At 43.8% G+C, this 60,948-nt stretch overlaps 2 protein-coding genes across 30 annotated transcripts in view; both read right to left on the bottom strand.

Annotated features, from left to right (window-relative positions):
* Positions 1-2,980, bottom strand: part of LOC110489226 (kelch-like protein 4) — a 46,320-nt gene extending 43,340 nt beyond the window's left edge. Inside the window, exon 1 of one of the 2 annotated variants that reach the window (XM_036943477.1) lies at positions 2,106-2,980. In XM_036943477.1, the coding sequence (XP_036799372.1) occupies positions 2,106-2,566 (461 nt within the window). In that variant the 5' untranslated portion in view covers positions 2,567-2,980. The remainder of the gene's footprint in view (positions 1-2,105) is intronic. The other variant, XM_036943478.1, reaches the window with a different exon arrangement.
* A 12,646-nt stretch (positions 2,981-15,626) lies between these two features.
* LOC110489227 (neuroblast differentiation-associated protein AHNAK) lies at positions 15,627-60,045 on the bottom strand. Of its 28 annotated transcripts, none has more exons than XM_036943505.1 (9): positions 59,705-60,045; positions 42,970-43,021; positions 35,005-35,064; positions 34,631-34,788; positions 34,180-34,409; positions 31,952-33,733; positions 25,111-31,813; positions 22,990-23,793; positions 15,627-20,505 (listed from the first exon to the last, which is right to left on the bottom strand). In XM_036943505.1, exons 4-9 carry the CDS (start codon positions 34,785-34,787, stop codon positions 16,907-16,909), a joined length of 13,275 nt encoding a protein of 4,424 aa, XP_036799400.1. In that variant the 5' UTR covers position 34,788; positions 35,005-35,064; positions 42,970-43,021; positions 59,705-60,045; the 3' UTR covers positions 15,627-16,906. The 28 variants fall into 28 exon arrangements, with proteins under 28 accessions (XP_036799400.1, XP_036799396.1, XP_036799392.1 ...); XM_036943501.1 differs by having other exon boundaries at positions 15,627-23,793; positions 25,111-30,775; positions 31,532-31,813; positions 59,705-60,042; XM_036943497.1 differs by having other exon boundaries at positions 15,627-23,793; positions 25,111-31,150; positions 31,487-31,813; positions 59,705-60,042.
* Positions 60,046-60,948: the final 903 nt, after the last annotated feature.

Genomic DNA, 60,948 nt, shown 5'->3' on the forward strand with positions numbered 1-60,948 from the left:
TACCAGTGAACTACTCCCCAGGTGAGTTATAAAGACAGCTGTACCAGTGAACTACCTCCCAGGTGAGTTACAAAGACAGCTGTACCAGTGAACTACCCTCCAGGTGAGTTATAAAGACAGCTGTACCAGTGAACTACCCTCCAGGTGAGTTATAAAGACAGCTGTACCAGTTAAATACTCCCAGGTGAGTTATAAAGACAGCTGTACCAGTGAACCACCTCCCAGGTGAGTTATAAAGACAGCTGTACCAGTGAACTACCCTCCAGGTGAATTATAAAGACAGCTGTACCAGTGAACCACCCTCCAGGTGAATTATAAAGACAGCTGTACCAGTGAACTACCCTCCAGGTGAGTTATAAAGACAGCTGTACCAGTGAAATACCCCCAGGTGAGTTATAAAGACAGCTGTACCAGTGAACTACCTCCCAGGTGAGTTATAAAGACAGCTGTACCAGTGAAATACCCCCAGGTGAGTTATAAAGACAGCTGTACCAGTGAACTACCCTCCAGGTGAGTTATAAAGACAGCTGTACCAGTGAAATACCCCCAGGTGAGTTATAAAGACAGCTGTACCAGTGAACTACCCTCCAGGTGAGTTATAAAGACAGCTGTACCAGTGAACTACTCCCCAGGGGAGTTATAAAGACAGCTGTACCAGTGAACTACCTCCCAGGTGAGTTATAAAGACAGCTGTACCAGTGAACTACTCCCCAGGTGAGTTATAAAGACAGCTGTACCAGTGAACTACCCTCCAGGTGAGTTATAAAGACAGCTGTACCAGTGAACTACCTCCCAGGTGAGTTATAAAGACAGCTGTACCAGTGAACTACCTCCCAGGTGAGTTATAAAGACAGCTGTACCAGTGAACTACCCCCCCAGGTGAGTTATAAAGACAGCTGTACCAGTGAACTACCTCCCAGGTGAGTTATAAAGACAGCTGTACCAGTGAACCACCTCCCAGGTGAGTTATAAAGACAGCTGTACCAGTGAACTACTCCCCAGGTGAGTTATAAAGACAGCTGTACCAGTGAACTACCCTCCAGGTGAGTTATAAAGACAGCTGTGCCAGTGAAATACCCCCAGGTGAGTTATAAAGACAGCTGTGCCAGTGAACTACCTCCCAGGTTTCGCAAAATTTATACCTATACATATACATGGACACATAAAATAACACATCTCAATTTAGGCCTTCACCTATTTGGAGTACTAACTGGTTAACATGTTGATATTTGTAAATTCAGACTTATGTGGTGAACTTCTCCCGTAACGTACTGTGAACAGAAACAAGGCGCTAAAGCACTTATCTTTTATCTCAGTTCCATCCATACCTGTCTCTTGCTTTGCCATACCTGTGTCTAGCTTTGCCATACCTGTCTCTTGCTTTGCCATACCTGTCTCTTGCTTTGACATACCTGTCTCTTGCTTTGCCATACCTGTGTCTAGCTTTGCCATACCTGTCTCTTGCTTTGACATACCTGTGTCTAGCTTTGCCATACCTGTCTCTTGCTTTGACATACCTGTGTCTTGCTTTGCCATACCTGTGTCTAGCTTTGCCATACCTGTCTCTTGCTTTGACATACCTGTGTCTAGCTTTGCCATACCTGTCTCTTGCTTTGCCATACCTGTGTCTAGCTTTGCCATACCTGTCTCTTGCTTTGACATACCTGTGTCTAGCTTTGCCATACCTGTGTCTAGCTTTGCCATACCTGTGTCTAGCTTTGCCATACCTTTCTCTTGCTTTGCCATACCTGTGTCTAGCTTTGCCATACCTGTCTCTTGCTTTGACATGCCTGTGTCTAGCTTTGCCATACCTGTCTCTAGCTTTGACATACCTGTGTCTTGCTTTTACATACCTGTGTCTAGCTTTGACATACCTGTGTCTAGCTTTGCCATACCTGTCTCTTGCTTTGACATACCTGTGTCTTGCTTTGACATACCTGTGTCTAGCTTTGACATACCTGTCTCTAGCTTTGACATACCTGCGTCTAGCTTTGACATACCTGTGTCTAGCTTTGACATACCTGTGTCTAGCTTTGACATACCTGTGTCTAGCTTTGACATACCTGTCTCTAGCTTTGACATACCTGTTTCTTGCTTTGCCATACCTTTCTCTTGCATCCGCCTCTAAGGACTCTTCAACACTCTTCACATTCTCCTGGCTGCTCTTGGAGCAGTCCTCCTTCCTGGTGTTGTTAGGTGAGCTGCTGTTCTTAGGCAGCTCGTGGCCACCCTGCTGCTGCAGGTGCTGAATAATATTCTGCTGTTGCCATGATTGATTACTGGCTCTGACATAGACTGGCGTGGGGGCCAGGATACTATGGACCGGACTGTTGCTGTTCTGCTTCCGGAGTCCCCCTCCACTGCCACCTCTGTCCCGGGAGTGATTCTTCAGCCTGCCCTGGACTGGGGTCCCTCTGTGATCAAAGCTCTCCTGGAGGTATCCTCCTCCTCCTCCTCCTCCTCCTCCTCCTCCTCCTCCACCGGCAGAACTCTGGGATGAATGACTAAACCAGCGCCAACGCAGCCTGAGGATCTGTTTCATATCAAACTCCTTCTTTCCCGACATCCTCCTCTCTTTCTTTCTTTCTCTCTTTCTTTCTTTCTTTCTCTCTTTCTCGCTTTATTCCTTTCTTTCTCCCTTTCTTTCTCTATTTCTTTCTTTCTTTCTTTTCAAAGATGAAGAAGAAAGCAGCAGTCAAATGCACTAGTGTAGAATCCCCCCTAAAACATGGAGGAGGGTAAAGAAAAAGAGCCTATGAATTCAGTTCCAGTATGTTCAGTACTGTACGCCACCCTCTTCCTCCTTTTGTCTTCTTCCTCCTCCTCCTCCTCCGTTGTTCTTTTAGTGGAGGGCAAGATGGGAACAGTCTCTCTCTCTCTCTCTCTCTCTGCAGCTTTTGTTTCCTTGTGCCTGGTCTTATTTTCCTCCTCCTTCCATCCTCTCGCGCTCTCTCTCTGTCTCTGTCTTTCTCTCTATATATCTCTCAGCTGTTGCTGCTCCTGCTGCTGCCTGTTAAGCTAAGTTAATGCACATGCACGATGATGCACGATGATACTCTCTCTCTCTCTCTCTCTCTCTCTCTCTCTCTCTCTCTCTCTCTCTCTCTCTCTCTCTCTCTCTCTCTCTCTCTCTCTCTCTCTCTCTCTCTCTCTCTCTCTCTCTCTCTCTCTCTCTCTCTCTCTCTCTCTCTCTCTCTCTCTCTCTCTCTCTCTCTCTCTCTCTCTCTCTCTCTCTCTCTCTCTCTCTCTCTCTCTCTCTCTCTCTCTCTCTCTCTCTCTCTCTCTCTCTCTCTCTCTCTCTCTCTCTCTCTCTCTCTCTCTCTCTCTCTCTCTCTCTCTCTCTCTCTCTCTCTCTCTCTCTCTCTCTCTCTCTCTCTCTCTCTCCGTGTCCTCACTGCTCACGCAACACACAGGAACCGAAACAGAAATGTGAAATGTTTAATGTTGGAGTAGGCAGCCCCTCACCAAAGGGAGGGAGAGAGGGAGAAGTGGGTGGGGTATCATACATACAGCATGATGACAGCATGATACATACTGTCTCAACCCTCACTATCTCCTCTGTCTCAAATAGCAGGGTCCCTCACCACAACAATCACTGTCTCCTCTGTCTTTAGTAGCAGGGTCCCTCACTCAACCCTCACTATCTCCTCCATCTCAAGTTTGCAGGGTCCCTCACCTCAACCCTCACTATCTCCTCCGTTTCAAATAGCAGGGTCCCTCACCACAACAATCACTGTCTCTTCTGTCTTTAGTAGCAGGGTCCCTCACCTCAACCCTCACTATCTCCTCCGTCCCAAGTAGCAGGGTCCCTCACTGCAACCCTCACTATCTCCTCTGTCTTTAGTAGCAGGGTCCCTCACCTCAATCCTCACTGTCTCCTCTGTCTTTAGTAGCTGGGTCCCTCACCTCAACCCTCACTATCTCCTCCGTCCCAAGTAGCAGGGTCCCTCCCCTGAACCCTCACTATCTCCTCCGTCTCAAGTAGCAGGGTCCCTCACCTCAACCCTCACTATCTCCTCCGTCCCAAGTAGCAGGGTCCCTCACCTCAACCCTCACTATCTCCTCTGTCTTTAGTAGCAGGGTCCCTCACCTCAACCCTCACTGTCTCCTCTGTCTTTAGTAGCAGGGTCCCTCACCTCAACCCTCACTATCTCCTACGTCCCAAGTAGCAGGGTCCCTCACCTCAACCCTCACTATCTCCTCCGTCTCAAGTAGCAGGGTCCCTCACATCAACCCTCACTATCTCCTCCCACTTTAGTAGCAGGGTCCCTCACAGCAACCCTCACTGTACCCTCCGTCTCAAGTAGCAGGGTCCCTCACAGCAACCCTCACGCTATGCTATCATACATGATGCACACACACACACACATATCACATCTGCAGACACAGCACTGACCCCCCCCCCCCAATCGCACAGCGTCTCATAGGGAAAGATCTCTCCATGCGGGCAGTCAACCATACAGAATAATGACTCTCTCCTCTCCATCCTCCTCGTACTAGTAGAAACTCAGCATTAATGATAAATCGTCAAGGTCGATAAGCTGCCGCTGCTGATCAGTTTTCAAAGGTTCTTATTTTATGTGAACACGTACAAGCAGATGTGTCCAGTATTTAAACGAGAGGTCCTAACCAACCAAAACTATAGTTTGTTAACAAGAAATTTGTGCTGTGGTATGAAAAACGAGTTTTATTGACTCCAACCTAAAGTGTATGTAAACTTCCGACTTCAACTGTATACTTTTAAAGGTGTATTCCACTTTAAAATAACGTACTTTAAAAAAAATTAATTACAGTTATTTTTAAAACCTTATTGTAAAGTGTTACTTAAAGTATACGGTATTTCCAGTATGCAATTTATTTTGTCAGTATGGGTCCTGTGTGATCAAATAGGTATGATTTTTATACCGTACAGCAGCAAAGTACAATGACTTCTTTCTCATACTAGCTGCTGACAGGGGAAGCTGCTGACAGGGGAAGCTGCTGACTGCTGACAGGGGAGGCTGGTGACAGGGGAAGCTGCTGACAGGTGACAGGGGAGGCTTGTTGACAGGGGAGGCTGCTGACAGGGGAGGCTGCTGACAGGGGAGGCTGCTGACAGGGGAAGCTGCTGACAGGGGAGGTTGCTGACAGGGGAAGCTGGCCTGCTGACAGGTGACAGGGGAAGCTAGCCTGCTGACAGGTGACAGGGGAAGCTTGCCTGCTGACAGGTGACAGGGGAAGCTAGCCTGCTGACAGGTGACAGAGGAAGCTAGCCTGTTGACAGGTGACAGAGGAAGCTAGCCTGCTGACAGGTAGCTAGCCTGCTGACAGGTGACAGGGGAAGCTAGCCTGCTGACTGGTGACAGGGGAAGCTAGCCTGCTGACAGGTGACAGGGGAAGCTGCTGACAGGTGACAGGGAAAGCTAGCCTGCTGACAGGTGACAGGGGAAGCTAGCCTGCTGACTGGTGACAGGGGAAGCTAGCCTGCTGACAGGTGACAGGGGAAGCTGCTGACAGGTGACAGGGAAAGCTAGCCTGCTGACTGGTGACAGGGGAAGCTAGCCTGCTGACAGGTGACAGGGGAAGCTAGCCTGCTGACTGGTGACAGGGGAAGCTAGCCTGCTGACAGGTGACAGGGGAAGCTGCTGACTGGTGACAGGGGAAGCTAGCCTGCTGACAGGTGACAGGGGAAGCTAGCCTGCTGACTGGTGACAGGGGAAGCTAGCCTGCTGACTGGTGACAGGGGAAGCTAGCCTGCTGACTGGTGACAGGGGAAGCTAGCCTGCTGACTGGTGACAGGGGAAGCTAGCCTGCTGACAGGTGACAGGGGAAGCTAGCCTGCTGACAGGTGACAGGGGAAGCTAGCCTGCTGACAGGTGACAGGGGAGGCTGCTGACAGCACCCTATTCCCTATATAGTGCACTACTTTTGACGAGAGCCCTATGGGCCCTGGTCTAAAGTAGTGAACCAAATAGGCAACCAAAAAGGAGGAATTTGCAGCTCCTGTACCCACCACCCTTCAATGACTTATTCATATGCTATGAGCCGTCAGTTGACCGTTACACTGATGAGACAAGGAAATATTAAACCGTCAGCTAGCCGTTAAGATGAGCATCTCTCTCTCTCTGTGTCTCTCTCTCTCTCTCTCTCTCTCTCTCTCTCTCTCTCTCTCTCTCTCTCGCTCTCTTCTCTTCTCTTCTCTTCTCTCTCTTCTCTTCTCTCTCTCCATCTCTCTCTCTCTCTCTCTCGCTCTCTCTCTCGCTCTCTTCTCTTCTCTTTCTCTCTCTCTCATTTATTTGAAATAACTCCTGACATCAGGTCTCAAAGAAAAAAAAGGCGTGTTTATAAAATAGGATTCCTCTCCACGAATGAGTCATTATACTCTCTTTAGTGCACTATATAGGGAATAGGGCCCTGGTCTAAAGTAGTGCACTATATAGGGAATAGGTCTCTGGTATAAAGTAGTGCACTATATAGGGAATAGGGCTCTGGTCTAAAGTAGTGCACTATATAGGGAATAGGGCTCTGGTCTAAAGTAGTGCACTATATAGGGAATAGGGCTCTGGTCTAAAGTAGTGCACTATATAGGGAATAGGGCTCTGGTCTAAAGTAGTGCACTATATAGGGAATAGGGCACTGGTCTAAGGTAGTGCACTATATAGGGAATAGGGCTCTGGTCTAAAGTAGTGCACTATATAGGGAATAGGTCTCTGGTATAAAGTAGTGCACTATATAGGGAATAGGGCTCTGGTCTAAAGTAGTGCACTATATAGGGAATAGGGCTCTGGTCTAAAGTAGTGCACTATATAGGGAATAGGTCTCTGGTCTAAAGTAGTGCACTATATAGGAAATAGGGCTCTGGTCTAAAGTAGCGCACTATATAGGGAATAGGGCTCTGGTCAAAAGTAGTGCACTATATAGGGAATAGGGCTCTGGTCTAAAGTAGCGCACTATCTAGGGAATAGGGATCTGGTCTAAAGTAGTGCACTATATAGGGAATAGGGTTCTGGTCTAAAGTAGTGCACTATATAGGGAATAGGGCTCTGGTCTAAAGTAGTGCACTATATAGGGAATAGGGCTCTGGTCTAAAGTAGTGTACTATGTAGGGAATAGGGCTCTGGTCTAAAGTAGTGCACTATATAGGGAATAGTGCTCTGGTCTAAAGTAGTGCACTATAAAGGGAATAAGGCCCTGGTCTAAAGTAGTGCACTATATAGGGAATAGGTATCTGGTCTAAAGTAGTGCACTATATAGGGAATAGGGCTCTGGTCTAATGTAGTGTACTATGTAGGGAATAGGGCTCTGGTCTAAAGTAGTGCACTATATAGGGAATAGGGCTCTGGTCTAAAGTAGTGCACTGTATAGGGAATAGGGCTCTGGTCTAAAGTAGTGCACTATGTAGGGAATAGGGCTCTGGTTTAAAGTAGTGCACTATATAGGGAATAGGGCTCTGGTCTAAAGTAGTGCACTATATAGGGAATAGGGCTCTGGTCTAAAGTAGCGCACTATATAGGGAATAGGGCTCTGGTCTAAAGTAGTGCACTATATAGGGAATAGGGTTCTGGTCTAAAGTAGTGCACTATATAGGGAATAGGGCTCTGGTCTAAAGTAGTGCACTATATAGGGAATAGGGCTCTGGTCTAAAGTAGTGTACTATGTAGGGAATAGGGCTCTGGTCTAAAGTAGTGCACTGTATAGGGAATAGGGCTCTGGTCTAAAGTAGTGCACTATGTAGGGAATAGGGCTCTGGTTTAAAGTAGTGCACTATATAGGGAATAGGGCTCTGGTCTATAGTAGTGCACTATGTAGGGAATAGGGCTCTGGTTTAAAGTAGTGCACTATATAGGGAATAGGGCTCTGGTTTAAAGTAGTGCACTATATAGGGAATAGGGCTCTGGTCTAATGTAGTGCACTATATAGGTAATATGGCTCTGATCTAAAGTAGTGCACTATATAGGGAATAGGGTTCCATTTGGAAGGTCATGAGAGACAGTTCTACATTTAGGAGAAGATTACATTTAATGTTCTGTTTCTGTCTGAGCCTGAGGCTGAGGTTTTTCCTTGAAACAATAGGAGGACATTTAGTAATATTTGTGGACGACCAAGCCAAGGCAAGGACATAGGGCAATGGGAGTGTGTTTGAGCTCCTGTCAGGCACGGTAATGATTTAACTGTTATGAGTGAAAAATGTTCCTAGATTAAATGATAGAGAGTCTATTACGGCAACTCAAGCATCACATCGCAGAACATAGTTCTTCCTTTGGGGCGACAGGGTAGCCTAGTGGTTGGAGCGTTGGACTATTAACCAGAAGGTTGCAAGTTCAAATCCCCGAGCTGACAAGGTACAAATCTGTCGTTCTGCCCCTGAACAAGGCACTGTCCTTAGGCTGTCATTGAATATAAGAATTTGTTCTTAACTGACTTGCTTAGTTAAATAAAATAAAAATAGTTACCTGTTAAAGGAATCCTGCTGGTTATCGCATCCATGCAGTCTTATATGTGGAAGCCTCTAAGTCTTCTAAATCAGCACTACTACAAACTACTACAAGTCTCCAATGAAATGTCCCATTGTGTTTTATTCCCCCATGTCCTCCTCTTTAGCTGACAAATATTGCACATTCACAAAGGAAAAGAGCACTTTCCTTTTTTTTTTAAAGGAATTTCTTGAAGAGTTCCTTCCTCTGTGCTGCCTCAGCAACAATTACATTCAAACAACCAGGAACAGGGAAGACTTCCTGAAAACTTCCAAAACACAATGGTAGGCTACACTACATACTACTGTGTCCCAAATAACACCCTGTCACCTACTGTAGCCGATGTGAGTAAGACCTTTAAACAGGTCAACATTCACAAGGCCGCAGGGCCAGACGGATTACCAGGACGTGTACTCCGAGCATGTGCTGACCAACTGGCAAGTGTCTTCGCTGACATTGTCAACCTCTCCCAGTCTGTAACACCAACATGTTTTAAGCAGACCACCAGAGTCCCTGTGCCCAAGAACGCCAAGATAACCTGCCTAAATGACTACCGACCCATAGCACTCATGTCTGTAGCCACGAAGTGCTTTGAAAAGTTTGTCATGGCTCACATCAACACCATTATCCCAGAAACCATAGACCCACTCCAATTTGCATACCACCCCAACAGATCCACAGATGATGCAATCTCTATTGCACTCCACACTGCCCTTTCCCACCTGGACAAAAGGAACTCTTATGTGAGAATGCTATTCATTGATTACAGCTCAGTGTTCAACACCACAGTACCCTCAAAGCTCATCACTAAGCTAAGGACTCTGGGACTTAATACCTCCCTCTGCAACTGGATCCTGGACTTCCTGACAGACCGGCTCCCAGGTGGTGAGGGTAGTAAACAACACATATGTCACACTGATCCTCAACACGGGTGCCCTTGAACAGCTTCTACCCCCCCAAGCAAAAATACTCCTGAATAGCTAATAAAATGGCTACCCAGACTATTTGCATAGTCTGGGTAGCCATTTTTATGCTGCTGCTACTCTGTGTTAATGATCTATTCTGCCCTACCAAGCAAGAAGGCAGTAACTACTCATAGCGTGGAACTGAGAAAAATGGCTTTTATTTACCTTGGTTTTCACAGTAACTTCATACAGTTACTGCTAAACGTGACCTCCATTTTCTCCTGAACACAATAGGAGCGGGATACTTGTCCATGTGATTAAGCATGTATTGAATGTAGCAAAAAAAATAACTAACAAATGAGCACTTACTGCCTTTTTGCTTGGTAGGGCAGTATGCACAGCCACTTTACATCTACCTACATGCACATATTACCTCATTTACCTCGACTAACCTGGCCCCCCTACATATTGACTCTGTACTGGTACTCCCTGATTATAGCCTACACATTGACTCTGTACCTGTACCCCTGTATATAGCCTCCACGTTGACTCTGTACCGGTACCCCCTGTATATAGTCTCCACATTGACTCTGTACCGGTACCACCTGTATATAGCCTCCACATTGACTCTGTACCGTAACACCCTGTATATAGTCTCCACATTGACTCTGTACCGTAATACCCTGTATATAGCGTCCACATTCACTCTGTACCGTAACACCCTGTATATAGCCTCCACATTCACTCTGTACCGTAACACCCTGTATATAGCCTCCACATTGACTCTGTACCGTAATACCCTGTATATAGCCTCCACATTGACTCTGTACCGTAACACCCTGTATATAGCCTCCACATTCACTCTGTACCGTAACACCCTGTATATAGCCTCCACATTGACTCTGTACCGTAACACCCTGTATATAGCCTCCACATTGACTCTGTACCGTAACACCCTGTATATAGCCTCCACATTGACTCTGTACCGTAACACCCTGTATATAGCCTCCACATTGACTCTGTACCGTAACACTCTGTATATAGCCTCCACATTGACTCTGTACCGTAACACCCTGTATATAGCCTCCACATTGACTCTGTACCGTAACACCCTGTATATAGCCTCCACATTGACTCTGTACCGTAACACCCTGTATATAGCCTCGCTATTGTTATATTGTTGTTACATTTTTATATATTTTTTTATATTTTAATATTTTTTTCTATGATTTATTTTATATTATTTCAGTTTATTTAGTAAATACTTTCTTAACACTTATTTTTCTTATAACTGCATTGTGAGGTCTACTACACCTGTTGTATTCAGCATTTCACTGTAAGGTCTACTACACCTGTTGTATTCAGCATTTCACTGTAAGGTCTACTACACCTGTTGTATTCAGCATTTCACTGTAAGGTCTACTACACCTGTTGTATTCAGCATTTCACTGTGAGGTCTACTACACCTGTTGTATTCAGCATTTCACTGTAAGGTCTACTACACCTGTTGTATTCAGCATTTCACTGTGAGGTCTACTACACCTGTTGTATTCAGCATTTCACTGTAAGGTCTACTACACCTGTTGTATTCAGCATTTCACTGTGAGGTCTATTACACCTGTTGTATTCAGCATTTCACTGTAAGGTCTACTACACCTGTTGTATTCAGCGTTTCACTGTAAGGTCTACTACACCTGTTGTATTCAGCATTTCACTGTAAGGTCTACTACACCTGTTGTATTCAGCATTTCACTGTGAGGTCTACTACACCTGTTGTATTCAGCATTTCACTGTGAGGTCTACTACACCTGTTGTATTCAGCATTTCACTGTAAGGTCTACTACACCTGTTGTATTCAGCATTTCACTGTGAGGTCTACTACACCTGTTGTATTCAGCATTTCACTGTAAGGTCTACTACACCTGTTGTATTCAGCATTTCACTGTAAGGTCTACCTACACCTGTTGTATTCAGCATTTCACTGTAAGATCTACTACACCTGTTGTATTCAGCATTTCACTGTAAGGTCTACCTACACCTGTTGTATTCAGCATTTCACTGTAATATCTACCTACACCTGTTGTATTCAGCATTTCACTGTAAGATCTACCTACACCTGTTGTATTCAGCATTTCACTGTAAGGTCTACTACACCTGTTGTATTCAGCATTTCACTGTAAGATCTACCTACACCTGTTGTATTCAGCATTTCACTGTAAGGTCTACCTACACCTGTTGTATTCAGCATTTCACTGTGAGGTCTACTACACCTGTTGTATTTGGCGCATGCAAAATGTAGTTGATTTGTATATAGTGCACTACTTTGATCCGGGCCCTTAGGGCTCTGGTCAAAAGCAGTGTACTATGTAGGGAATAATAGGGAATAGGGGATGCAGGCCTTATGGTTATTTCTTAATAAGTTAACCGCAACTCTGCATACTCCTCTTTGCCACCTATTAATAATGGTTGTCACGTTCTGACCTCTATTTCTGTTGTTTTGTATTTATTTAGTATGGTCAGGGCGTGAGTTGGGTGGGCAGTCTATGTTTGTTTTTCTATGTTTTGGTCTAGTTCTATGTTCGGCCTGATATGGTTCTCAATCAGAGGCAGGTGTTCGTCATTGTCTCTGATTGGGAACCATATTTAGGTAGCCTGGGTTTCACTGTGTGTTTGTGGGTGATTGTTCCTGTCACTGTGTTTGTTGTCACAGGATAGGACTGTTTTGCGTTTTCACATTTCTTGTTTTTGTTAGTTTGTTCATGTGTAGTGATTTATTAAAACATGAATAACCACCACGCTGCGCTTTGGTCCGCTTCTCTTCCTCCTACAGACGAACGCCCTTACAGAATCACCCACCTACCAAGGACCAAGCGACTGGTGCAGCAGGAGCAACAGCAGCAGCAGCAAAAGCAGCAACAGGAGGAGCAACAGCAGCAGCAGCAAAATCAGCAGTGGGAGAGGCTGCACTACTTGGAGAGATGGACTTGGGAGGAGATTCTAGACGGGAAAGGACCCTGGGCAGAGCCAGGAGAATATTGCCGCCCCAAGGCCGAGCTGGAGGCAGCAAAAGCAGAGAGGCGGCATTATGAGGAACTAGCACGGCAGAGCGGATGGAAGCCCGAGAGTCACCCCCAAAAATTTATTGGGGGGGGGCACAGGGGGAGTGTGGCAGAGTCAGGAGTCAGACCTGAGCCAACTCCCCCCGTTTATCGTGAGGAGCCAAGGAGGAGCTCAGAACCAGAGCTGGTGTTGGAGGTGAGCGAAGCAGAGACTGTGAAGGAGTTAATGGGGAAATTGGAGGAGAGTGATATGAGGGACTTGCTGGTTTGGTGCATGAGGCACGACATTCGCCCGACCGAGCGTGTCAGGGATTTAATGGCACCGGGGTCAGCTCTCCATACTCATCCTGAGGTGCGTGCGAGGGGTCTGGTGAAGACTGTGCCAGCCTCACGCACCAGGCCTCCTGTGCATCTCCCTAGCCTTGCACGTCCTGTGCCATCTCAGCACTACAGTGCTCCTAGCAGTGCTAACTGTGGCGGGCGTGGTGCTGGTCAGGCACCGTGTTATGCAGTTGTGCGCACGGTGTCCCCAGTACGCGTGCTTAGCCCGGTGCGCTACATCCCAGCTCCCCACATCTGCCGGGCTAGGGTGAAGATCCAGCCAGGGCGGTTGGTGCCAGCCCTGCTCTTAAGATCTCCAGTACGCCTGCACGGCCCGGTCTATCCGTCACCACCTCCACGCACCAGCCCTCCGGTGGCAGCTCCCCGTACCAGGCTGTCTCTCCGGCCCATCCTTGCAGGGGCTCTCTCCTCTCCAGCGCTGCCGGAGTCTCCCGCCTCTCCGGCGCTACCAGAGCCTTCCTCCTCTCCAGCGCTGCCGGAGTCTCCCGCTTGTTCGGCGCTAGGAGAGCTACTCAGCCCAGCGCCGCCCGTCTGCCCAACGCCGCCAGCGCCGCCCGTCTGCCCAACGCCGCCAGCGCCGCCCGTCTGCCCAACGCCGCCAGCGCCGCCCGTCTGCCCAGCGCCGCCAGCGCCGCCCGTCTGCCCAGCGCCGCCAGCGCCGCCCGTCTGCCCAGCGCCGCCAGCGCCGCCCGTCTGCCCAGCGCCGCCAGCGCCGCCCGTCTGCCCAGCGCCGCCAGCGCCGCCCGTCTGCCCAGCGCCGCCAGCGCCGCCCGTCTGCCCAGCGCCGCCAGCGCCGCCCGTCTGCCCAGCGCCGCCAGCGCCGCCCGTCTGCCCAGCGCCGCCAGCGCCGCCCGTCTGCCCAGCGCCGCCAGCGCCGCCCGTCTGCCCAGCGCCGCCAGCGCCGCCCGTCTGCCCAGCGCCGCCAGCGCCGCCCGTCTGCCCAGCGCCGCCAGCGCCGCCCGTCTGCCCAGCGCCGCCAGCGCCGCCCATCTGCCCAGCGCCGCCCGTCTGCCAGGAGCCGCCAGTGCCGCCCGTCAGCCAGGGGCCGCCAGTGCCGCCCGTCAGCCAGGGGCCGCCAGTGCCGCCCGTCAGCCAGGGGCCGCCAGTGCCGCCCGTCAGCCAGGGGCCGCCAGTGCCGCCAGTCAGCCAGGGGCCGCCAGTGCCGCCAGTCAACCAGGGGCCGCCAGTCAGCCCAGCGCCAGCGCCGCCAGTCAGCCAGGGGCCGCCAGCGCCGCCAGTCAGCCAGGGGCCGCCAGCGCCGCCAGTCAGCCAGGGGCCGCCAGCGCCGCCAGTCAGCCAGGGGCCGCCAGCGTCGCCAGTCAGCCAGGGGCCGCCAGCGTCGCCAGTCAGCCAGGGGCCGCCAGCGCCGCCAGTCAGCCAGGGGCCGCCAGTAAGCCAGGGGCCGCCAGTGCCGTCAGTCAGCCAGGGGCCGCCCGAGCAGCTGCCCCTCTGTCCAGAGCAGCTGTCGCCCCTCTGTCCAGAGCAGCTGTCGCCCCTCTGTCCCAAGCTGCTGCCGCCCCTCTGTCCCGAGCAGCTGTCCCTCTGTCCCGAGCAGCTGTCGCCCCTCTGTCCCGAGCAGCTGCCGCCCCTCTGTCCCGAGCAGCTGCCGCCCCTCTGTCCCGAGCAGCTGCCGCCCCTCTGTCCCGAGCAGCTGCTATCGCCCCTCTGTCCCGAGCTGCTATCGCCCCTCTGTCCCGAGCTGCTATCGCCCCTCTGTCCCGAGCTGCTATCGCCCCTCTGTCCCGAGCAGCTGCCCCTCTGTCCCGAGCAGTTGTCCCTCTGTCCCGAGCAGCTGCTTCACCTCTGTCCCGAGCTGCCCCTCTGTCCCGAGCAGCCCCTCTGTCCAGTGGGGTCATTGAGAGGGGTGGCCATGGTGAGTAAGCCAGGGAGGCGGACAATAAGGCGGACTAAGGAAATGGTGAAGTGGGGTCCGCGTCCCGCGCCAGAGCCGCCACCGCGGACAGACGCCCACCCAGACCCTCCCCTATAGGTCAAGGTTTTGCGGCCGGAGTCCGCACCTTTGGGGGGGGGTACTGTCACGTTCTGACCTCTATTTCTGTTGTTTTGTATTTATTTAGTATGGTCAGGGCGTGAGTTGGGTGGGCAGTCTATGTTTGTTTTTCTATGTTTTGGTCTAGTTCTATGTTCGGCCTGATATGGTTCTCAATCAGAGGCAGGTGTTCGTCATTGTCTCTGATTGGGAACCATATTTAGGTAGCCTGGGTTTCACTGTGTGTTTGTGGGTGATTGTTCCTGTCACTGTGTTTGTTGTCACAGGATAGGACTGTTTTGCGTTTTCACATTTCTTGTTTTTGTTAGTTTGTTCATGTGTAGTGATTTATTAAAACATGAATAACCACCACGCTGCGCTTTGGTCCGCTTCTCTTCCTCCTACAGACGAACGCCCTTACAATGGTGTTAAAATGTTCAATGTTAAGTTATCGCCATGGATCATGCTCTTTCCATACAGACCCTCTCAAAGGCCTCAATAGGATCCCTATTCCCTATAAAGTGTAGTACATGGATCATGCTCTTTCCATACAGACCCTCTCAAAGGCCTCAATAGGATCCCTATTCCCTATAAAGTGTAGTACATGGATCATGCTCTTTCCATACAGACCCTCTCAAAGGCCTCAATAGGATCCCTATAAGTAGTGCTTTTGACCAAGCCTCACGAGGCGTGGCTGAATGGCCCCCGCCCGTACCCTGAAGGCCCTCGGTGTGATTTCCTCACAGACTTTTCCTTCGTATGGGATTTTCCATGTTGTATATGTGCTGTATGTCTCAACACATTAGGTTGTGTAATATCATTGGTAACTATGGGGTGAGGACGAGGAAGACGGTGTTATGAAATAAATCAGGGACAATTGGTATCTTAACCGTTTATTAGATTTATTTTGCAGAATGAAACACAATTGATCGAAATAGTATTCAAAACTCCCATCTCCATCAAATAAAAGAGGACATTTTCAGCTTTCGTTCTCTGTTATTAACATTGCAGATATGTGTTTACCTATAAAAGGTGCAACAACAAAAAAATAATGCAGCGTGACTGTTTATTCATGATAGTCATATATTTTCTTTAGTATAACCAAAACACCAGAGACTTACATTAAGTGAGGGAGAGAGAGAGAGAGGGGGAGAGGGAGAGAGAGGGAGAGAGAGGGAGAGAGAGAGAGAGAGAGAGATCCATCTGAATGTAATACAATGTCTTCGTTAAAAACACAATTTGCTTCTGTTATTCTGTTTCTTTACATTACATCTCTTGATTGTACAAGAATAAAACATTTAAAAAAAATACAAATGGATTCTTCGGCATCAGCTGTACTATTTTTACCATTTTTCACCACTTTGTCATTTGAGTAGAATTCTAATTTAAGGTGTTGAAGGGAACATGGACAAATAGTAGTGATCAAATAAAATTTAAAAAAATACAAATTAAATTAAAAAGGACATTCTCTCTCTCAAAGATTAACAACAGCTGTTAATAGAGTTTATAGAGTACATACATATTGCTTTTATTGTCAATTATGGTCTCTAATAGCATTGTCACTCTTGATAGAATGTTATACAGGGCCCTGCTCTATGTTGAGTAAATATGCTTCTGCAACGATTATATATCCAAAGCTTCAAAACAAATGTAAATCATTTCATACATAAAAAAACGAAAAGTAGTTGTTGTCTGTGTATATAAACATACTTTTCTTCAAAATAACAATTGAATCTAAACGATGTTTGTGCAATAGACCCCGTCTGGATACAAAAATACCACAGCTAATCTTAACTAAATGCATTTTTAAAAGAATTCAATGCAACACTTGGACTAAACATGTGAGGCACTATTGGTATGAATTTGGTGAGATGGTAATAAGTTCAATAAATTTTGACTATGTACAAAAGACAATACTTAATAATACAATACAGATTCATCTTATTTACAGTTAAATTGAAGTCTGAACAATGTCATCTACCCCATATGTAATAAGTAAAATGTGTGGAGAAAGCCCGAAGGGAATAACACACACGTAATGTTACATTGAGATGAGATGTGAACTCATCTGTCAAGTTTAAAAACTTGAGCAGATAGGGGTGTTGTGTACATGGAACAGACAATTGGGTTGTAGTTTATAATTATCCTCACAATTCATCATTTCTTTGGTGACACAGACAACTCGAGTTTTGGGAAACGGAAACCACCTCTAGACCCACTGTCGCTGCTAGAGGATGAAGAGATTCTAGACTTTTTGGAGGGGAGAGATACACCACTTGCCTCAACTCTCTCTTCACTATCTTCACCCAGTCGCACTTCATATGAGCCCTTTGACTTTGAGCCAAAACCAGCAAAGGTGCCAAACTTTAACTTCTTTCCTTTCACCTTGGCCCTCCCAACATCTACAGAGATGTCGCCACCCTCAGCACTTAAGTGACTTGAAGGGGAAGACACAGCCAGATCTCCCTCGTCACTCGCCACAGAGGAAGACCGATGCCTTGATTTCTTAAAAAGATCCAGTGAGGCTGACTTGCTCTTAGGGGACACACTATGCCCAGATCCTCCCTCTACAGACAACTTGCCACTTACTAACTCCCCATGACTTAAACTCAACTCTTTGGAGCCCTTAACGCCGCCACCGGCTCCCAGTTCTGCGTCCGGCCCCTGAAAGCTAAGATCCACTGCACTACCTCCCTTTGCTTTTGACTTGCCAAAACCAAACCTTGGCATCTTGACCTTTCCTTTCTCACCACTGTGCAGCTCCAGGCTCGGAGAACTACCACTAACCGAAGGAGCCTGCACATCAATCTTTCCACCCCGCACTGTTGCCCCTGCCCCTGCTCTTGATCCTGCATCAACATCTTCTCCCATCTCTGGCCCATGGTACTTTGGAACATTGATTTTGGGGAATGATACGTGTCCCTCTGGGAAATGTAGTCCACTGTATCCTGAAACATTTGAGTCAACATCTACTCTTCCTCCCCCTCCTCCAATATCTATCTTAGGACCTTTTAAATCTCCTGAAAGGCTTGCCTCTCCTTTCAGATTTTTCCTGTTCACATTTACATCAACATCAGGTACATTTATTTGGGGCCCTTTGATTTTCATCCCTGGAAATTTTATGTTAGACTTAGTTTTTACATCTGGAACTTGCACGTTTAGATCTGGTGCCTCAATATTGGCTTGTAGACTCCCAGATGACAAGCCACCAGACAGAGAGCCATCACCTTTAACTTTGGGAGATTTTACATCAAATTCCACATCGGGGAAATGAAGTTTTCCAAAGAAAGGTTTCTTTACTTTTGCTCCTTTCAGGTGAAGCTCAGGAGAGTCAACATTTAAATCTACACCTGATGTTTCAAGGTCAATATCTACATCAGGTTTCTTTGCTTTCCCTTTGATTTTGGGTAGTTTGAATTTACCTTTCTTTCCTTTGACATGAATGTCAACATCAGGGGCTTCTACACTACTGTCGACCTCTGGCAAATTAACATCTAATTTGGGGCTCTTGCCTCCCATATGGATCTTTGGTGCTTTGAATTTAGGTCCTTTGATATTTGCATCCCCTATGTTAAGGTCAACCTCAGGTGCCTTCACATCCATCTTTCCGTGAGAAATATTCAGTTCAGGCCCTTCAACTTCAGGTGACCTAATACCAAATGTGGGACCTTTGAACTTAGGAAACTTAACATCTGGTTTGTCAAAACTGAAACTGGGACTTCCCATATCAAGGGATCCACCGGACAACTTAGCATCAGGGCCTTTGAGGTTGAGATCTGGACGTGAAATGTCAATATTCGGTCCCTTGAGGTCAATATCAGCTTTAGGTAGGTTGCAATCAATATCTGGACCCTCAAGTTTAGGGCCTTTGAATCCAAATGAGGGCATCTTCATCTTTGGCATCTTAAATCCTCCTGAACCTTCAATGTCAACATCTGGACCTTCAATGTCTACTTTGGGTGCTTTGAGGTTTCCTGACATATCCAGATCTCCCTTCATCGTTGGACCTTTCAGGTTGAAGTCCATGTCAGGCATTGAGATGTTTGGTCCTGATATTGATGGCATCTTGAATTTCGGCCCTTTGATTTTACCATCTGGACCTTCAATGTCAAGTTCTGGACCTTTAATGTCAATTTTGGGAGCCTTGATGTCAATGTCAGCTTTAGGTAGGTTGACATCAATATCTGGACCCTCAAGTTTGGGACCTTTGAATCCAAACGAAGGCATCTTCATCTTTGGCATCTTAAATCCTCCTGAACCTTCAATGTCAACATCTGGACCTTCAATGTCTACTTTGGGTGCTTTGAGGTTTCCTGACATATCCAGATCTCCCTTCATCTTTGGACCTTTCAGGTTGAAGTCCATGTCAGGCATTGAGATGTTTGGTCCAGATATTGATGGCATCTTGAATTTCGGCCCTTTGATTTTACCATCTGGACCTTCAATGTCTAGGTTTGGACCTTTGATGTCTCCTTCGATCTTGGGGACTGAAACATTCACATCTCCTTTCACCTTTGGACCTTTCAGGTTGAAGTCCACATCAGGCATAGAGATCTTTGGTCCAGATATTGATGGCATCTTGAATTTCGACCCTTTGATTTTACCATCTGGACCTGCAATGTCAATTTCTGGACCTTCAATGTCAATGTCGCCTTTAGGTAGATTGACATCAAAATCTCCCTCAACTTTGGGTCCTTTGAATCCAAATGAGGGCATCTTCATCTTTGGCATTTTAAATCCTCCTGAACCTTCAATGTCAACATCTGGACCTTCAATGTCTACTTTGGGTGCGTTGAGGTTTCCTGACATATCCAGATCTCCCTTCATCTTTGGACCTTTCAGGTTGAAGTCCATGTCAGGCATTGAGATGTTTGGTCCTGATATTGATGGCATCTTGAATTTTGGCCCTTTGATTTTACCATCTGGACCTTCAATGTCAAGTTCTGGACCTTTAATGTCAATTTTGGGAGCCTTGATGTCAATGTCAGCTTTAGGTAGGTTGACATCAATATCTGGACCCTCAAGTTTGGGACCTTTGAATCCAAACGAAGGCATCTTCATCTTTGGCATCTTAAATCCTCCTGAACCTTCAATGTCAACATCTGGACCTTCAATGTCTACTTTGGGTGCTTTGAGGTTTCCTGACATATCCAGATCTCCCTTCATCTTTGGACCTTTCAGGTTGAAGTCCATGTCAGGCATTGAGATGTTTGGTCCAGATATTGATGGCATCTTGAATTTCGGCCCTTTGATTTTACCATCTGGACCTTCAATGTCTAGGTTTGGACCTTTGATGTCTCCTTCGATCTTGGGGACTGAAACATTCACATCTCCTTTCACCTTTGGACCTTTCAGGTTGAAGTCCACATCAGGCATAGAGATCTTTGGTCCAGATATTGATGGCATCTTGAATTTCGACCCTTTGATTTTACCATCTGGACCTGCAATGTCAATTTCTGGACCTTCAATGTCAATGTCGCCTTTAGGTAGATTGACATCAAAATCTCCCTCAACTTTGGGTCCTTTGAATCCAAATGAGGGCATCTTCATCTTTGGCATTTTAAATCCTCCTGAACCTTCAATGTCAACATCTGGACCTTCAATGTCTACTTTGGGTGCGTTGAGGTTTCCTGACATATCCAGATCTCCCTTCATCTTTGGACCTTTCAGGTTGAAGTCCATGTCAGGCATTGAGATGTTTGGTCCTGATATTGATGGCATCTTGAATTTTGGCCCTTTGATTTTACCATCTGGACCTTCAATGTCAAGTTCTGGACCTTTAATGTCAATTTTGGGAGCCTTGATGTCAATGTCAGCTTTAGGTAGGTTGACATCAATATCTGGACCCTCAAGTTTGGGACCTTTGAATCCAAACGAAGGCATCTTCATCTTTGGCATCTTAAATCCTCCTGAACCTTCAATGTCAACATCTGGACCTTCAATGTCTACTTTGGGTGCTTTGAGGTTTCCTGACATATCCAGATCTCCCTTCATCTTTGGACCTTTCAGGTTGAAGTCCATGTCAGGCATTGAGATGTTTGGTCCAGATATTGATGGCATCTTGAATTTCGACCCTTTGATTTTACCATCTGGACCTTCAATGTCTAGGTTTGGACCTTTGAGGTCTCCTTCGATCTTGGGGACTGAAACATTCACATCTCCTTTCACCTTTGGACCTTTCAGGTTGAAGTCCACATCAGGCATAGAGATCTTTGGTCCAGATATTGATGGCATCTTGAATTTTGACCCTTTGATTTTACCATCTGGACCTGCAATGTCAATTTCTGGACCTTCAATGTCAATGTCGCCTTTAGGTAGATTGACATCAAAATCTCCCTCAACTTTGGGTCCTTTGAATCCAAATGAGGGCATCTTCATCTTTGGCATCTTAAATCCTCCTGAACCTTCAATGTCAACATCTGGACCTTCAATGTCTACTTTGGGTGCTTTGAGGTTTCCTGACATATCCAGATCTCCCTTCATCTTTGGACCTTTCAGGTTGAAGTCCATGTCAGGCATTGAGATGTTTGGTCCTGATATTGATGGCATCTTGAATTTCGGCCCTTTGATTTTACCATCTGGACCTTCAATGTCAAGTTCTGGACCTTTAATGTCAATTTTGGGAGCCTTGATGTCAATGTCAGCTTTAGGTAGGTTGACATCAATATCTGGACCCTCAAGTTTGGGACCTTTGAATCCAAACGAAGGCATCTTCATCTTTGGCATCTTAAATCCTCCTGAACCTTCAATGTCAACATCTGGACCTTCAATGTCTACTTTGGGTGCTTTGAGGTTTCCTGACATATCCAGATCTCCCTTCATCTTTGGACCTTTCAGGTTGAAGTCCATGTCAGGCATTGAGATGTTTGGTCCAGATATTGATGGCATCTTGAATTTCGACCCTTTGATTTTACCATCTGGACCTTCAATGTCTAGGTTTGGACCTTTGATGTCTCCTTCGATCTTGGGGACTGAAACATTCACATCTCCTTTCACCTTTGGACCTTTCAGGTTGAAGTCCACATCAGGCATAGAGATCTTTGGTCCAGATATTGATGGCATCTTGAATTTTGACCCTTTGATTTTACCATCTGGACCTGCAATGTCAATTTCTGGACCTTCAATGTCAATGTCGCCTTTAGGTAGATTGACATCAAAATCTCCCTCAACTTTGGGTCCTTTGAATCCAAATGAGGGCATCTTCATCTTTGGCATCTTAAATCCTCCTGAACCTTCAATGTCAACATCTGGACCTTCAATGTCTACTTTGGGTGCTTTGAGGTTTCCTGACATATCCAGATCTCCCTTCATCTTTGGACCTTTCAGGTTGAAGTCCATGTCAGGCATTGAGATGTTTGGTCCTGATATTGATGGCATCTTGAATTTCGACCCTTTGATTTTACCATCTGGACCTTCAATGTCAAGTTCTGGACCTTTAATGTCAATTTTGGGAGCCTTGATGTCAATGTCAGCTTTAGGTAGGTTGACATCAATATCTGGACCCTCAAGTTTGGGACCTTTGAATCCAAACGAAGGCATCTTCATCTTTGGCATCTTAAATCCTCCTGAACCTTCAATGTCAACATCTGGACCTTCAATGTCTACTTTGGGTGCTTTGAGGTTTCCTGACATATCCAGATCTCCCTTCATCTTTGGACCTTTCAGGTTGAAGTCCATGTCAGGCATTGAGATGTTTGGTCCAGATATTGATGGCATCTTGAATTTCGACCCTTTGATTTTACCATCTGGACCTTCAATGTCTAGGTTTGGACCTTTGATGTCTCCTTCGATCTTGGGGACTGAAACATTCACATCTCCTTTCACCTTTGGACCTTTCAGGTTGAAGTCCACATCAGGCATAGAGATCTTTGGTCCAGATATTGATGGCATCTTGAATTTCGACCCTTTGATTTTACCATCTGGACCTGCAATGTCAATTTCTGGACCTTCAATGTCAATGTCGCCTTTAGGTAGATTGACATCAAAATCTCCCTCAACTTTGGGTCCTTTGAATCCAAATGAGGGCATCTTCATCTTTGGCATCTTAAATCCTCCTGAACCTTCAATGTCAACATCTGGACCTTCAATGTCTACTTTGGGTGCTTTGAGGTTTCCTGACATATCCAGATCTCCCTTCATCTTTGGACCTTTCAGGTTGAAGTCCATGTCAGGCATTGAGATGTTTGGTCCTGATATTGATGGCATCTTGAATTTTGGCCCTTTGATTTTACCATCTGGACCTGCAATGTCAATTTCTGGACCTTCAATGTCAATGTCGCCTTTAGGTAGATTGACATCAAAATCTCCCTCAACTTTGGGTCCTTTGAATCCAAACGAAGGCATCTTCATCTTTGGCATCTTAAATCCTCCTGAACCTTCAATGTCAACATCTGGACCTTCAATGTCTACTTTGGGTGCTTTGAGGTTTCCTGACATATCCAGATCTCCCTTCATCTTTGGACCTTTCAGGTTGAAGTCCATGTCAGGCATTGAGATGTTTGGTCCAGATATTGATGGCATCTTGAATTTCGATCCTTTGATTTTCCCATCTGGACCTTCAATGTCTAGGTTTGGACCTTTGATCTCTCCTTCGATCTTGGGGACTGAAACATTCACATCTCCTTTCACCTTTGGACCTTTCAGGTTGAAGTCCACATCAGGCATAGAGATCTTTGGTCCAGAGATTGATGGCATCTTGAATTTCGACCCTTTGATTTTACCATCTGGACCTGCAATGTCAATTTCTGGACCTTCAATATCAATGTCGCCTTTAGGTAGATTGACATCAAAATCTCCCTCAACTTTGGGTCCTTTGAATCCAAATGAGGGCATCTTCATCTTTGGCATCTTAAATCCTCCTGAACCTTCAATGTCAACATCTGGACCTTCAATGTCTACTTTGGGTGCTTTCAGGTTTCCTGACATATCCAGATCTCCCTTCATCTTTGGACCTTTCAGGTTGAAGTCCATGTCAGGCATTGAGATGTTTGGTCCAGATATTGATGGCATCTTGAATTTCGGCCCTTTGATTTTACCATCTGGACCTTCAATGTCAAGTTCTGGACCTTTAATGTCAATTTTGGGAGCCTTGATGTCAATGTCAGCTTTAGGTAGGTTGACATCAATATCTGGACCCTCAAGTTTGGGACCTTTGAATCCAAACGAAGGCATCTTCATCTTTGGCATCTTGAATCCTCCTGAACCTTCAATGTCAACATCTGGACCTTCAATGTCTACTTTGGGTGCTTTGAGGTTTCCTGACATATCCAGATCTCCCTTCATCTTTGGACCTTTCAGGTTGAAGTCCATGTCAGGCATTGAGATGTTTGGTCCAGATATTGATGGCATCTTGAATTTCGGCCCTTTGATTTTACCATCTGGACCTTCAATGTCAATTTCTGGACCTTCAATGTCAATGTCGCCTTTAGGTAGATTGACATCAAAATCTCCCTCAAGTTTGGGTCCTTTGAATCCAAATGAGGGCATCTTCATCTTTGGCATCTTAAATCCTCCTGAACCTTCAATGTCAACATCTGGACCTTCAATGTCTACTTTGGGTGCTTTGAGGTTTCCTGACATATCCAGATCTCCCTTCATCTTTGGACCTTTCAGGTTGAAGTCCATGTCAGGCATTGAGATGTTTGGTCCAGATATTGATGGCATCTTGAATTTTGGCCCTTTGATTTTACCATCTGGACCTTCAATGTCAAGTTCTGGACCTTTGATGTCTCCTTCGATCTTGGGGACTGAAACATTCACATCTCCTTTCACCTTTGGACCTTTCAGGTTGAAGTCCACATCAGGCATAGAGATCTTTGGTCCAGATATTGATGGCATCTTGAATTTCGGCCCTTTTATTTTACCATCTGGACCTGCAATGTCAATTTCTGGACCTTCAATGTCAATGTTGCCTTTAGGTAGATTGACATCAAAATCTCCCTCAACTTTGGGTCCTTTGAATCCAAATGAGGGCATCTTCATCTTTGGCATCTGAAATCCTCCTGAACCTTCAATGTCAACATCTGGACCTTCAATGTCTACTTTGGGTGCTTTGAGGTTTCCTGACATATCCAGATCTCCCTTCATCTTTGGACCTTTCAAGTTGAAGTCCATGTCAGGCATTGAGATGTTTGGTCCTGATATTGATGGCATCTTGAATTTCGGCCCTTTGATTTTACCATCTGGACCTTCAATGTCTAGGTTTGGACCTTTGATTTCTCCTTCGATCTTGGGGACTGAAACATTCACATCTCCTTTCACCTTTGGACCTTTCAGGTTGAAGTCCACATCAGGCATAGAGATCTTTGGTCCAGATATTGATGGCATCTTGAATTTCTGCCCTTTGATTTTACCATCTGGACCTTCAATGTCAATTTCTGGACCTTCAATGTCAATGTCGCCTTTAGGTAGATTGACATCAAAATCTCCCTCAACTTTGGGTCCTTTGATTCCAAATGAGGGCATCTTCATCTTTGGCATCTTAAATCCCGAACCTTCAATGTCAACATCTGGACCCTCAATGTCTACTTTGGGTGCTTTGAGGTCTCCTGACACATCATAATCTCCCTTTACCTTTGGACCTTTCAGGTTGAAGTCCATGTCAGGCATTGAGATGTTTGGTCCTGATATGGATGGCATCTTGAATTTTGGCCCTTTGATTTTACCATCTGGACCTTCAATGTCTACGTTTGGACCTTTGATGTCTCCTTCGATCTTGGGAACTGGTATATTGATATCTCCTTTAATTTTTGGACCTTTTAAGTTGAAGTCCACATCAGGCATGGAGACCTTTGGTCCTGATATTGATGGCATCTTGTTTTTTGGTCCCTTGATTTTGACATCAGGACTTTCAATGTCAATATGAGGACCTTTAATATCGACATTGGGTCCTTTGAAGTCAATGTCAGCTTTAGGAAGATTAACATCTACATCTGGCATCTCTACCTTCGGACTTTTGAATCCAAATTTAGGCATTTTGAATTTGGATCCTTTGACTTTAGGGCTGGTAGCCCCAATATCAAGGTCAAGGTCTGGAAGACTACCTTTCGGTGTTTTGATATTGATATCTGCTTTTGCTAGCTTTACATCAACCTCAGGAGACTTGACTTTGGGCCCTTTGAATCCAAACTTTGGCATTTTGAACTTAGACTTCTTTGGTGCAATGTCTGGACTCTCTACTGAGATATCCAATCCATCAAATTCAGCTTTGGGTGTACTCATTTCTCCCTCAACTCCCCCTTTGAACTTTGGCCCTTTAAGACTGAAATCAACATCAGGCATTGACATTTTGGGGCCAGACATAGACGGCATCTTCATCTTTGGCATTTTAATTCCTCCTGAACCTTCAATGTCAACATCGGGTCCTTCCATGTCTGCTTTGGGTGCTTTGAGGTCGCCTTTCATCTTTGGCAAAGACACATCCACCTCTCCCTTCACCTTCGGCCCTTTTAGGTTGAAGTCTACATCGGGCATTGAGATCTTTGGTCCTGATATTGATGGACCTTTAATGTAAACTTTGGGAGCCTTGATGTCAATGTCAGCTTTTGGTAGGTTGACATCAATATCTGGACCCTCCAAATTAGATCCTTTGATTCCAAATGACGGAATCTTCATCTTTGGCATCTTAAATCCTCCTGAACCTTCAATGTCAACATCTGGTCCTGCGATGTCTACTTTAGGTGCTTTGAGGTCTCCTGACAAATCAAAATCTCCTTTCATCTTTGGACCTTTCAGGTTGAAGTCCACATCGGGCATTGAGATCTTTGGTACTGATATTGATGGACCTTTAATGTCAACTTTGGGAGCATTGATGTCAATGTCAGCTTTTGGTAGGTTGACATCAATATCTGGACCCTCCAATTTAGATCCTTTGATTCCAAATGAGGGAATTTTCATCTTTGGCATCTTAAATCCTCCTGATCCTTCAAAGTCAACATCAGGACCTTCAATGTCTACTTTCGGTGATTTGATGTCTCCTTTTATCTTTGGCACTGACACATCTACATCTCCCTTCAGCTTGGGACCTTTCAGATTGAAGTCCACATCGGGCATTGAGACCTTTGGGCCTGACATTGATGGCATCGTGAATTTTGGACCCTTGATTTTCCCATCAGGGCCTTCGAAGTCAAGTTCTGGACCTTTGATGTTAACATTAGGTCCCTTGATGTCAATGTCACCTTTAGGTAGTTTGACATCAACATCTCCCTCAACTTTGGGTCCTTTGATTCCAAATGAGGGCATCTTCACCTTTGGCATTTTAAATCCTCCTGATCCTTCAATGTCAACATCTGGACAATCAATGTCTACTTTGGGTGCTTTGAGGTCTCCTGACATACCCAAATCCCCCTTCACCTTTGGGCCTTTCAGATTGAAGTCCACATCGGGCATTGAGATCTTTGGTCCTGATATTGATGGCCCTTTAATGTCAACTTTGGGAGCTTTGATGTCAATGTCAGCTTTTGGTAGGTTGACATCAATATCTGGACCCTCCAATTTAGATCCTTTGATTCCAAATGAGGGCATCTTCATCTTTGGCATCTTAAATCCTCCTGAACCTTCAATGTCAACATCTGGACCTTCAATGTCTACTTTGGGTGCTTTCAAGTCTCCTGACATACCCAAATCCCCCTTCACCTTTGGGCCTTTCAGATTGAAGTCCACATCGGGCATTGAGATCTTTGGTCCTGATATTGATGGACCTTTAATGTCAACTTTGGGAGCCTTGATGTCTCCTTCTAGCTTTGGCACTGACACATCTACATCTCCCTTCACCTTTGGACCTTTCAGATTGATGTCCATATCAGGCATTGAGACCTTTGGGCCTGAGATTGATGGCATCGTGAATTTTGGACCCTTGATTTTCCCATCAGGGCCTTCGAAGTCAAGTTCTGGACCTTTGATGTTAACATTAGGTCCCTTGATGTCAATGTCACCTTTAGGTAGTTTGACATCAACATCTCCCTCAACTTTGGGTCCTTTGATTCCAAATGAGGGCATCTTCACCTTTGGCATTTTAAATCCTCCTATTCCTTCAATGTCAACATCTGGACAATCAATGTCTACTTTGGGTGCTTTGAGGTCTCCTGACATACCCAAATCTCCCTTCACCTTTGGGCCTTTCAGGTTGAAGTCCACATCGGGCATTGAGATCTTTGGTCCTGATATTGATGGACTTTTAATGTCAACTTTGGGAGCCTTGATGTCAATGTCAGCTTTTGGTAGGTTGACATCAATATCTGGACCCTCCAATTTAGATCCTTTGATTCCAAATGAGGGCATTTTCATCTTTGGCATCTTAAATCCTCCTGAACCTTCAATGTCAACATCTGGACCTTCTATGTCTACTTTGGGTGCTTTGAGGTCTCCTGACATACCCAAATCCCCCTTCACCTTTGGGCCTTTCAGGTTGAAGTCCACATCGGGCATTGAGATCTTTGGTCCTGATATTGATGGCCCTTTAATGTCAACTTTGGGAGCCTTGATGTCTCCTTCTAGCTTTGGCACTGACACATCTACATCTCCCTTCACCTTTGGACCTTTCAGATTGATGTCCATATCAGGCATTGAGACCTTTGGGCCTGACATTGATGGCATCGTGAATTTTGGACCCTTGATTTTCCCATCAGGGCCTTCGAAGTCAAGTTCTGGACCTTTGATGTTAACATTAGGTCCCTTGATGTCAATGTCACCTTTAGGTAGTTTGACATCAACATCTCCCTCAACTTTGGGTCCTTTGATCCCAAATGAGGGCATCTTCACCTTTGGCATCTTAAATCCTCCTGAACCTTCAATGTCAACATCTGGACCTTCTATGCCTACCTTGGGTGCTTTGAGGTCTCCTGACATACCCAAATCCCCCTTCACCTTTGGGCCTTTCAGATTGAAGTCCACATCGGGCATTGAGATCTTTGGTCCTGATATTGATGGACCTTTAATGTCAACTTTGGGAGCCTTGATGTCTCCTTCTAGCTTTGGCACTGACACATCTACATCTCCCTTCACCTTTGGACCTTTCAGATTGAAGTCCACATCGGGCATTGAGATCTTTGGTCCTGATATTGATGGACCTTTAATGTCAACTTTGGGAGCTTTGATGTCAATGTCAGCTTTTGGTAGGTTGACATCAATATCTGGACCCTCCAATTTAGATCCTTTGATTCCAAATGAGGGCATCTTCATCTTTGGCATTTTAAATCCTCCTGAACCTCCAACGTCAACATCTGGACCTTCAATGTCTAATTTGGGTGCTTTGAAGTCTCCTGACATACCCAAATCTCCCTTCACCTTTGGGCCTTTCAGATTGAAGTCCACATCGGGCATTGAGATCTTTGGTCCTGATATTGATGGCCCTTTAATGTCAACTTTGGGAGCCTTGATGTCTCCTTCTAGCTTTGGCACTGACACATCTACATCTCCCTTCACCTTTGGACCTTTCAGATTGATGTCCATATCAGGCATTGAGACCTTTGGGCCTGACATTGATGGCATCGTGAATTTTGGACCCTTGATTTTCCCATCAGGGCCTTCGAAGTCAAGTTCTGGACCTTTGATGTTAACATTAGGTCCCTTGATGTCAATGTCGCCTTTAGGTAGTTTGACATCAACATCTCCCTCAACTTTGGGTCCTTTGATTCCAAATGAGGGTATTTTCATCTTCGGCAACTTAAATCCTCCTGAACCTTCAATGTCAACATCTGGACCTTCTATGTCTACTTTGGGTGCTTTGAGGTCTCCTGACATACCCAAATCTCCCTTCACCTTTGGGCCTTTCATATTGAAGTCCACATCGGGCATTGAGATCTTTGGTCCTGATATTGATGGCCCTTTAACATCAACTTTGGGAGCCTTGATGTCAATGTCAGCTTTTGGTAGGTTGACGTCAATATCTGGACCCTCCAATTTAGATCCTTTGATTCCAAATGAGGGCATCTTCATCTTTGGCATCTTAAATCCTCCTGAACCTTCAATGTCAACATCTGGACCTTCAATGTCTACTTTGGGTGCTTTCAAGTCTCCTGACATACCCAAATCTCCCTTCACCTTTGGGCCTTTCAGGTTGAAGTCCACATCGGGCATTGAGATCTTTGGTCCTGATATTGATGGACCTTTAATGTCAACTTTGGGAGCTTTGATGTCAATGTCAGCTTTTGGTAGGTTGACATCAATATCTGGACCCTCCAATTTAGATCCTTTGATTCCAAATGAGGGCATCTTCATCTTTGGCATTTTAAATCCTCCTGAACCTCCAACGTCAACATCTGGACCTTCAATGTCTAATTTGGGTGCTTTGAAGTCTCCTGACATATCCAGATCTCCCTTCATCTTTGGACCTTTCAGATTGATGTCCATATCAGGCATTGAGACCTTTGGGCCTGACATTGATGGCATCGTGAATTTTGGACCCTTGATTTTCCCATCAGGGCCTTCGAAGTCAAGTTCTGGACCTTTGATGTTAACATTAGGTCCCTTGATGTCAATGTCACCTTTAGGTAGTTTGACATCAACATCTCCCTCAACTTTGGGTCCTTTGATCCCAAATGAGGGCATCTTCACCTTTGGCATCTTAAATCCTCCTGAACCTTCAATGTCAACATCTGGACCTTCTATGCCTACCTTGGGTGCTTTGAGGTCTCCTGACATACCCAAATCCCCCTTCACCTTTGGGCCTTTCAGGTTGAAGTCCACATCGGGCATTGAGATCTTTGGTCCTGATATTGATGGACCTTTAATGTCAACTTTGGGAGCTTTGATGTCAATGTCAGCTTTTGGTAGGTTGACATCAATATCTGGACCCTCCAATTTAGATCCTTTGATTCCAAATGAGGGCATCTTCATCTTTGGCATCTTAAATCCTCCTGAACCTTCAATGTCAACATCTGGACCTTCAATGTCTACTTTGGGTGCTTTCAAGTCTCCTGACATACCCAAATCTCCCTTCACCTTTGGGCCTTTCAGGTTGAAGTCCACATCGGGCATTGAGATCTTTGGTCCTGATATTGATGGACCTTTAATGTCAACTTTGGGAGCCTTGATGTCTCCTTCTAGCTTTGGCACTGACACATCTACATCTCCCTTCACCTTTGGACCTTTCAGATTGCAGTCCACATCGGGCATTGAGACCTTTGGTCCTGATATTGATGGCCCTTTAATGTCAACTTTGGGAGCCTTGATGTCAATGTCAGCTTTTGGTAGGTTGACATCAATATCTGGACCCTCCAATTTAGATCCTTTTATTCCAAATGAGGGCATCTTCATCTTTGGCATCTTAAATCCTCCTGAACCTTCAATGTCAACATCTGGACCTTCTATGCCTACCTTGGGTGCTTTGAGGTCTCCTGACATACCCAAATCCCCCTTCACCTTTGGGCCTTTCAGGTTGAAGTCCACATCGGGCATTGAGATCTTTGGGCCTGAGATTGATGGCATCGTGAATTTTGGACCCTTGATTTTCCCATCAGGGCCTTCGAAGTCAAGTTCTGGACCTTTGATGTTAACATTAGGTCCCTTGATGTCAATGTCACCTTTAGGTAGTTTGACATCAACATCTCCCTCAACTTTGGGTCCTTTGATTCCAAATGAGGGTATTTTCATCTTCGGCAACTTAAATCCTCCTGAACCTTCAATGTCAACATCTGGACCTTCTATGTCTACTTTGGGTGCTTTGAGGTCTCCTGACATACCCAAATCCCCCTTCACCTTTGGGCCTTTCAGGTTGAAGTCTACATCGGGCATTGAGATCTTTGGTCCTGATATTGATGGACCTTTAATGTCAACTTTGGGAGCTTTGATGTCAATGTCAGCTTTTGGTAGGTTGACGTCAATATCTGGACCCTCCAATTTAGATCCTTTGATTCCAAATGAGGGCATCTTCATCTTTGGCATCTTAAATCCTCCTGAACCTTCAATGTCAACATCTGGACCTTCTATGTCTACTTTGGGTGCTTTGAGGTCTCCTGACATACCCAAATCCCCCTTCACCTTTGGGCCTTTCAGGTTGAAGTCCACATCGGGCATTGAGATCTTTGGTCCTGATATTGATGGACCTTTAATGTCAACTTTGGGAGCCTTGATGTCTCCTTCTAGCTTTGGCACTGACACATCTACATCTCCCTTCACCTTTGGACCTTTCAGATTGCAGTCCACATCGGGCATTGAGATCTTTGGTCCCGATATTGATGGACCTTTAATGTCAACTTTGGGAGCTTTGATGTCAATGTCAGCTTTTGGTAGGTTGACATCAATATCTGGACCCTCCAATTTAGATCCTTTTATTCCAAATGAGGGCATCTTCATCTTTGGCATCTTAAATCCTCCTGAACCTTCAATGTCAACATCTGGACCTTCTATGTCTACTTTGGGTGCTTTGAGGTCTCCTGACATACCCAAATCCCCCTTCACCTTTGGGCCTTTCAGATTGATGTCCATATCAGGCATTGAGACCTTTGGGCCTGACATTGATGGCATCGTGAATTTTGGACCCTTGATTTTCCCATCAGGGCCTTCGAAGTCAAGTTCTGGACCTTTGATGTTAACATTAGGTCCCTTGATGTCAATGTCACCTTTAGGTAGGTTGACATCAATATCTGGACCCTCAAGTTTAGGGCCTTTGATTCCAAATGAGGGCATCTTCACCTTTGGCATTTTAAATCCTCCTGAACCTTCAATGTCAACATCTGGCACTTCAATATCTACTTTGGGAGCTCTGATGTCAATGTCAGTTTTTGGTAGGTTGACATCGATACCAGGACCCTCAAGTCCGGCTCCTCTGACTCCAAATGATGGTATCTTTTCTTTGGGTATCTTGAATCCGCCTTCTGGACCTTCTATATCAACACGTGAACCTATCGTCTTTCCTCCTTTCATATTCATAGATGCGCCTGATAAATCTACATCTACCCCAGGTACCGAAACATCTACACTACCCTTGACCTTCGGTAGTTTAACATCTCCATCGCTGTCTGCACCTCCAGTGTTCAGTCCAAATGATGGCATTTTGATGCCACCTTTGAGTTTGCTTTCCATTGTTGTTTCTTTTACAGACATTTTCACTGAGCCAGACTCCTTCATGCCTGTATTGATGTCAAGTGTTGGCACTCTTATGTCTGTTGATATCTTGCCCCCATTCAAGCCTGTATCAATGCCTGGCATGTTGGGTAAGGAAACCCCACCCTGGTTGCCTCTGGAGAGACCTACGCTCCCAGACCCTCTCACCTGTTGATCACTAATAGTTATTCCAGGTACTGAACCTCCGACCCTACCCTGCCAGTCTGCACTGCCTCTACCAGGCAAATGAACGTCTACTCCTCTCACCTCCCCTTTACCCATTGATATGGAGCTGGAGGAAATATTTGTTGTTCTTCCAGGTGCCGTGACATTGACTGATCCTGCCTGGTAGTCAGCTGAGTCACCTGAAACCTGAAAGCCCCCCTGCTCCCCCTGCTCACCCCCTCTATAGAGGCCAAACTCCCGCTGACCCTTCGCCCCAGGCATCCCAAAGCTAGATCCTTTGAATCTGATCCCTGCTGCTCCACCATCTCCCCCCTCTATCTGCCTTGTAACAGTGGTGGTCTTCACCCCTCCAGTGCTCCAGTGCTTCTCAGAAGAGCTAGTTACATCCGGCCCAGTGAAGGAAACACCATCACCTCCTAGTTCAAAATCACCCCCCTCCAATCCACCTCCTACACCTGAAGAGCTTCCGCTTCCGTGTAAAACTCGGATTTGAGACGAGCTGCCCCCTCCTGACTGGTCGTACCGTTGCCCTTTGAACTCTGGGCTGGTTAGATCAAGCTGCTCGTCCACGCCCTCTGGCATGTCCACAGTGTAGGTAGTGATGCGACGGGTGATGGTAGTGATCGTGCTGCCGTCGGTGCTGGTGCTGCTGTGGCGCTCCGTACGGACGTCCACGCCCTCCGCCAGATCCTCAGACTTCAGCCGGGGCTTAATCTTCTTGGAATATATTCTCTTGTATTCTTCATCATCCCCACTCTGTTCTCATCAAAAGAAGGTGAAATCAGTAATTCATGAATTTGTTATATTTAGGTAATAATACGTTGCTGTACGTTATGAACCTTCTATATGTAATTTAGTCTATTTGAGAAGACGTATTGATTATTTGAGACAAGTCTGAATTCAAGAAGTCTGTGTTTACCAAGGATGAGGTCAATTCCATTTCAATTCCGGTGAATTCAGAAAGTTAACCTAATTCTAATTACAAATCTAAATGTTCCTTATTTTAAAACCATTGAAGATAATTTAAATTCCAGTGTACTTCCTGAATTGACTGGAAGTTAAATAGAATTGACCCCAACCCTAGTGTTCACGTAAAAGCCATTGAAAAGTTTATTAAAATCCTGTAAAATCCCAATCTTTGCCGCACCATCACACAAGTAAATACACTTAACATTGCTTGCACAGTAAACATAGCTACATACCAGAATAATGTCTTGGCTGGAGCCTCCAACCCTTCCTCTCCCTTCATACGTCAGAGTGCCCATTGGGGATCGGCAGGGTGACAGAGTGCCCATGGGGGAGCGGCATGGTGACTTGTCCTTGTTCTGTAGTTTCAGTCCAACCTTGTGTTTGTTTAGGGTCTTGAGGAGCTCCGTCGTCTCCTTGGAACTCATGTTGTCAAAATAGATGGTGGCACCCACAATTTGATCACCTTTAAGGGGACGACACAAGAGAACATTGATACCATGTTAAAATCCGTCAGTCAAAAATCCACTTTGAAAAAAGAAAGGTAGATCAATCAAACCTTACTGTATATCAACTTACACAAATTATAAGATATCGGGAGATTCAATAACAGCAGAAAACAATTAAGTCAATGTATTATAGAAAATGAATACTGTACATAAGGGCAATTCTAACACCGTTACATACCCTCGTGTACTCTTCCAGTGCGTCCAGCAGGCGACTCCATTTTCACCTCTTTGACATAGATCTCTCCTTCGCCTGACTGCTCAAGGGTCATTCCCTGTTTTTCTGGACCCGACCAGTCAGAGAAGAGCACCTCCCTGGTTTCCTCCTCCTCAGCCATCCTTTAAAAATTAATAATAGATTTAATTTACATAGAGCTTTTCAATACAAGAATAATCTCAGACACTTTCAAGACCAACAACATTAATAGTTAGTTCAAGGGTGGATCTTTACATAGAGAGAGAGAGAGAGAGAGAGAGAGGAGAAACCACAAGAATTATAAAATGCAAACAAAGACTATAGTATTTCTTAAGGTGATTTCTAAGTAGGTGAAATACCTTTGTTTTTTCTTGTCCTCTGTCTATGCTCTGGTGTCGTTTGTTTCTGCCTTGGTTTTCCTGAAAAACAAAACATGACATAACATGAGCACTGTTGACTCGTGAACATGCTTTCTCATATCATCAGCAAACCATTCACATCTGTAAAATGAAAACCCTGTAAAAATGTGTACCAAACTTAATGCACCTGACGTATTTGCATGTGTATTTGTTTTTACGAAAACCATGTTCTACCTGTCACTCATTGCATAGTTACAACAAGCTGTTGTTATGTCCAAGATACATGCAACTTCCAAGATACATGCAATGTCCAATATACATGCAATGTCCAAGATACATGCAATGTCCAAGATACATGCAATGTCCAAGATACATGCAATGTCCAAGATATATGCAATGTCCAAGATACATGCAATGTCCAAGATACATGCCACTTCCAAGATATATGCAATGTCCAAGATACATGCAATGTCCAAGATACATGCCACTTCCAAGATATATGCAATGTCCAAGATACATGCCACTTCCAAGATATATGCAATGTCCAAGATACATGCCACTTCCAAGATATATGCAATGTCCAAGATACATGCCACTTCCAAGATATATGCAATGTCCTAGATACATGCAATGTCCAAGATACATGCAATGTCCAAGATACATGCCACTTCCAAGATATATGCAATGTCCAAGATACATGCCACTTCCAAGATACATGCAATGTCCAAGATACATGCAATGTCCAAGATACATGCCACTTCCAAGATATATGCAATGTCCAAGATACATGCAAACAACCAAGATATATGCAATGTCCAAGATATATGCAATGTCCTAGATATATGCAATGTCCAAGATACATGCAACTTCCAAGATATATGCAATGTCCTAGATATATGCAATGTCCTAGATATATGCAATGTCCTAGATAGCAATGTCCTAGATATATGCAATGTCCAAGATACATGCAATGTCCAAGATATATGCAATGTCCTAGATATATGCAATGTCCTAGATATATGCAATGTCCTAGATATATGCAATGTCCTAGATATATGCAATGTCCAAGATACATGCAATATCCAAGATACATGCAACTACCAAGATATATGCAATGTCCTAGATATATGCAATGTCCTAGATACATGCAATGTCCAAGATACATGCAACTACCAAGATATATGCAATGTCCTAGATATATGCAATGTCCAAGATACATGCAACTACCAAGATATATGCAATGTCCAAGATTCATGCAATGTCCTAGATATATGCAATGTCCAAGATATATGCAACTACCAAGATATATGCAATGTCCTAGATATATGCAATGTCCTAGATATATGCAATGTCCTAGATATATGCAATGTCCAAGATACATGCAATGTCCAAGATACATGCAACTACCAAGATAAATGCAATGTCCTAGATATATGCAATGTCCTAGATATATGCAATGTCCTAGATATATGCAATGTCCTAGATATATGCAATGTCCAAGATACATGCAACTACCAAGATATATGCAATGTCCAAGATACATGCAATGTCCTAGATATATGCAATGTCCAAGATACATGCAACTACCAAGATACATGCAACTTCCAAGATATATAAAGGTTGCAAGTTCAAATCCCTGAGCTGACAAGGTACAAATCTGTTGTTCTGCTCCTGAACAAGGCAGTTAACCCACTGTTCCTAGGCTGTCACTGAAATAAGAATTAGTTCTTAGTTAAATGTGTAGGTTCAAAAAGGTTTTAAAAAAATGCAATGGCCAAGATATATGCAATGTCCAATAGATGGTGCTAAAAAACCCTTGATAGGTGAGTAGTATTGTCTTGTCCTATAAAACCAGCCAACTCTCAGGTCCCCTCCCTTTCTCCTGTGCGGTGTGGAAATTTGGTTGGAGTTGGACTGAGACCACACCCTGCCCTGAGGAAAGCTGCCTGATCCTGCAGTCTACACCTCCAATGTCAATACTGAGAACAATGTAGCTGTAGCTGCCATTCTTTAGACATGCACATATACACACACAAATAAATATACATACTTTTTATTTTTATTTTATTGAACTTGTTTTGTACACATCAGGCTGTATAGAAATAGCTCAGTCAAGGTTAAGAACAAACTGTAATTTCCCATGTTTGTTGTAGCGCCCTGGTGTGACTGCTGACAAGACTATTTTCTGTCAACTATTTGTTGTGAAATAGACCTCCACATTTGTAACTATCGTCAATTCGCTGGGGTGTTCAAGGTTGTGAAAGCACATAAATAATACTGGATGTATAACTTACAGATAGGGATTAGTGGGTTCCACCCTTTGATTTCACAGGTTTAGGGAAGGCCCATTTTTTTGTAAATGAACTGTGATGGCTAAACCCTGTGATGCAACAGACAAAATTATGCTGCATATCCAACCTGGTCTCATAGCCTACACGTAACATAGAAAACGTAAATCCGGGACACTCAAATTAGCATGATATTTGGTATGGTGACATAAGACAGATGGTTACTGAAGGCAAATGTGAAAAGAGGATGGTTGGTTTGAGTGGATGAGTAGGCAAACGTCTAGCAACCCAAAGGTTGCGTCTTCGAATCTCATCACAGACAATTTTTGCTTATTAGAAACTTTTTAACTACTCACTACATTTTAGTGACTTTGCAACTACTTAGCATGTTAGCTAACCCTAACCTTAACCCTTTAGACCTAACCCCTAGTGCTAACGTTAGCCAGCTAGCTAACATTGACCACAACAAATTGGAATTCGTAACATATCATACGTTTCGCAAATTTGTCAAATGTTGTACTTTTAGCAAATTTGTAACATATTGCACAAATTGCAATTAGTAACATATTGTACAAATGCAATTCATAACATTTCATACAAATTACAATTCGTAACATATCATAAGAAATGGATAATGGACATCCACAAATGAATACATACCATACGAAACGTAACATATCATACAAAATGGAGTCTCTTGGATTTCCGTACGGAATAATAGGAAATGCTCTGAGATATAAAGCACTTTGACAGGGAGGAACGATCAAAAGTGCGCCGCAAAATACAACACAGCAAGAAAGTGGTTTGTTTACATCATATACTTGCCAGGGTGAGTGCCTGTCCCGTCCAACACACACATTGGGGACAGATAACCCATTGTTTCGTTAATGTCAACTCCTCCAACATCCCACCCCTGTAATTACATAAGCCATGTCTATGCTGTATCAACCTCCACCTACGCAGACAGCGGAGGCCTATGTTACACCATGCTTTAGATTCTGACTGACAATTACGTCCGTTTTCAAAGGGACCCTAATTCATCAAGAAGACTGTGTAGGGTGCATCCCAAATGTTACCTACATAGTGCACTATTTTTGACCAAGACCCAGGGTGCCATTTGACTGTGAAGATAAATGATCCAGTGTTCAATGTTCATTCCTGACCTTTATGGAAAGAACGTTCAGATGAATACTGTACAGAAAAACATATTTCTTCAAAAGTTTGCTGACTGATTGTTCTGTACCATGTATAAATATATATATATATATATATACCATCCTCTAAGTGAGCATTTCACTGTTCGTCTACGTTTGCGAAGCATGTGACAAATAACATGTGATTTTATAGAAACATGGAAACAGACAAGACAGTAGATACAGTATGAACAATATTTACACCAAAGAAGATGATGTCTCTTGTCTTGCAATGAAAATCTTAGGCTCTCTCTCTCTCTCTCTCTCTCTCTCTCTCTCTCTCTCTCTCTCTCTCTCTCTCTCTCTCTCTCTCTCTCTCTCTCTCTCTCTCTCTCTCTCTCTCTCTCTCTCTCTCTCTCTCTCTCTCTCTCTCTCTCTCTCTCTCTCTCTCTCTCTCTCTCTCTCTCTCTCTCTCTCTCTAGAATGCACATGCTTTCGAAATGACATATACCGTAATGTAAGTAATTCTAGATATGAATCAGATCATAGCTATGAGATTCTATTCATATACTGCTGGTACATTCAAACCCAACAACAAGCACAGCCAGTCCAGCTAAAGGGAGTGACTTTAACAAGGCAACTATGCAGACCTACTGAATCTGCAATGTCAAAGGATGCATCCCAAATGACACCTTTTTCCCTACATAGTGCAATACTTTTGACCATGGCCCATCAAAAGTAGTGCACAACATAGGGAATAGGGTGTTATTCATCAAAGACGGCTTGATCTAATTAACTCATGAAGATCAAATTCCACTCAGGTCAACTGACACTGCTAGCTAGTAATACACTGACACTGCTAGCTAGTAATACACTGACACTGCTAGCTAGTAATACACTGACACTGCTAGCTAGTAATACACTGACACTGCTAGCTAGTAATACACTGACACTGCTAGCTAGTAATACACTGACACTGCTAGCTAGTAATACACTGACACTGCTAGCTAGTAATACACTGACACTGCTAGCTAGTAATACACTGACACTGCTAGCTAGTAATACAATCTAAAACGAATCCGTATTACCATGACCAAAATGTATTCTAAGTAAATCAAAAACAGTGAGAGAGAGAGTGTGTGTGTGTGTGTGTGTGTGTGTGCGCGCATGTTTTTATCAAAGTCAACACGCCATGTTAGAGATCGAACGCGCACACACCACACGTGACACACCTCTGAGCCCTCCAAAATTGCATTCATCGGAGGAATTAGAAATCATCAAAATCATTTTTCTCTACTACACTGGGATCTGTTGGTCATCTGACTGTTTCCCCATTTCAGAGCTTATCTGCGTCTGCAATAGAGACATTCAAGGATTTTTAGAGACCCAGGAGACTGAAACGATTTGTCATGGGTCCTCTTATCATCAAAAAGGTTCTACAGCTGCACCATCGAGAGCATCCTGACTGGTTGCATCACCGCCTTGTATGGCAACTGCTCGGCCTCCGACCACAAGGCACTACAAAGGGTAGTGCGTACAGCCCAGTACATCACTGGGGCCACGCTTCCTGCCATCCAGGACCTCTGTTTATTATCTATCTATAGTCCCTTTACCTCTACCTACATGTACATATTACCTCAGTTACCTCGACTAACCGGTGCCCCCTGCACATTGACTCTGTACTGGTACCGCCTGTATATAGCCTCGTTACTGTTGTGTATTTTCCTGTTCCCGCTTCCCTCCCTCTTTTGGAACATGGCTTCATGATCTAGAGAAGTATTTGGGCAGTCCTTGTTCTCACAGTTTTGACATATTCCTGGCAAGGTGTACTGGGAGGGGCAGAGAGAGAATGTGAGGGAGGGATGGGTGGGGGAGAGAGAAACATGAAGAGGAAGAGAGAGAGAGAGAGAGAGAGAGAGAGAGAGAGAGAGAGAGAGAGAGAGAGGGAGAGAGGGAGAGAGAGAGAGAGAGAGAGAGAGAGAGAGAGAGAGAGAGAGGGAGAGAGGGAGAGAGAGAGAGAGAGAGAGAGAGGGAGAGAGAGAGAGAGAGAGGGAGAGAGAGAGAGGGAGGAGACGGGGAGGGAGGGAGGGGTGAGAGAGAGGAAAGAACACAGGGAGGGAAGGAGGGGAGGAGAGGGTGAGAGAGTGGAGAGAACAAATGGATGGGAGGGGTGAGAGCAGGGGGGTGAGAGAGAGGGAGAACATGGGAGGAGGGCCTAACTGTTCCAGGGCCAGTTCCTGTGGAATGTCAGCCTAGAAGTAAACTTGTCATCATGCCAGGGACCTTAAAACCACAGACAGCTGCTTTACAACCTCTGTAGAAAACAGAGAGAGGAGAACTGTTTAAATGTTCCAGTTATTTGTTAGTGAATTTCATTTAATATTTCCAGTCTTTCTGTCCATTAACTACACAATGTTATGTTTCTCCCAACTTGCTTTCACTTAGACAATCTCCTCACACTAGAGATCAAATCAAATTGTATTGGTTACATACACATGTTTAGCAGATGTTATTGTGGGTGTAGCAAAATGCTTGTAAAGACTGGAAATGAGACAGGGAAGGACAATATAGGAAAGGAGACAAGGAAGGACAATATACGAAAGGAGACAAGGAAGGGCAATATAGGAAAGGAGACAGGGAAGAACACTAGGAAAGGAGACAGGGAAGAACACTATAGGAAAGGAGACAGGGAAGAACACTATAGGAAAGGAGACAGGGAAGGACACTATAGGAAAGGAGACAGGGAAGAACACTATAGGAAAGAAGACAAGGAAGGACTCTATAGGAAAGGAGACAGGGAAGAACAATATAGGAAAGGAATGAAATATGAGCAGGAAGAGGAAACAACTGTTAAGTACCGTAATCCAACTCTTAACATCAAAGAGACACACAGATCAGGAGGGAAACTATGGTTTGTATAATTGCTGTAATGTAAAGTCACATGACCAGCTGGCTGAGGGGTAAACAACACTGTATTGCTGTAATGTAAAGTCACATGACCAGCTGGCTGAGGGGTAAACAAACAGTGAACAAGACTTGTGTTCATGGAATCATACGACAGACAAGCAGTCATAGAAAGCAGAAAAAACAACAGTCAAACAACTTATCTTCCTTCCATTTCTATCTCTCTGTACCTTGAGTGCAAAAAATATATATATCTACTTGTCGAAGGACACACCACACTCGAATCAAATCATTGAGCTCATCGAAAAGTGCTCAAGGGAGACATGAAAGTCAATATTTGGGCACAAAAAAAGTCAAAGAAGAACATTTGGGGAAGGAATGGGAGGGAGGGAATGGGAGGGAAGGAATGGGAGGGAAGGAATGGGAGGGAAGGAAGGAATGGGAGGGAAGGAATGGGAGGGAAGGAATGGGAGGGAAGGAAGGAATGGGAGGGAAGGAAGGAATGGGAGGGAAGGAATGGGAAATGGGAGGGATGGAATGGGACGGAAGGAAGGAATGGGAAATGGGAGGGAAGGAAGGAATGGGAGGGAAGGAAGGAAGGAATGGGAGGGAAGGAAGGAATGGGAGGGAAGGAAGGAATGGGAGGGAAGGAATGGGACGGAAGGAATGGGAGGGAAGGAATGGGAGGGAAGGAATGGGAGGGAAGGAATGGGAAATGGGAGGGATGGAATGGGACAGAAGGAAGGAATGGGAAATGGGAGGGAAGGAAGGAATGGGAGGGAAGGAAGGAAGGAATGGGAGGGAAGGAAGGAATGGGAGGGAAGGAAGGAATGGGAGGGAAGGAATGGGACGGAAGGAATGGGAGGGAAGGAATGGGAGGGAAGGTATGGGAGGGAAGGAATGGGAGGGAAGGTATGGGAGGGAAGGTATGGGAGGGAAGGAATGGGAAGGGGATGAGCATCATACATCATCATTGTGGTTTGCTGTGTAACTGTGCTATGAGAGAAAGCCTGCAGGGAACACGAGGACAGACCACCCGACCAGAAAGCTTCTGGTTTCTGACAATGGCAGCTCCTAACCAGTTAGCTAACCCGCCTCTTTCTGACCACAGAACAATTCTGTATACGCCTGTTTCCTTTCTCCCTTATTGGCTATATTGTCTACATACTGTTTGGCGGTTTCCTTAGACTTTGGACACTAACAATGTATCTTGCTGCAGCTGCTACTACCAACAGTTAAACAGTGTGATCTGGCAGTGCTTGACTTGCCATTTCATATTAAAGGTGGGGGGCTGGACTAAACAGGTGGTCGAGCAATGGCATGGGGGGCAAAGAGGAGGCATACACAGGGTGTCAGATTTCTCCAAGGCAGGCCTTTCACAGCTGAATGGAGACATGACCTTCCAGGTTCAAAGAAGGTTCTGTGACAAACATTCCAAAAGAGGTTCTAGAGTCTGACTTTAGAATCACCAAGGTCTAAATCAACAAAGACAATAGAATGCTGTTGAACAAAACAAGATGAACTCTATTATATTTGTGGAGATATTCAGTTTACAGTAACTGATATGTTTTGTGTTGCGTTTAGTCTGTGTCGTCAACATCTTGGAGGACTATATCTTTGAATGAAGGACACTTACGTACTTTGGATTGCTCAAGCAAGGCCAAGGGCTCTGTCTCTTTGCTTCCTGTTTGTCTGTTAACAGAGGGACACACGGAGAGAGAAGAGGAATAGGAGTTAATCACATTGATTGAACGACTAGTTAGGTTCATTCTCACGTCCACACACACCTCTCTTGCATATGTTACTCACACGAGAGAGCAACCAACTTCAAGACACTTTTTCATTGATGGCTTTCGGAAAGACATAGAAACAAATGCATAAACTACGCCCGTACATCTACGCTATTGCTCCAGGGATATCTAGTCTACATGACTACGTGTGATTGTGTCTTCCTAACAATGCAACGAACTTTCACCTCAGAGAGAATTCCTTTAATCAGCTGGAGGGGCACTCCGAAACATTAACAATGAACCTGCCTGGGCGAGAATGAAGTCTTGATGGCAAAGAGTACCAATTATGTCAAACACTCCCTTAAATGATGTGTATGCAGCTTACTGCTTAGACCATGCTGCATCGCAAAAAAATCTATGTGATGACGTTGAACAACTGATTGGATTTGCAAAAACGTATCAACGTAAGGTCTTTTTTTTTCACCCAAATTTTTACCTAAATCCAACGACGTGGTTTAAATGTTTAGAAGATCTCACATTAAATTGACGTTAGTGGACAACTCAACCAAATGTAAATCAAAACTAGACGTTTAAACTGACGTCTGTGCCCAGTGGGTAATGTGAATTATGTGGCAGACCATAGCAGGCAGCCATTTTAAATATGCACCATAGATCACTCAACACAAAAGATACACTGCAGGCAGGTCATTTCAGTTTCCCAACTCAACGCAAAGACTAGTATGTCTGAACACACATTGCTGGACTATCAAACGTTGCCAAATCAGTCCCATACAAAAACAGTCACGAGGTATTGGCCCTTTACTTATAATGTTCGCCTGGGGAGTCAACACCTTGGCTTGTACACAGACCTCACATACCCAGCTGCTATCTCCCGTAGGCCTAGTTCTGATGTCTGCATGTGGCTGCTAATACGTTTAGCCAAGATTCACTTTCAGTTAAGGTCTATTAACATCTTAGAAACAACTAGCGACTAGCCTTAGGCCAACATAACAGATAGCGTCTCGCTTGAGGTTATAGCGCCTCCCGAACGTATTCCCACACCCATGACTTTTTCCACATTTTTTTGTAGTAGTGGGGAGGACAACACCAACATTTCTCGCTTAAATCATTTTACAGACACAAAAAGATCCCACCTTGTCTAGCGTATTTAGTTTTTTGTGGATATTTGGAAAGTTTAACTGAAAAATGTCCGTTTCCATCAGGCCTGTCCTTATATATATATATATATATTCGACATGAGCTTTACTCACATAAAAAGGTCGGATGGAAACCAGTGTCCCAATACTTTTGGAGCTCACTGTACTAGCACATGTCTGAAGATTCATGACTCATACTTATCTGATTTAAGATTCATAACTCATACTTATCTGATTTAAGATTCATGACTCATACTTATCTGATTTAAGACTCATGACTCATACTATAAAGTATCTGGAGAATTCTGATTTCCTGAATGATTATGGTCATTTTCAGCACAGCCTTTAAGCTTTGAGACGACTATATTTTCAAAGTTATAATTGTATAAGCATATGCTAGCCAACTGCTTTGGTATTGATATATATTTATTTTCAAATAAAACTTTGCCATTTGTCTAGACAGTAAAAGCTGAACTTGGTACGTTATATTAAAAATGCTTTCCTTTCGGCTTAGGTCACAATTCCTGTCCACGTTTGAAGATTACTGCTTTGACTGGACGAGGGTACTGTGAAACAAAGAAGAGTCTTTCCTCTGGAGCAGTAACAGCAAATGGTGGACTGGATTCCTCACAGACAGGCATGGACCAGTGACAACCTGCCCCATTTTCAAAATTCTTTAAAGACAAGTTGTTTTTTGTTGTAACTGTCATTAGTCTGCTGCCTCCTCCCCTGTTGTTGTATAAAGCTGAACTGTTCAATACAACAAATAACTGTGTTTACAATCCTAAGAGACTTTATTGGATTGTCTTCCCTCACCAACAGCAAACAGGTTGTTGTTTTATTTGTTTATTAGAGACACTTTCAGTTGAAAAACAGAACTCAAAGGCAAAGTTATAGTTACAGTAAAGGGTAAAAATACGAAAAGCTTTCCAGGATTTTGATTGGTTACTTGACAGGCTGAACTAGTTTGAGGATCAAACGCAAACCTTTGATGCATAACACAGTCGCAGTGTTAACAAATTGGATCTAAGCTTGATTTATAGTTATGTATCACTCCGGTGTTCCGTTTGTGTTTCCTGTTGAAGTTGCAGAAGAGCAGAAACCAAGCACGTCATAGCTACATGTCGTTGTCTATAGCGATAGGGTCTGGCAACGGATCCAACAAGTGTTTCTCCCTTAACTGACCCCCCTCCCCCGGCCGCCAGTCATTTCAAACCCTCATTAAAGTCTTTCATCACAACACCACCAAGCTAAAACGTCTTCCTATCCTTACTGCTTTATTGTTGGCGCAGCTAGCTGGTTGGTTATTTCTGCCCGGTACTGAAATAGATAGGTCAGTGATGATAAACACCAAGCGATACGAGGTCGGATTGTCACTGTGTTTGCATAGAGAGACTCAGGGTACGGCAGCTGTCTAAACTAGCAGACACCAGAGGCGTTGTATTCATTTGTCTCCTGTCACGAAGGGGAGATCAACAACATATGTAGTAGGGCTGACCCCAATCAGTCGACTGGTCCGATTGTTCGGTCGTTAGGGTGTTAGCCCGACCGCCATGCGCCTCCCAGAGTACACAACCTATGCTACACTTGTGAGAAACAAGTTTTGGTATATTTCATTCCATTTGCGAGTTTTGTCAATTTAGTCTAGAGCTCCTGTCAATGTTGAGTAAGGACATGCACGCATAGAAGTAGGTCTATAGGCTACCTGGCCTGCGTGCAAATGTAGGCATATAAATGTGCCCATTTGAGCATCTGATAGTATTTCTGATTGGCTTAACACACCACCACTAATGAGCTGTGGAGCTTCTCAAAGTAATGTTTTCTTCACCTCAAACAGCAAGAAAAGTCTGTTTTTACATCCCTTGAGAATGATAATAGTTCCTCCATGTATTTGAAAAATATTTCCAGCTCTTTCCCTTTCAATTACCACTCAGCGTGATAGGGAAAAAATGTCATGCTCTGATCCAATGGAAACGTCATAAAATAGGCCTACCTGATTACTTCTTATCAGTGCTTGACGTGGACTGAATTAGGTTCCGGTCACTCATTTTGGGTGCTGGTACTGTTATATTTAGGTGCAGGAGTTAGTTCCACAATAACTTTTAGCTAATTCTATCAGAGGAATAGAGCAGAAGAACATTTTAGGTGCTGGTACTCGGCTCCAGTGAGCTCCTGCCCAAGTCAAGCACTGCTTCTTATCGCTTGCGCAAATAGCCTACAGCTGTGTCTGTCCCAAGCTCACTGGCGTGGGAAACTCTGAGGGCCCAGAATATTTTATAAAATGTTGCAAGCTTCAGCCAACACAAGCTAATAGTTGATAAAATGTTCCAAGTTTGTTGCAGACAGGCTGAATATGGTTTAACAGATATTTATTTTTATCAGGATATTTTCTACCTGCAGGCTGCAATGTTTTTATTTGTTGGATTTATATAGGCTATTTTTTTACATAGTTGGCAAAAGCAATAGAAGTTACATTTTAGGTTTGCATCAATTTCATTTAGATTTGGATGGAATTTTGATGAACCACGTGAACAACGATTTTGAGAAAAGAATAAGTTATTATGAATTAACTTAAACTGTTTCACAAAAAAATTGCATATGAAAACCATAACTTGCACACAGATCGGTTGAAATGGTAAGATAAATTGGCATTCCACATGAGAAATGTTACCGACTCCTGGTGTAGCCTATTACCGGCAACTTCAGGAGAGTAACGGCAGAATCTTTTAAAGCCAGTATGAGCAGCAGGAGGAGGATGGTCAGGTTAAAGTTGTTTTTTAAATTCTGGTTATCTAGATCTCTGGCGCCCTCTTGAGGCATTTGTCTTATTTAATAAATCCGTAAGCTTAAAGCATCAGACAAGCTCAATGCATAGAGTTGATTTTATTAAAACACATAGGGTGTGTTCATTAAAACACATAGAAAAATAGACGTTGAAAAATGTTGGCCAATCGATTGGTTAAAAGAACAGACGACTTTGTGGGCTCTGTATTCCATTCAAGGAAGCATATTCAGGTAAGGTTGATCTGATTTGCATTGGTTGTTTTAATGTCTGTTTGGAAACATTTTCTGACTAGATAAATGGATATTGTCAATTGTGCTATTAACATAGGAAAATGTCAACCTTGACTTGCATTTACTTGTTGCATTGACTTGTTGCATTGACTTGTTGCATTGACTTGGGCATCACACGTCCAAAACACTATTTACTATTGGTCACACCTATGTGGTAAAGCGAACACAATTAGTTAAAGCAAGGCGACTGGAATAACAGTTACAGAAATGTTCTGAGAATTGTGGGGAAACACCTTCACCTATCATAGTACTGTTTTGGGAAACTAGTTCAAGGTCACTGCAAAACTAAGCTGAACAAATCTCAGGTAGGTTGAATCCAGAAAGGAAACCGTGTGGCCCCCAGACTACTGCTGACCATCACCAGCTCAGCAGTACACACAGAGGAGTGATCAGCGCTAGCTAACTTGCTAGCGGCAGGGTAGCCTAGTGGTTAGAGCATTGGACTAGTAACCAGAAGATTGCAAGATCAAATCCCTGAGGGGACAAGGTCAAACTCTATTTATCTGCCCCTGAACAAGGCAGTTGACCCACTGTTCCTAGGCTGTCGTTGAAAATAAGTATTTGTTCTTAACTGACTTGCCTAGTCAAATAAGAGCTGTGTAGGGCTGGCTTGGGAATTTGACTGACTAGCAATATTGATTGTACCATGAGTGTACTGTCAAAATGTCTGTGATCTGATGGGCTTTTCCCCGTTCTAGTCAGTCAAACATATATATTTATTTATATGTGCCTAAGTTCTTTTCACCATGTCAGCCGCTAGCTTGTTTGCTTTTGGATTGGAACAACGGGCTAGGCTACCTCAGGCAGTGCTTGCTTGCTAAAGGAGCAACAGGGTAAAGGGCTAGGTGCTGTGCTGTACTACGAGGCTGGGCCCCACCCTAGCCTCCAGCCCTGTCTCAGCGCTAGCAGTTAGCTTGCTAAGAGATTTGAGCGATAGGCTACAAGGCTGGGCCCCACCCTAGCCTCCAGCCCTGTCTCAACCCTAGCGGTTAGCTTGCTAAGAGATTGGAGCAATAGGCTACGAGGCTGGGCCCCACCCTAGCCTCCAGCCCTGCCCTAGCCCTAGCAGTTAGCTTGCTAAGAGATTGAAGCAACAGGCTACCAACGTGCTAGGCAACAGGGCTGGGTGTCGTTCTGTGCTCTAACGGGCTGAGCAGGCCAGGCCCTGGGATGGGTGTTGTGCTGTGCTCTACGGGGCTGAGCAGGCCCCACCCTGCCTCTACCACATTCCTTGATAGAGTTGTCAGGCCAGCTGGAACAGAGCCTAGTCTCTCCTCTGCTGTCTCTCTCTCTCTCTCGCAGTGACTAACTCCAAAGAAATGTCCTCCACTCACTCTACCCAGCCTCTTCGTGTGCTGTCTGCCACCCAGAGCATGTTAGCACAGGGTTCAGCCACAAAACAGAATCACTGTTTTCTTTCTTCTTTTCTTTCTTTCTTTCTTTATTCTGTTGGGTTGTGCAACTACAATCATCATCACTGAATGGATCTCTGTACATGATTGTGCCAAGGAGCCATAGAGACACTCCAGTTTAGTAAATACCTAGTGAGTTAGTCTTGTCTCTGAAAGAGGCAGTGAAAGTGAATGAAACTAGAGAGCAAAGGATCTGTCAGTCAAGACAACAATAAAGAATAGATTGAATGGTGACTGTGATAAGAACACTAATAAAACAATGAAGTGTGAAACCCTGGTGAGTGAGTGGCAAGATTTGGTTAAGGATCTATGGGCCCTGGTTAAAAGTAGTGCACTATGAAGGGAATAGGGTGCCATTTGGGATGAATCCTTAGTCGCGGAATTATTCCAATGTTATCAAACAGAATTGTCTCAATGTTTTCCTCCTTCCTTTATTGTGGGGAGTAGTTGCAATCGAAGGGGTGGACTGATCAGCTGACAAAGCAACATTTGTTACTACTAACTGGCCTGACTAGTTTACAGACCAGAGAGAGAAATGGAGAGAGAGAGAGAGAGAGAGAGGTTTTACATAAGCAAAGTGAAACATTTTTAATTTGGCAGAGGAAAATGTGATTATTCTTCAATACATGGTACGTAAAACCTCAAAATCAAACAACATAACATTGTTCAATAACTGAACTTGAAATTATTTATTACACTGATTTGCAAGTGGAATATATCCTTTTATAGAAATAATTTACATTTTTGTTTCCAACACGCATCAAAATGCACCAACAACTAAGGATGGTATACAAGTATTGTTTCAAAAGAGAAAAATAAGTATTGTTATTTATATTGTAGGCTGTTGTTGTCTGACCCAAAGTGGCAGGAACACTGTTTATTGCTTGTGTGAATGTCACCAGTGACTAATGGTATTTACAGGCTTATAGCACACCGCCATTTTTAATCTTAAAGTGATGGAGCTTTGCAAATCTCCATTTAATACCTGAAATTCTATTACATTCTATAGTTATTGTTGACATTAATCATTATAACGTCTTCCAGTGACATGACATATTGATACATAGTGTTTAACTGTAACCTTTTGACTTTTGCAACTTTCTGCACGTTCTACGGGCTAGCGGTTTTATTTCAGAGTACAAGAACAACTGTGATTGGAAACAAGTGCTAAGAAGGAGGTAAACAAATTACAGTTTAAAAAACATATGTGAGCCAGAATCTGATGCCAGCAAGATAACAACCTCAACAAAGTCTAAATTAAATTAGTCTAGTCTAAATTAACATTCCTCGCACTGCCACAATGATATTTAGGCATTCCATTCCAAACAACATGTACGTACAGATGTAGGATCTTAATTTGACCAGTTTCGCACAGCAGGAAAATAATCCTGCAGCAACGGGAAATGTGAATGATTGTGTGGATTATAATTAAATTGACATTTTTGTAGGGGTTGATAAATGTTTTGTTTAGTTAGGGCAAATCAAGTCTGACTTTGTGGAAATTACAAACTTTATAATAATTTTTAAACCTTGAATACACTACAAGTTTGTAGGGTGATCAACAGGGTGATCAAATTAAGGGTGATCAAATTAAGATCCTATATCTGTTCACCACATGTCAACTCTAGTCAGAGCTGTATAAAGGGAGTTGAAAGGTGGGGGGGTTGCACATATGTACATATGCAAGGTTGTGTAAGGTTACAGCGTGAATACTGTCAAGTTTTTCTGTGTTTCTTAGTTGTTATCTTTGTGATAGTGAAACCACTATCACCTAGGATAGGTGTCCGTTAACACATACTAAATTAAGGCACCATTTGTACTGAGTGACAATTACACACCTTTCAAACCAACTTTCCAGCTGAAATAATACATTTAATAAAAAATATATATAAAATGTCCTAAATCAAAGATATACACAAATAAAACATTATCTGATTCAATTGCTTTAGAAAGGGGCACATGCCAGGGATGTCCCCTCTCCCCCCTCCTGTTTGCACTTGCAATTAAACCGCTTGCAGAAGGAATTAGACAAGACCCAAACGTAACAGGCATCAGTATTGTTAAACATGAATATAAACTAAACTTATTTGCTCATGATATCCTGATATACCAGACCAATAATGAAAACTCAATGCCTCCCTTGCTAAAACTATTATCAGAAAAAAAATTAGGAATAACACATGATCTACAGCAATCATTTAAGTGGACCAGAAAAAATATGAAATACTTAGACGGTTAATAAGTGACAACAAACAACAAATATATAAGGATAACTTTATCCCATTATTCAACAATATGAAAGCAGATCTGACGAAATGGAACAAACCTCCCATATATCTTACAGGTAGAATCTTCAGAATGGCGTCGTCATGGCTCCCAAAGTTTTTAGATTTATTCTCGGTAATACCAATTAACCTACCGAAGACATTCTTTAAATAACTATACTCGGTCATAACAGACTTTATGTTGTCAAATAAAACTTACAGAATAAAGAGGAAAGCTTTTATCTTCTTAAGTCAGGGAGTGATTTTAAACTTCCTGATTTGGATATGTATCAACTTCCCACCCAGGGCTTTTACTTACAACATTTCCAGTACCAGTCAACGTTTTTCCTTTCAAATGTTACCAAGAATATGCTTATCCTTGCTTCAGGGCCTGAGCTACAGGCAGTTAGATTTGGGTATGTAATTTAAAGTACCCTTAATTGACATACAGTACCAGTCAAAATATGTGGACACACCTACTCATTCAAGGATTTTTCTTTATATTTACTATTTTTTACGTTGTAGAATAATAGTGAAGACATCAAAACTATGAAATAACACATATGGAATCAACCCCCAAAAAAGTGTTACACAAATCAAAATATATTTTATATTTCAGATTCTTCAAAGTAGCCACCCTTTGTCTTGATGACAGCTTTGCACACTCTTGGCATTCTCTCAACCAGCTTCATGCGGTAGTCACAAGGAATGCATTTCAATTAACAGGTGTGCCTTATGAAAAGTTCATTTGTGGAATTTCTTTCCCTCTTAATGCATTTGAGGCAATCAGTTGTGTTCTGACAGGGTAGGGGTGGTATAGAGAATATAGCCCTATTTGATAAAAGACCATTATTATGGCAAGAACAGCTCAAATAAGCAAAGAGAAATAACAGTCCATCATTACTTTAAGACATGAAGGTCAGTCAATGCGGAAAATGTCAAGAACTTTTCAAGTTTATTCAAGTGCAGTCGCAAAAACCATCAAGCGCTATGATGAAACTGGCACTCATGAGGCCCTCCACAGGAAAAGAAGACCCAGAGTTCCCTCTGCTGCAGGGGGTAAGTTCATTAGCGTTACCTGCACCACAGAGTGCAGCCCAAATAAATTCTTCACAGTGTTCAAGTAACAGACACATCTGAACATCAACTGATCATCCATAAACTATTCCACATGGTAAACTAAAGCCTTCCAAGTGGCTCATTCATCCCCCCCCCCTCCCCCTTCTCTCCCCTGTAACTATTCCCCAGGTCGTTGCTGTAAATGAAAATGTGTTCTCAGTCAACTTACCTGGTAAAATAAAAATAAAAAGGTAAAGGCATAGAAATCATAAATGACTTGGTAATAGGAAATTATTTCCATGACAGAATTAAAAAGCAATTTTGGACCAATGTAGATATCTTCAAATACATGCAACTTCAACGTTTCATATCAAGACATTTCGATCTTCAGGAAACATATTTGAATCTGAAAAAAGGATGTTCATATGATAGATAAGCTATACAAAACCTTGCAGAGAGCCTATCCAACTGACAATCTCTTTGAAAAAATATAAACTATTGAAAACAAGACTTAAAAATAACTGATATTGGCACAAGATAGAGGGAATGTTGGAACATAAAAATAAAATTTACACATAATTCATTATAAACTAATGTATATAATTTATTACACAAGAGACAAAAATTCACAAATTCTACAGCACAATGGCAGAGTCATGCCTTAAGTGTAAAACTAACAATGACTCAATAATACACGCCATCTGGGAATCCTATAGTCCAAAAGTTATGGGCAGAGTTTTGCCTTAGTATTAAATGTAGCCATAATGCTGAGGTGGCTTTGGCACTCACTACGCTCTTAAGTTCTTGATGGTTGCTAGGCAGCGCCCGTTACTACTATCATCCTGGCAGTTCTAAACTTTGCAACGCAAGTCACTTCACCCATGAAAAAATGTATATATATAATCTTAATTATAACTGGATGGATCCATAAAGAACTGCTGTGGAAATAAAAAAATCACTGAACGATGAACATATTGGAATAAAGTATGCTAATGAAATTGAAGGCATCAAATTGTTAGTATGTTCTACTTTTTCAGCTGCATTGCATTTTTTTAACTAAATCTTTGTTTGGATAGTGTTTATTATTAGAAACGTTAGCTTAGTTGAGGTGAGTGCTGCTCAAGATCCTCTTGTCTAGTTGGCTCGTTCATTATCACTGATCAGAACATTTCGCCAGCAATGTTGTGTAGCTTTAACAAGTGGATTAGTTTACTCTTCACTCGCAGCCACTTAGTAGCCTAGGCCTAGTCTCCCGACCAAAAGACTGTGACTTGTTTTAATCAATCAATGTGATTTTGTTTCACTGAATCTCCATCTGTATAGTTGGTTAATTCTCTGACTGGGCTAATAAGTGGAGGTGGTTTAGCTCATCAATTCATTTTCTCATCTATCACTAATCAGAAACATTTAGCATGTTATAATTAAGCAATAAGCCACGAGGGGGTGTGGTATGTGGCCAATATACCACAGCTGAGGGCTGTTCTTAGGCACAAGCAAACACAGAGTGCCTGGACACAGCCCTTAGCCGTGGTATATTGGCCATATATCAGGAACCCCAGCGTTGCCTTATTGCTATTAAAAAACTGGTTACCAACGTAATTAGAGCAGCAAAAATAACTGTTTTGACATACAAGTGGTATACGGTCTGATATACCATGGCTGTCAGCCAATCAGCATTCAGGGCTCGAACCACCCAGTTTATAATGTAGCCTAAACCAAATGTAGATCTATTATTTTGCTTGATCACGTAAATACAACTCAAAAAAAGTCCGCTGAGGATCTGAAATATGAACACGAGACTCTTGTAAATATAAATTGCTATTATTTTCTATCAGTATCATGATGAAGATACTGTCAATGTAAAGCCATATGTCTGCTCCCTAACAAAGTGGAGTGAGGGTAGGAAAGAGATGAAAACATGGATGAAGAAAAAAGCATGGGCTTGTCCTGGGCTCTGTTTCAAAATATCACCTTTTTTTCCCCCACTATGACAGCGGTTCCACACGTTGCCGTGACGACGCAAGTTGTGTTGGGGGGGGGGGGGGGGGAATATTATTTTATATTTTATTCTGTTATATTTCATTGTATTCATAGCCTACTGTAAAATATAAGTGTGTCGTCTCTGTTTAATGAACATAATAACTATTGATTTAATGTGCATGGCCATGTACTGTAGCGTATAGACTGCACAGACCAGTAACATAATAACTATTGATTTCATGTGCATGGCCATGTACTGTAGCGTATAGACTGCACAGACCAGTAACATAATAACTATTGATTTCATGTGCATGGCCATGTACTGTAGCGTATAGACTGCACAGACCAGTAACATAATAACTATTGATTTCATGTGCATGGCCATGTACTGTAGCGTATAGACTGCACAGACCAGTAACATAATAACTATTGATTTCATGTGCATGGCCATGTACTGTAGCGTATAGACTGCACAGACCAGTAACATAATAACTATTGATTTCATGTGCATGGCCATGTACTGTAGCATATAGACTGCACAGACCAGTAACATAATAACTATTGATTTCATGTGCATGGCCATGTACTGTAGCGTATAGACTGCACAGACCAGTAACATAATAACTATTGATTTCATGTGCATGGCCATGTACTGTAGCGTATAGACTGCACAGACCAGTAACATAATAACTATTGATTTCATGTGCATGGCCATGTACTGTAGCGTATAGACTGCACAGACCAGTAACATAATAACTATTGATTTCATGTGCATGGCCATGTACTGTAGCGTATAGACTGCACAGACCAGTAACATAATAACTATTGATTTCATGTGCATGGCCATGTACTGTAGCATATAGACTGCACAGACCAGTAACATAATAACTATTGATTTCATGTGCATGGCCATGTACTGTAGCGTATAGACTGCACAGACCAGTAACATAATAACTATTGATTTCATGTGCATGGCCATGTACTGTAGCGTATAGACTGCACAGACCAGTAACATAATAACTATTGATTTCATGTGCATGGCCATGTACTGTAGCGTATAGACTGCACAGACCAGTAACATAATACAACTCAAACATTTTGCCATTCTACTATTCTGAAAATACATTATGTTAGTCTTTTAATGTTTCCTAAAACAAATGAACAATGCATTTCTTAGTGATGGTGTATATTCAATAGATGTTTTTTTTTTAAATAGACGTCCACCCACATCTACTCTACACATCTACTTCCACTCATAAACGTGCCGCCATGTCCACACGAGATATAAATAAGCTTATCGCGGCAAGAATTTAAGAAAAATACAAAAATAGGACTGTATGAATTGGGCTCTAAAAAACACTGCCAGATTTTTTTTTTTACAGGCAGGGAAAGTGTGTCTCTAAATGCATAGACAGAATAGTAGGAAGGAGGGTGTAGGGAGTGGCTCTCTCTGAAAGAGGTATTTTGCAATAATTATTATCATGAAAATTGCCACATTTCATTATGGCAAAATAAGTCCATGAGTCAAGAGATATTTGTTGAGATTTGCTTACAGTTACACAGAGGGGGAGGAGAACCCACCACACTAGTGGAGCTCTAGCCAACAATTTCACACAAGTTGGGATCAATAACGTACTATTGTCCTACTTCTGACGGATGGACAACTGTTGCTGCTTTAGTGCACCAGTTATGAAATCTAGGTGATGAATAAAAGAAAATAGGGTGGGATCAAAATGAGTTAAATGTCTCAATTATCCATAATCAGAACACCCAGGGACCAATCAGACAAAGAGATTAATCAAAGTGTTAAAAGAAAAAGTTTGTTTGATGGGAATCAGTCCTCCTCCCATAATCTCTCTCTCTCTCTCCCTTTCTCCCTTTCTCCCTCTCTCTCTCCCTCTCTCTGTCCCTCTCTCTGTCTCTCTCTCTGTCTCTCTCTCCCGTATGCTCTCCGTCTCTCTCTCTCTGTCCCTCTCTCTGTCTCTCTCTCTGTCTCTCTCTGTCGCTCTCTGTCTCTCTCTCTGTCTCTCTCTCTCGTATGCTCTCCCTCTCTCTCTCCCTCTCTCTGTCCCTCTCTCTATCTCTCTCTCTCTCCCTTTCTCCCTCTCTCTCTCTGTCTCTCTCTCTCTCTCTGTCTCTCTCTCTGTCTCTCTCTCCCGTACGCTCTCCCTCTCTCTCTCCCTCTCTCTGTCCCTCTCTCTGTCTCTCTCTCGGTCTCTCTCTCCCGTACGCTCTCCCTCTCTCTCTCCCTCTCTCTGTCCCTCTCTCTGTCTCTCTCTCTGTCTCTCTCTCTCTCTCTCTCTCCCTTTCTCCCTCTCTCTCCCTCTCTCTCTCTCTCTCTCACCCTTTCTCCCTCTCTCTCCCTCTCTCTCTCCCTCTCTCTGTCCCTCTCTCTGTCTCTCTCTCTGTCTCTCTCTCTGTCTCTCTCTCCCGTACGCTCTCCCTCTCTCTCTCCCTCTCTCTGTCCCTCTCTCTGTCTCTCTCTCGGTCTCTCTCTCCCGTACGCTCTCCCTCTCTCTCTCCCTCTCTCTGTCCCTCTCTCTGTCTCTCTCTCTGTCTCTCTCTCCCTCTCTCTCTCCCTCTCTCTGTCCCTCTCTCTATCCCTGTCCCTCTCTCTATCGCTCTCTCTCCCTTTCTCCCTCTCTCTCCCGTTCACTCTCCCTCTCTCTCTCCCTCTCTCTGTCCCTCTCTCTGTCTCTCTCTCTGTCTCTCTCTCCCGTACGCTCTCCCTCTCTCTCTCCCTCTCTCTCCCGTACTCTCTCCCGTACGCTCTCCCTCTCTCTAACGGGGAAGGTCCTAAACGCCCCTGAATGGGACCGTGAGGAGGAAATTACAAAAGGAAGTGTGCGAGAGTCTGGGCTCTTTCCGTTTCACACTGGCACAGTGAGAATGCCACTCCTCTCCTCTGCTATCAACAGTTAGCAGGGGGAACGGTATGGCGGCAGGTTTGGTGGAGTACAAAGATGAGTGTTCAATTAATTCCATGTCCACTGAATTGACAGATTAAGTTCATCAATAACAAAACCAGGTCTGGGTTTGTCAGGGGGTTGTCAAGAACGGTTCTGAATCTGAAGTTGGCTGTGTAGTAACTAATCGTTTACTTTGTTCCAGTTAAAATTTGACACTTACTATATTCTGTTTTGAACAAGTACTACCGTGTCAAAGGAACTGTTCAAAACACTGAACATGCAGACATAGGCTATACTTTTACATAACATCACAATTTTTAAAAAAGTGAACATTTAAAGGTCCAGTACAGTCAAAAAATGTGATTTCCTGTGTTTTATATAGTGTCACACTGAGGTTGGAATAATACTGGAAAATTGTGAAAGTTATGATAATGCCCTTTTAGTGTAAGAGATGTGTAAGAAATGTTTGAAAATATAGCCTGAAATTTCAGCCTGTTTTGGTGGGATGGAGTTTTCCCTGTCTGTCTGGTGACATCACCGGGTGGTGAATTAGTTTATAGACCAATAAGAATGAGAGTTACAAACCTCTCAGCCAATAACAACTAGTTTTAAGTTTTCCCCTCCCCACTCAGACCACTCCCAGACAGTCCTAGCTAAAATTATTGCTTGAGAAATTGCTCTCTGCTAAGAAGCTATTTTTGTTTATTTTTGATCATTTTAATTTGAAACAATCACTATATTTACACATATTTACCCAGAAATGATTTGATATTGAGATTTCTAAGAGTCTGTATTGGACCTTTGAGCACGACTCGACTGGCCGTACAACCCTTTTGCTCATAGCCGCTGTCATTATCCATCACTTCCGACAGGAACGACTGGGTAGAACCATTACACTTTTACAGTTTTAAGACATTTTCTGTGAGCTCGCTGGCTCTGGTGTCAGCCTGTGGCCAGTGTTCTCTGGGAGAGAGACTTTCCTTTCCCTGCTGCTCTACAGAAGAACGTCGGGCCAGGGTGTGGCAGAAATGGGGAAGGGAGCGATTAAAACATTTTAATTTTCCACCCAACTATACAACGCATTATGTCTGAGGGATCTAAGTCTCTCCGTCTATAACTCTATCTATGTCTATTGGGATGGAGAAACACACAAAAGGTTTGCTGTTTGGTTTTATTGTAAATCTTAAAGGTTAAATACACGCCTGAAGTTATAACAACGTAGCTGTTTCTGGCATTCAAATACATTCTGTATCTTTGTCACTTAATGTTCTGAGCTCGAATAAAACACCTCTTTCACTCTGAGATGCAAGAGTCTTGATTATTGTTCCCCTCATTTCCTCAAGCCTGGTTTCAATTAGTAAGTATTTCCAAACCACTACATTCCATTACCATACCCCACCCCCCTCTCTCTCTCTCTCTCTGCTCTCTCTCTCTCTCTCTCTCTCTGCTCTCTCTCTCTCTCTCTCTCTCTGCTCTCTCTCTCTCTCTCTCTCTCTCCCTGCTCTCTCTCTCTCTCTCTGCTCTCTCTCTCTCTCTCTCTCTCTCTCTCTCTCTCTCTCTCTCTCTTCTCTCTCTCTCTCTCTCTCTCTCTTCTCTCTCTCTCTCTCTCTCTCTCTCCCCCTCTCTCTCTCTCTCTCCACCCTGGCTAGAATCTCAGGATAAAACTAATCGAGTTAAAACTGCAAGTGAGGAGAAAGTCGCTAAAACTCCATTCATGTGAACACGTTAAAACACACACGTAAAACAGATGAAAACAGGTTTTTTAAAAAAAAGTTTTAGCTAAATTGGAAAGTACAGTTTGATTTATCACACACACTGTATACTTATATACTTTATTAAAACCGTTACTATATTATACTCTGAAAAGCGTTGTTTTTTTGGTGAAGATGGGTTAGAAGATGGTGTTCTAAGATTGCAGAGTGTGTGTCATTATTTTCTCTCTCCCGTGGGTGCGCCTCCCTGAAACAGGGAGTAAGAGAGGGAGGGAGTGAGGGAGTAAGAGGGTAATAGTAACAAAGTAGAACCCACACCCAAAGCCTGTAGCCTATCTTAAAAGGCTTTTTTTTGTGAACTGGCTGTACTGATAGCCATTTCTTAACAAACAATTACTCTTACTCATACTCACACAAACACAAACACTCGACTTGGTAGATTAGAATCAAATAGGGGAGGAAAAAAATAACATTACTTAGCTTGACAGGTTTTTCATCAACATTTTTTTACTTGGGAGTTTTCTTTGCGTGCAGGGCGATGTTAGAATGATCAATATCCACGTTGCTGATATGAAGTAACAACTGGACGAGGCTACACATCCTCATGGGGGGGTGGGTGGGGGGGTGGGGGGGGGTACTTTAAAATTGGATAGATAAGCATTAAGCACAAAGGAACATAACCCCTCCTTTATGTGACTGGCGTCGCTCCATATACCCCAGTCAGCCTTTATTTTGTGCGCAGTAAAAGAGAGTGAAATAAGAAGTACGACCAAAGTCTCCGTTAATGTGGGTGGTGACACACACCCACTTCGTCTCGTGTTCTACATTACAGAACTTTGAACGAGAAAACAAAGTAACACCGCGGACCACCACCCTTCCTCTCACTTAGTGGGTGAAAGACCGTTATTCTTATTTTCAAAAACCGTAATGTAAAACGAACCTCTAACAACACGATTGCCACGTCATTTAACAAATGCCTTACAAACTTTGTGAGTTTACCAGATAGGATACCATCACCATAATACACTTTTAAAATAACCCAAATAAGAATTGTGATGACAGAAATGGTTGTTTTACCTATGAGCAGTCTGAGTTGCAACAACTTTAACACAGCAGCTTGAGCATCTTCGGCAGTGTTCTCTTCTCCTCCTACGGTCCCAGCAGTCGATAAAAGCACGTATTCTTCTTCCCAATCAAACCTTATTTCTCTCATAAAAAAAAACTTTTCTTGCTTTATCAACCCGAGTCTCCCTCCGTGTCCAGGGCGTTTTTCTCTCTCCCCTCCCTTCTCACTCTCTCCCCTTAGAAAGTGCGTTTTACCTTTTTTCTAGTCTGCGTGGCTGTTACTCCGGGCGATGCAGAATGGTTGGACATGCGAACGGGTAGGGCTACTGGTCGTGGATAGAGGGCGGGAAGGAGGGATATAGGGAGGGAGGTGTAGAAGGGAGTGGCCGTAGTCTCCTTTTCTGGCTCTGCCCATCCAATGCAACCTGGAATCAGGGGTAGACATAATATAGTAAATAAATTCCGGGAGACTAATTATGCTGAACAAAAATATAAAGGCAACATGCAACAATTTCAAATACCTTACTGAGTTACAGTTAATTTAAGGAAATAAGTACATTTACATTAATTAATTAGGCCCTATTCCATGGATTTCAGAACTGGGCAGGGGTGTAGCCATGGGTGGGCCTGGGAGAACATAGGCCCACCTACTGGGGAGCAAGGCCCAGCCAATAAGAATTTGTTTTTCCCCACAAAAGGGCTTTATTACAGACATTAATATTCCTCAGTTTCCTCAGCTGTCCTGGTGGCTGGTCTCAGACGATCCTGCAGGTGAAGAAGCTGGATGTGGAGGTCCTGGGCTGGCATGGTTACACTTGGTCTACGGTTTTGAGGCCAGTTGTACGTACTGCAAAATTCTCTAAAACTATGTTGGAGGTGGCTTATGGTAGAGAAATTAACAATAAATGATCTGGCAACAGCTTTGGTGGACAGTCCTGCAGTCAGCATGCCAACTGCACACTCCCGCAAAACGTTTGATATCTGTTGCATTGTGGTGTGTGACAAAACTGCAGATTTTAGAGTGGCCTTTTATTGTCCAAGCACAAGGTGCACCTGTGTAATGATAATGCTGTTTAATCAGCTTCTTGATATGCCACACCTGTCAGGTGGATGGATTATCTTGGCAAAGGAGAAAGGCTCACTAACATGGATGGAAACAAATTTGTTGATCAAAATTATAGAAAAATAAGCTTTTTTTCATATGGAACATTTCTGGGATATTTTATTTCAGCCGATGAAACATGGGACCAACACTT

Source organism: Oncorhynchus mykiss, chromosome 14, assembly GCF_013265735.2.
Source record: "Oncorhynchus mykiss isolate Arlee chromosome 14, USDA_OmykA_1.1, whole genome shotgun sequence".
In the NCBI taxonomy this organism is placed as follows: Eukaryota; Metazoa; Chordata; class Actinopteri; order Salmoniformes; family Salmonidae; genus Oncorhynchus; species Oncorhynchus mykiss.

Coding starts and splice junctions, on each gene's coding strand:
- LOC110489227 (XM_036943481.1), bottom strand. CDS start 34,787: ATGGCTGAGGAGGAGGAAACCAGGGAGGTGCTCTTCTCTGACTGGTCG. Junction 34,410..34,630: donor CACTGGAAGAGTACACGAGG/GTATGTAACGGT, acceptor GTCCCCTTAAAG/GTGATCAAATTGTGGGTGCC. Junction 31,820..31,957: donor TACCAAAAGCTGACATTGAC/ATCAAAGCTCCC, acceptor CTAGAAGGAGAC/ATCAAGGCTCCCAAAGTTGA.